Source organism: Staurois parvus, unplaced genomic scaffold (genome assembly GCF_062004578.1).
Source record: "Staurois parvus isolate SC_StPar_1 unplaced genomic scaffold, SC_StPar_1.0 ptg001038l, whole genome shotgun sequence".
NCBI lineage: Eukaryota > Metazoa > Chordata > Amphibia > Anura > Ranidae > Staurois > Staurois parvus.
The window spans coordinates 180,925-253,013 of record NW_028318834.1 but is presented as its reverse complement, the minus strand read 5'-3'; the positions used below and the strand labels follow the sequence as shown (position 1 = coordinate 253,013).

The 72,089-nt window shown below is 43.1% G+C and overlaps 1 protein-coding gene across 1 annotated transcript; it reads left to right on the top strand.

The window, feature by feature from the left end:
* Positions 1-16,582: 16,582 nt before the first annotated feature.
* Positions 16,583-32,716, top strand: LOC149440993 (fibrinogen-like protein 1-like protein). The gene is made up of 4 exons (XM_089657894.1): positions 16,583-16,714; positions 25,457-25,646; positions 29,392-30,006; positions 32,190-32,716. Exons 1-4 carry the CDS (start codon positions 16,583-16,585, stop codon positions 32,201-32,203), a joined length of 951 nt encoding a protein of 316 aa, XP_089514020.1. The 3' UTR covers positions 32,204-32,716.
* Positions 32,717-72,089: the final 39,373 nt, after the last annotated feature.

The following is a 72,089-nucleotide window of genomic DNA, read 5'->3' as shown; positions in this document are numbered from 1 at the left end:
TTTGTTTATAGCGCAAAAAATAAAAAGCGCACAGGTGATCAAATACCACCAAAAGAAAGCTCTATTTGTGTGAAAAAAAGTACGTCAATTTTAGGCCGTTCCTAACCTCAGAAACCACTAAGCAACTCATTCACTCCCTTATTATATCACGCCTCAACTACTTTAACTCCCTCCTTATTGGCCTACCTCATCGCAGGCTATCCCCGCCTCAGTCTATCATGAATGCTGATGCCAGACTCATCCACATAACTAACCGTTCTGTATCTGCCACCCCTGTCTGCCAATCCCTCCACTGGCTTCCAATTGCACAACAGATAAAATTCAAAACACTAACACTAATGTACAAAGCCGTTCATAATACTGCCCCAAACTACATCACCAATCTTGTCTCCAAATATCACCCTAACCGTACTCTCCGCTCCTCACAAGACCTTCTACTCTCTAGCTCCCTTGTCTCCTCTTTCCATGCTCACCTCCAGGACTTCTCCAGGGCTTCCCCCATCCTCTGGAACTCCCTAACCCAATCTATGAGACTATCGCCTACTTTTAGGCGATCTCTGAAAGCCTATCTCTTCAGGGAAGCCTACCCCGCCCTCAGCTAATACTGGAATCCTCTACTCTCCCAACCACTCCATCCGCCACAGTTATTACCTTTTGTACCGCTATCTCCTCCCTACTAGATTGTAAGCTTCAAGGAGCAGGGCCCTCAAATACCTCTTGTATTGAACTGTATTGTTACTGTACTATCTCCCACCATATTGTAAAGCGCTGAACAAACTGTTGGCGCTATATAAATCCTGTATAATAATAATAATTTTGTTTGGGTACAGCACTGCATGACCGCGCAATTATCAGTTGAATTAGTGCAGCACCGAGTAGCAAAAAGAGGCCTGGTCATTTAAGGGGGTAAATCTTCTGGAGGGCAAGTGGTTAAGCAGGTAAAAGGTCTGGAGTTGATTCTAAGTGTGGTATTTGCATTTGGAATGTATCCCTGTGAACCTACATCATGCGTTCAAAGGAGCTGTCCATGCAAGTGAAACAGGCTGTAAGGATTCAAAAATGAAACAAATCCATCAGAGAGATAGCAGCAACATTAGGAATGGCCAAATCAGCAGTTTGGGACATTCTGAGGAAAGAAGACTGCACTGGTGAGATCAGCAACATAAAAAGGCATGGACGGCCACGGAAGACAACAGTGGTGGATGATCGCAGGATCCTCTCTATGGTAAAGGAAATACTGTGTCCAAATATATATGGACCTAACTATATATAGAATGGGCAAAAGTTTCAATCTCTAGATGTTCAAAGCTGGTAGAAACATCCCCAAAGAGACTTGCAGCTATAATTGCAGCAAAAGGTGGTTCTACGAGTTATTGACTTAGGGGGGCTGAATACAAATGCACGCCACACTTTTCACACATTTATTTGTAAAAAAATTTTAAAGCCATTTATAATTTTCCTTCCACTTCACAATTATGTGCTACTTTGTGTTGGTCTATCACATAAAATCCCAATAAATACATTAACATTTTTGGTTGTAACATGACAAACTGTGGAAAATGTCCAGGGGTATGAATACTTTTAGAGATGAGCGAAGTATTCAAAAATTCGATTCGACTGATTCGGCGAATTCGTGGAAAAATTTTGATTCGAGTCGAATATATTCGCTGTGAATTTAACTTAAAAAAGGGTGTTTCTAGGCTTCAGAGAGACTTAATATTAGTGCAGAACACTGTACCTTTAATTTAAATGCCCTTGGAGTCTGCTGAGGAAGAGAAATAATACTGTCAGTCAGTATGACATGCAGATGAGTGCCGTCGATCTTAGAATCACCGCACACTTAACTCATTTGGGCAGTCACGGGGCCAAAACCAGAGTGTGGAGCCACAGTGTGGCGGTGGAGGCAGCAGCAATGGGAGGCCATACAGCACCCTATGACAAAAATGGAAACCACCAGCAGTGTGAGGAGACCTGAAAGTGGCACATGGCAGAGTGTGGCGATAGAGACAGCAGCAATGGGAGGCCGTACAGGGACCCATGACACACTCTGGACCTGGCAGCAGCATGAGGAGGCGGTACAGGGGCCCATGACAGATTACGGGCCTGGTAGCAGCATGAGGAGTCGGTACGGGGGCCCATGGCAGATTACGGGCCTGGCAGCAGCAATGGGAGGCCGTACAGGGACCCATGACACACTCTGGACCTGGCAGCAGCATGGGGAGGCGGTACAGGGGCCCATGACAGATTACGGGCCTGGCAGCAGCATGAGGAGTCGGTACGGGGGCCCATGACACACTCTGGACCTGGCAGCAGCATGAGGAGGCGGTACAGGGGCGCATGACAGATTACGAGCCTGGCAGCAGCAACTTGGACAGGAGGACGTTCAGCTTCTGCACCGTCGGGTGCGTGCTCGCAAACTGTTGTCTCTTGGAAACGGATTCCAAGAAAGACTGCTGACGGAATCCGTGAAGAAGAGTAGCAGGAGAAGGAGCATCTGAACGAGCGGAATATGCCAACAAGCGACAACAGGGGCCCATGACAGATTACGGGCCTGGCAGCAGCATGAGGAGTCGGTACGGGGGCCCATGGCAGATTAGGGGCCTGGCAGCAGCTATGGGAGGCCCGTAATCTGCCAGCACCCTATGACAAAAAATAGAACCCACCAGCAGTGTGAGGAGACCTGAAAGTGGCACATGGCAGAGTGTGGCGATGGAGACAGCAGCAATGGGAGGCCGTACAGGGACCCATGAGAGACTCTGGACCTGGCAGGAGCATGAGGAGGCGGTATAGGGGCCCATGGCAGATTAGGGGCCTGGTAGTAGCTATGGGAGGCCCGTAATCTGCCAGCACCCTATGTCAAAAAATGGAACACACCAGCAGTGTGAGGAGACCTGAAAGTGGCACATGGCAGAGTGTGGCGATGGAGACAGCAGCAATGGGAGGCCGTACAAGGACCCATGAGAGACTCTGGACTTGGCAGCAGCATGAGGAGGCGGTAAAGGGGCCCATGGCAGATTAGGGGCCTGGCAGCAGCTATGGGAGGCCCGTAATCTGCCAGCACCCTATGACAAAAAATGGAACACACCAGCAGTGTGAGGAGACCTGAAAGTGGCACATGTTTGGGGCATGATTCATGGCGGATTTAGTCAGTTGTGTCAGGAACTGGTGGTTTGAAATCCAGACTAATCCACGCCTGATTCATTTTCACAAACGTGAGTCTCTCCACACTTTGGGTGGACAGTCGTGTCCTCCGCGGAGTTACAATACCTCCTGCCGCACTAAACACGCGCTCCGATGCCACGCTACTGGCCGGGCATGACAGCCTTTCAAGGGCAAATTCAGCTAGTTGGGGGCCAAAGGTCAAGTTTCGTTGCCCAGTAGTCAAGGGGATTGTCTACCTCGGTTGGCAGGGTGCTGTCCAAGTAGGCCTAAGCCTGTTGTTTGAGGTCCTGCTCCAGGTCCACCTGATGCTGCTGCTGCGGCTGGTTAGTAGTTTCCTCACTGCGCTGGTGAAGAAAGCTACTCATCATCGACTGCAGACTGAGGCAGCTGCTGCTGGTGGAGCTGCCACTGCTCCTACCACCCCACCCCTCCCCTGCTGGCATGGCAGCGGAACGCGAGCGCACAGGGCCCACAGTGTCTGAGGATGGACGTTGGCGCAGACAGGCAGAGACCAGCTGACTACATAGGTGGTTTTTATAGTACGTTATTTTGGCCTCCCTCTCAGCAGTTGTGAAAAAGGCCACCATTTTTGAACAGTAGCGAGGGTCCAACAAGGTGGACAGCCAAAAGTCATCCCTCTGTCTGATGGTTATTATTCGGCTGTCGGTACGCAAGCAAGCGAGCATGCTATGGGCCATTTGTGCCAAGGAATGCAAGGGACTCCCTGCCTCCATCTCCACAGCATACTGCCACGGTGCGTCTGGGTCCTCTGTCTCCTCTTCCTCCTCCTCTACCAGATGCTCCTGCTCCTCCACTCCTGTCCGCTGAGTGGAAAAACCACCCATTTCACTCAATAATTCCTGAGCACCAATGTCCTCCTCTACCTCCTCCTCTTCTTCCTGTCCTGCCCCCACAGGGGTCATGTGGCGTTGAGATCTGTGCGCCACGTCTACCGCACCCTGACCAGCCATTGTTAACAGCATTTGTTCCAGGACGTGCAACAGAGGAATGACGTCGTTCATCCCATAGTCCTGCCGACTCACGAATAGCGTGGCCTCCTCAAAGGGCCTGAGCAAGCACAGGTGTCACGCATGAGCTGCCAATGGCTGACATCTAAGTTACACAGGGAGTACCTTTATCCGCTTTTAACATCAGGAAATCTGTGATGGCCTTTTGCTGTTCGTAAAGGCGGTCTAACATATGTAGGGTTGAATTCCACCTTGTTGCAACGTCACAGCATGAGGAGTCGGTACGGGGGCCCATGGCAGATTACGGGCCTGGCAGCAGCAATGGGAGGCACGTAATCTGCCAGCACCCTATGTCAAAAAATTCAACACACCAGCAGTGTGAGGAGACCTGAAAGTGGCACATGGCAGAGTGTGGCGATGGAGACAGCAGCAATGGGAGGCCGTACAGGGACCCATGACAGACTCTGGACTTGGCAGCAGCATGAGGAGGCGGTATATAGGGGCCTATGGCAGATTAGGGGCCTGGCAGCAGCTATAGGAGGCCCGTAATCTGCCAGCACCCTATGTCAAAAAATTCAACACACCAGCAGTGTGAGGAGACCTGAAAGTGGCACATGGCAGAGTGTGGCGATGGAGACAGCAGCAATGGGAGGCCGTACAGGGACCCATGACAGACTCTGGACTTGGCAGCAGCATGAGGAGGCGGTATATAGGGGCCTATGGCAGATTAGGGGCCTGGCAGCAGCTATGGGAGGCCCGTAATCTGCCAGCACCCTATGTCAAAAAATTGAACACACCAGCAGTGTGTGAGGAGACCTGAAAGTGGCACATGGCAGAGTGTGGTGATGGAGACAGCAGCAATGGGAGGCCGTACAGGGACCCATGAGAGACTCTGGACTTGGCAGCAGCATGAGGAGGCGGTATAGGGGCCCATGGCAGATTAGGGGCCTGGCAGCAGCTATGGGAGGCCCGTAATCTGCCAGCACCCTATGTCAAAAAATTCAACACACCAGCAGTGTGAGGAGACCTGAAAGTGGCACATGGCAGAGTGTGGCGATGGAGACAGCAGCAATGGGAGGCCGTACAGGGACCCATGACAGACTCTGGACTTGGCAGCAGCATGAGGAGGCGGTATATAGGGGCCTATGGCAGATTAGGGGCCTGGCAGCAGCTATGGGAGGCCCGTAATCTGCCAGCACCCTATGTCAAAAAATTGAACACACCAGCAGTGTGTGAGGAGACCTGAAAGTGGCACATGGCAGAGTGTGGCAATGGAGACAGCAGCAATGGGAGGCCGTACAGGGACCCATGAGAGACTCTGGACTTGGCAGCAGCATGAGGAGGCGGTATAGGGGCCCATGGCAGATTAGGGGCCTGGCAGCAGCTATGGGAGGCCCGTAATCTGCCAGCACCCTATGTCAAAAAATTCAACACACCAGCAGTGTGAGGAGACCTGAAAGTGGCACATGGCAGAGTGTGGCGATGGAGACAGCAGCAATGGGAGGCCGTACAGGGACCCATGACAGACTCTGGACTTGGCAGCAGCATGAGGAGGCGGTATATAGGGGCCTATGGCAGATTAGGGGCCTGGCAGCAGCTATGGGAGGCCCGTAATCTGCCAGCACCCTATGTCAAAAAATTGAACACACCAGCAGTGTGTGAGGAGACCTGAAAGTGGCACATGGCAGAGTGTGGCGATGGAGACAGCAGCAATGGGAGGCCGTACAGGGACCCATGAGAGACTCTGGACTTGGCAGCAGCATGAGGAGGCGGTATAGGGGCCCATGGCAGATTAGGGGCCTGGCAGCAGCTATGGGAGGCCCGTAATCTGCCAGCACCCTATGTCAAAAAATTCAACACACCAGCAGTGTGAGGAGACCTGAAAGTGGCACATGGCAGAGTGTGGCAATGGAGACAGCAGCAATGGGAGGCCGTACAGGGACCCATGACAGACTCTGGACTTGGCAGCAGCATGAGGAGGCGGTATATAGGGGCCTATGGCAGATTAGGGGCCTGGCAGCAGCTATGGGAGGCCCGTAATCTGCCAGCACCCTATGTCAAAAAAATCAACACACCAGCAGTGTGAGGAGACCTGAAAGTGGCACATGGCAGAGTGTGGCGATGGAGACAGCAGCAATGGGAGGCCGTACAGGGACCCATGACAGACTCTGGACTTGGCAGCAGCATGAGGAGGCGGTATATAGGGGCCTATCGCAGATTAGGGGCCTGGCAGCAGCTATAGGAGGCCCGTAATCTGCCAGCACCCTATGTCAAAAAATTCAACACACCAGCAGTGTGAGGAGACCTGAAAGTGGCACATGGCAGAGTATGGCGATGGAGACAGCAGCAATGGGAGGCCGTACAGGGACCCATGACAGACTCTGGACTTGGCAGCAGCATGAGGAGGCGGTATATAGGGGCCAATGGCAGATTAGGGGCCTGGCAGCAGCTATAGGAGGCCCCTAATCTGCCAGCACCCTATGTCAAAAAATTCAACACACCAGCAGTGTGAGGAGACCTGAAAGTGGCACATGGCAGAGTGTGGCGATGGAGACAGCAGCAATGGGAGGCCGTACAGGGACCCATGACAGACTCTGGACTTGGCAGCAGCATGAGGAGGCGGTATATAGGGGCCTATGGCAGATTAGGGGCCTGGCAGCAGCTATGGGAGGCCCGTAATCTGCCAGCACCCTATGTCAAAAAATTGAACACACCAGCAGTGTGTGAGGAGACCTGAAAGTGGCACATGGCAGAGTGTGGCGATGGAGACAGCAGCAATGGGAGGCCGTACAGGGACCCATGAGAGACTCTGGACTTGGCAGCAGCATGAGGAGGCGGTATAGGGGCCCATGGCAGATTAGGGGCCTGGCAGCAGCTATGGGAGGCCCGTAATCTGCCAGCACCCTATGTCAAAAAATTCAACACACCAGCAGTGTGAGGAGACCTGAAAGTGGCACATGGCAGAGTGTGGCGATGGAGACAGCAGCAATGGGAGGCCGTACAGGGACCCATGACAGACTCTGGACTTGGCAGCAGCATGAGGAAGCGGTATATAGGGGCCTATGGCAGATTAGGGGCCTGGCAGCAGCTATAGGAGGCCCGTAATCTGCCAGCACCCTATGTCAAAAAATTCAACACACCAGCAGTGTGAGGAGACCTGAAAGTGGCACATGGCAGAGTGTGGCGATGGAGACAGCAGCAATGGGAGGCCGTACAGGGACCCATGACAGACTCTGGACTTGGCAGCAGCATGAGGAGGCGGTATATAGGGGCCTATGGCAGATTAGGGGCCTGGCAGCAGCTATAGGAGGCCCGTAATCTGCCAGCACCCTATGTCAAAAAATTCAACACACCAGCAGTGTGAGGAGACCTGAAAGTGGCACATGGCATGAGACACTGTGGACCTGGCAGCAGCATGAGGAGGCGGTACAGGGGCCCATGGCAGATTAGGGGCCTGGCAGCAGCTATAGGAGGCCCGTAATCTGCCAGCACCCTATGACAAAAAATGGAACACACCAGCAGTGTGTGAGGAAACCTGAAAGTGGCACATGTTTGAGGCATGATTCATGGCGGATTTAGTCAGTTGTGTCAGGAACTGGTGGTTTGAAATCCAGACTAATCCACGCCTGATTCATTTTCACAAACGTGAGTCTCTTCACACTTTGGGTGGACAGTCGTGTCCTCCGCGGAGTTACAATACCTCCTGCCGCACTAAACACGCGCTCCGATGCCACGCTACTGGCCGGGCATGACAGCCTTTCAAGGGCAAATTCAGCTAGTTGGGGCCAAAGGTCAAGTTTCGTTGCCCAGTAGTCAAGGGGATTGTCTACCTCGGTTGGCAGGGTGCTGTCCAAGTAGGCCCAAGCCTGTTGTTTGAGGTCCTGCTCCAGGTCCACCTGATGCTGCTGCTGCTGCTGCTGCTGCTGCTGCTGCGGCTGGTTAGTAGTTTCCTCACTGCGCTGGTGAAGAAAGCTACTCATCATCGACTGCAGACTGAGGCAGCCGCTGCTGGTGGAGCTGCCACTGCTCCTACCACCCCACCCCTCCCCTGCTGCCATGGCAGCGGAACGCGAGCGCACAGGGCCCACAGTGTCTGAGGATGGACGTTGGCGCACAAAGGCAGAGACCAACTGACTACATAGGTGGTTTTTATAGTACGTTATTTTGGCCTCCCTCTCAGCAGGTGTGAAAAAGGCCACCATTTTTGAACGGTAGCGAGGGTCCAACAAGGTGGACAGCCAAAAGTCATCCCTCTGTCTGATGGTTATTATTCGACTGTCGCTACGCAAGCAACCGAGCATGCTATGGGCCATTTGTGCCAAGGAATGTGAGGGACTCCCTGCCTCCATCTCCACAGCATACTGCCACGGTGCGTCTGGGTCCTCTCTCTCCTCCTCCTCCTCCTCTACCAGATGCTCCTGCTCCTCCACTCCTGTCTGCTGAGTGGAAAAACCACCCATTTCCCTCAATAATTCCTGAGCACCAATGTCCTCCTCTACCTCCTCCTCTTCTTCCTGTCCTGCCCCCACAGGGGTCATGTGGCGTTGAGATCTGTGCGCCACGTCTACCGCACCCTGACCAGCCATTGTTAACAGCATTTGTTCAAGGATGTGCAACAGAGGAATGACGTCGTTCATCCCATAGTCCTGCCGACTCACGAATAGCGTGGCCTCCTCAAAGGGCCTGAGCAAGCGGCAGGTGTCACGCATGAGCTGCCAATGGCTGACATCGAAGTTACACAGGGGAGTACCTTTATCCGCTTGTAACATCAGGAAATCGGTGATGGCCTTTCGCTGCTCGTAAAGGCGGTCTAACATGTGTAGGGTTGAATTCCACCTTGTTGCAACGTCGCAGATCAGGCGATGATGTGGAATTCCGTTCTGCCGCTGCAGCTCAATGAGGGTGTGCTTTGCGGTGTAGGAATGGCTGAAATGCATGCAAAGTTTACGTGACATTTTAAGGATGTCTTGCAGTGGGATGGTGGATTTTAGGAACCGCTTGACAACCAGATTGAACACGTGAGCCATGCATGGCGCATGGCACAACCTTCCTTGACGCAGAGCAGACACCATGTTCTTTCCGTTGTCGGTCAACATGGTTCCGATTTTCAGTTTGCGCGGAGACAGCCATCTGTCGATTTCTCTGTTCATTACACTCAGAAGTTCCTCCCCTGTGTGACTACGTTCGCCAAGGCATACCAGGTGCAGAACAGCGTGACACCGTTGCGCCCTGCACATGTGATATGCCGGTCGGGTAATGGGACTTGGCACGGGGGTGGCGGCTGAGGACACGGCGGAAGAAGAGGTGGTAGAGGCGGACATCTTTTGTGGACCAAGGACGTGCAAACGTGGAGGCAAAAGCGGCGTGACCTGTCCAAGTTGCTGGTGCGGCTGTGACAGCACCACGTTCACCCAGTGGGCCGTAAATGACATGTACTGTCCCTGACCGTAGTTACAGCTCCACACGTCGGCGCTGCCGTGCACTTTGGCAGAGACCGACATGCTCAAAGACTGGCCCACCATCTCTTCTACATGTGAATGCAGGGCTGGCACTGCCTTTTTGGCAAAGAAATGACGGCTTGGCACTCTCCACCGCGGCGCGGCACAAGCCATCATTTCTCGGAAAGGTGCTGAGTCCACCACTTGGAAAGGGAGGGACTGCAGCACCAGCAACTTGGACAGGAGGACGTTCAGCTTTTGCACCGTCGGGTGCGTGCTCGCAAACTGTTGTCTCTTGGAAACGGATTCCAAGAAAGACTGCTGACGGAATCCGTGTAGAGGAGTAGCAGGAGAAGGAGCATCTGAACGAGCGGAAGATGCCAACGAGCGACAACTCCCCTCAGCAGAGGTGTTGGAGCCTTGACTGGCTGATGGAGGGCGATTGACGTCGGGTGACGGAGCAAGTAACGGAGCGGGTGATGGAGCGGGGGCTGGGGCGGGCAGAACCGCCGTATCTTTATCACGGTTTTCCCAGGCCACCAAATGGCGACGCTGCATATGCTGCCGCAACGCTGTAGTCCCAACATGGGCCCCCTGGCCACGCTTGACTTTCTGGCCACATAGTCGACATACGGCTACGTTTACTTCCTCGGGCGGCTTGACGAAAAATTGCCACACCGCCGAGTAGGAAACTTTGCCCCCGATACTCCTCACTGGCTGACTGCTACTTCCTCCGTGCACACCGGCACCACTACTGGCCGTGGTGGTAGGCTGCAGTGGAGCTGGTGCTCTACTCCGTGGCCGTTTGGCTCCACTGACACTGCTGCGACCCTGCTGCCTCCTGGGCAACCCACCGACTTTTTCGCTCGCTGCCAAGCTGCCACCCTCTTCTCCTGATGATGCGGAAGAAATTGCCTGATGACGACGAGGCTGCCAAGTGCGATCAACCTCCTCATCATCAAGTAGGGTCTCCGCCTCACTACTAGCCCCCTCGGCTGCGTCTGGGTCAGGAGACAGACCTGTCTCTAGACCGGCTACTGAGCCACTCTCCTCGCCACTACTTCTTCGCCTGGCTGCTGAAAAGGCGGATGTCTCCCCCCGTTCCTGACCGCCCTCTGTTAGCTCTTCCTCACTGTACAGTGGGGCTGAGCCCACAGCATGCGATACTTCGCTTGGTGAGGGAACACCAAAGGACAGGGGCAGGTAGAGGACACGTGATTTCAGTGGGCTTGGTCCCGGGCCATGCCAACTAACGGTTGTGTCTGACGTACCCACCGACCGTTGGCTGTAGGTGTCAGAGGTGACCTGGGAAGAGGAAGACGACCGAGCCAACCAATCGACGACGGCAGGGTTGTCGGTGGAGACACGACCGCTGGATGACACCGGGAGCACTGGCCTCTGGCTGCGAATAGTGCTGCCTCGACCCCTTCCTCTGCTGCCACGTCTGCTCGCTCCTAAAACATTGCCTCCTCTGCCACTCCTCTGCATGTTGTCTGACATACTCTTTAATTCAACGATTCTGTGTCCCTGAGTAACAATTCTGTGTCCCTGAGTAACAATTCTGTGTCTGTCCCTGAGTAACAATTCTGTGGCCCTAAGTAACGGTTCTGTGGCCCTCAGTAACAATTCTGTGTCCCTCAGTAACAATTCTGTGTCTGTCCCTGAGTAACAATTATGTGGCCCTAAGTAACGGTTCTGTGGCCCTCAGTAACAATTCTGTGTCCCTGATTAACGTTTATGTGGCCCTAAGTAACGGTTCTGTGGCCCTCAGTAACAATTCTGTGTCCCTGAGTAACAATTCTGTGTCTGTCTGAGTAACAATTCTGTGGCCCTAAGTAACAGTTCTGTGGCCCTCAGTAACAATTCTGTGTCCCTAAGTAACAGTTCTGTGGCCCTCAGTAACAATTCTGTGTCCCTGAGTAACAATTCTGTGGCCCTAAGTAACGGTTCTGTGGCCCTCAGTAACAATTCTGTGTCCCTGAGTAACAATTCTGTGTCTGTCCGAGTAACAATTCTGTGGCCCTAAGTAACAGTTCTGTGGCCCTCAGTAACAATTCTGTGTCCCTGAGTAACAATTCTGTGTCCCTGAGTAACAATTCTGTGGCCCTAAGTAACGGTTCTGTGGCCCTCAGTAACAATTCTGTGTCCCTGAGTAACAATTCTGTGTCTGTCCGAGTAACAATTCTGTGGCCCTAAGTAACAGTTCTGTGGCCCTCAGTAACAATTCTGTGTCCCTGAGTAACAATTCTGTGGCCCTAAGTAACAGTTCTGTGGCCCTAAGTAACAGTTCTGTGGCCCTCAGTAACAATTCTGTGTCCCTCAGTAACAATTCTGTGTCCCTCAGTAACAATTCTGTGTCTGTCCCTGATTAACGTTTACGTGGCCCTAAGTAACGGTTATGTGGCCCTCAGTAACAATTCTGTGTCCCTGATTAACGTTTCTGTGGCCCTAAGTAACGGTTCTGTGGCCCTCAGTAACAATTCTGTGTCCCTCAAGTAACAATTCTGTGGCCCTAAGTAACGGTTCTGTGGCCCTCAGTAACAATTCTGTGTCCCTGATTAACGTTTATGTGGCCCTAAGTAACGGTTCTGTGGCCCTCAGTAACAATTCTGTGTCCCTGATTAATGTTTCTGTGGCCCTAAGTAACGGTTCTGTGGCCCTCAGTAACAATTCTGTGTCCCTCAGTAACAATTCTGTGTCTGTCCCTGAGTAACAATTCTGTGGCCCTAAGTAACGGTTCTGTGGCCCTCAGTAACAATTCTGTGTCCCTGAGTAACAATTCTGTGTCTGTCTGAGTAACAATTCTGTGGCCCTAAGTAACAGTTCTGTGGCCCTCAGTAACAATTCTGTGTCCCTAAGTAACAGTTCTGTGGCCCTCAGTAACAATTCTGTGTCCCTGAGTAACAATTCTGTGGCCCTAAGTAACGGTTCTGTGGCCCTCAGTAACAATTCTGTGTCCCTGAGTAACAATTCTGTGTCTGTCCGAGTAACAATTCTGTGGCCCTAAGTAACAGTTCTGTGGCCCTCAGTAACAATTCTGTGTCCCTGAGTAACAATTCTGTGTCCCTGAGTAACAATTCTGTGGCCCTAAGTAACGGTTCTGTGGCCCTCAGTAACAATTCTGTGTCCCTGAGTAACAATTCTGTGTCTGTCCGAGTAACAATTCTGTGGCCCTAAGTAACAGTTCTGTGGCCCTCAGTAACAATTCTGTGTCCCTGAGTAACAATTCTGCGGCCCTAAGTAACGGTTCTGTGGCCCTAAGTAACAGTTCTGTGGCCCTCAGTAACAATTCTGTGTCCCTCAGTAACAATTCTGTGTCCCTCAGTAACAATTCTGTGTCTGTCCCTGATTAACGTTTACGTGGCCCTAAGTAACGGTTATGTGGCCCTCAGTAACAATTCTGTGTCCCTGATTAACGTTTCTGTGGCCCTAAGTAACGGTTCTGTGGCCCTCAGTAACAATTCTGTGTCCCTCAAGTAACAATTCTGTGGCCCTAAGTAACGGTTCTGTGGCCCTCAGTAACAATTCTGTGTCCCTGATTAACGTTTATGTGGCCCTAAGTAACGGTTCTGTGGCCCTCAGTAACAATTCTGTGTCCCTGATTAACGTTTCTGTGGCCCTAAGTAACGGTTCTGTGGCCCTCAGTAACAATTCTGTGTCCCTCAGTAACAATTCTGTGTCTGTCCCTGAGTAACAATTCTGTGGCCCTAAGTAACGGTTCTGTGGCCCTCAGTAACAATTCTGTGTCCCTGATTAACTTTTATGTGGCCCTAAGTAACGGTTCTGTGGCCCTCAGTAACAATTCTGTGTCCCTGATTAACGTTTCTGTGGCCCTCAGTAACAATTCTGTGTCCCTCAGTAACAATTCTGTGTCTGTGCCTGAGTAACAATTCTGTGGCCCTAAGTAACGGTTCTGTGGCCCTAAGTAATGGTTCTGTGGCCCTCAGTAACAATTCTGTGTCCCTGAGTAACAATTCTGTGGCCCTAAGTAACGGTTGTGGCCCTCAGTAACAATTCTGTGTCCCTCAGTAACAATTCTGTGTCTGTCCCTGAGTAACAATTCTGTGGCCCTAAGTAACGGTTATGTGGCCCTCAGTAACAATTCTGTGTCCCTCAGTAACAATTCTGTGTCTGTCCCTGAGTAACAATTATGTGGCCCTAAGTAACGGTTATGTGGCCCTCAGTAACAATTCTGTGTCCCTGAGTAACGTTTCTGTGGCCCTAAGTAACGGTTCTGTGGCCCTCAGTAACAATTCTGTGTCCCTGAGTAACAATTCTGTGTCTGTCCCTGAGTAACAATTCTGTGGCCCTAAGTAACGGTTCTGTGGCCCTCAGTAACAATTCTGTGTCCCTGAGTAACGTTTCTGTGGCCCTAAGTAACAATTCTGTGGCCCTCAGTAACAATTCTGTGTCTGTCCCTGAGTAACAATTCTGTGGCCCTAACTAACGTTTCTGTGGCCCTAAGTAACAGTTCTGTGGCCCTAAGTAACAGTTCTGTGGCCCTAAGTAACAATTCTGTGTCCCTGAGTAACGTTTCTGTGGCCCTAAGTAACAATTCTGTGGCCCTCAGTAACAATTCTGTCTGTCCCTGAGTAACAATTCTGTGGCCCTAATAACGTTTCTGTGGCCCTAAGTAACAGTTCTGTGGCCCTCAGTAACAATTCTGTGTCTGTCCCTGAGTAACAATTCTGTGGCCCTAACTAGCGGTCTGCCTCTCTTGAATGACTGGAGGCAAATGAAGAATTCTAAAATGGCCGCTATTTATAGCTCGACCATTACACAGTGCTGGCTGCCTGGCTGCTGATTGGGTAATGCGATCACATGTCATTAAGGAATGCATTATGGGTCAGCGCGCCTTGTCTGCGCGCCTTCCCAGACATCCCCGTTCCGTCGCCGCACATGTCTGCCGCCATTTTAGGAAAAATTTCGATTCGCGCGTCCGAAGTAGCCTATTTTTCGGATTCGGCGAAATTTTCCAATATTCGACTCGAATTCCACTTCGCCTACTTCGATTCGCTCATCTCTAAATACTTTATATATTTGGGTTCTCTGTCTATTCTGAGCCTGTTTTGGAAACACAGCCCCTGCTGACACAACTGTTAAACTTTGACCAGGAGAACCCCCTGGCTTTGAACCACAACGTAATCACACAGTTTAAGGTGCACAAACATTCTGATTGTATTGAGGTCAGGGTATAAGGAGTACAAGCACAAAAGGAATGACAATAAATGTGCATAAAAAAATAAAAGGTTCAACAGACTGGTCAGATTAGCACAGATTAGCCCCAATCCTTATTTTCTCTGATGCCCTTCAGATGCTCCTGGCTCCACCCCCCCCCCCAACTCCCCTACCACTACATTTGAATTCAAACTACTAACCTCTGTAAACACATGTTAATCATCAAAGCAGTTAATGAGCTAAATATGTGAATAGATGGCTTGCTGAAAACTAAAATACACAAAAATAGAATGCTAATGAGGCGGCAATGGCAGAGTTCCCCTTTAATATGGACCAATGTGGTAGCACCCAGCTAGTGCAGAGTTCTCCTTAAATATGTAAGGTTTTAGCTTGCAGAGTTGAGCTAAGCTCCTACCCCCACATTTCCTGGTTTTTCTAAATTAGCAGGTGACACTCTGAACAGAAACCGCAAATATCCTGTGTATTGCTTTTCACAGTTACAAGAAACGTCAAGAGGCAAATATATGCTTTGTGACGTAATCGCTAGTATATACGCTTGTAAGAAGGGTATACAATTCACTTAGCAGATTAGAGCAGCATGGGCCACCTGCTGGGTCAAAACAGCGCTGTTTTTAATAAACCAGTTGTTTTTCCTCAAGAAGTCCGTGTCCGGAGTTTTACCTGAATTTCAAAAAATTGCTACAACACTGTCTTTGTCTGTCAAGATGTTTAGACATTCACATGATTGCCCCACAATTATAAGTATATGCTTCTGTAGTGCTATCCTTAGAGGAGCCACTGAATTGTTTTGTGATTTCTCTGCACACCTGTTAGATGACACACATAACTCACCCAGCACTTACTGACACACTAGTGTTGGCCATTCATTATACAAATTTCTTGAGATTTACCAAAAACCATATAATATGAGGTTAAACATAAACACTTTCAGTTGTATCCAAATAGGCAGGCTCTTGCACTACATAGGTGAAGGTAAATCTAAAGGAAATTAGGAAGAAATTGGACAGAAAATTGTAAGAAAATTGCATAGTGTATGGCCAGCTTAGGAGTTATTTCAAAGAGTTTATTAGGCCTATCATAGCCTAAAAGAAGAGATAATTAGCAGGTGTACTTGTATAGATGGTCAATAAGACAATAATGTTAGTCTGAAAGATGTGGTTATAGACCTGCAGTATTCTGACTAACAGTAATTAACAGAACTGAACTTCATTTATTTAACTGAACTTCATTTACTCATCCACAGATATCGCCCAAATCGCCCACTCCGCTCCTCCCAAGATATCTTCCTCTCTAGCTCGCTCATCACCTCCTTCCACGCTCACCTCCAGGACTTCTCCAGAGCCTCTCCCATCCTCTGGAACTCCCTACTACAGTATGTCCGGTCAGCCTCCACCCTGTCTGCCTTTAGGCGATCTTTGAAAACTCACTTAGTTTCCTGTGTTAAAAGTTGTAGGTGAAAAAGTTCCCAGTCTTTAAGGCAAGGTCCCATGTGATGAGCCATCTCTTTGCTTTTCTGAGCTCTCACCCGTTTGTGGTCAGCTACGGCAGGGTTCTAAAATATATAAAACAAAGTGAGCGCTCCTGTTAAAAAAGTAAAAGTAAGCAGCTAATAGCACTAAAGGAGATCACAACCACCTCAAGTAAATAAATAAATAAAGTGCAGCGCTAAAAATCAACAAGCAGAAAGTTCAATCTTTAAAATTCGTTATCAAATGTTCGTAAATTATTTCAATCGATACAGTAATATAGTAGACACAGCTATGAGGAATCCGGAAGAAATGGCAGAAATGCACACTCACCGACCGCGCATAGGAAATGCGCATGGGTGTATTAAATTCCACAGATGTCGTTCTCCCTCGGGAAGGGGTGTCATCAAACGATGATCTGCTGGACTCACAGGGCCTCCTGAGGATCGGGATGGATCAACTGGGTGAAGACTCCCTCCAGGTGAAGGCTTCCCTCCTCTGGATGTAGTATGTATTGGAAGCTGTGTCTGCTAACTCCTCAATGAGAGGCAAAAAGTGGTAGAGTACCCATAGTGTAGTATGTCAAAATTTTATTAACCACTTGAGCTCCTGAGGATTTACCCCACTTAATGACCAGGCCTCTTTTTGCTACTTGGCGCTGCACTAATTCAACTGATAATTGCACGGTCATGCAATGTTGCACCCAAATGAAATTTACGTCCTTTTTTTCACACAAATAGAGCTTTCTTTCGGTGTAATTTGATCACCTGTGTGCTTTTTATTTTTCACGCTATAAACAAAAAAAACGCCAAAAAGTTTGAAGAAAAACAATATTTTTTATTTTCAGCTATAAAAAATATATAGTAAACTCAAAGTTGGTTATAAATTTAGGCCAAAATGTATTCTGCTACATGTTTTTGGTAAAAAAAATCCCAATAAGTGTATATTGATTGCTTTGTGTGGAAGTTATAGTGTCTACAAACTATGGTATAAATACTGCAATTTACGCCATTTTTCTGCTATACAGCACTGCGCTAGTTTAACGGACAATTGCGCGGTCATGCAATATGGTAGATAAATGAAATTTACATCCTTTTTTTCCCCACAAATTGAGCTTTCTTTCGGTGGTATTTTATTGCCTGTGCGGTTTTTATTTTTTGCGCTATAAAAAAAAAGTCGGACAATTTTGAGGAAAAAAAAACAATATTTTGGACTTTTTGCTATAAAACATGTCCAGTAAAAAAAAAAATGCAAAAATCAAATTTAGTCATAAATTTCTGCCAAAATGCATTCTGCGACATGTCTTCGCTAAAAAAAACCCCAATACGTGTAAATTAATTGGTTTACGTGAAAGTTATAGTGTTTAAAAAAGGGTGGGAAAGATACTGGGATTTTTAGGGTTTTTTTTATACTAATAATGGCGGCGATCAGCGAATTATGGCGGCGATCAGGGACTTATGGCAGCGACCAGCGACTTATGGCGGGACTGCGGGACTGCGGCGGACATTCTGACATTGGGGGGTACTGACTTGGGGTCACTGACATCCCCAAAAACACTAATACAGTGATCAGTGCAAAAAAAAAAAATTCCTCATAGCTGTGTCTACTATATTGCTGCATCGATTGAAATAATTTACGAACATTTGATAACGAATTTTAAAGATCGAACTTTTTAGATCAAACTTTCTGCTTGTTGATTTTTAGCGCTGCACTTTATTCATTTATGGCAGGGTTCTGTTCAGCTAGCAGCGCAGTTTCTTTATTTTCACCCCTCCTAGCTTTATAACTGTCCCGTCTTTTCCCTCTCAGCAGCCTGCAGACACACACTCCCCATCAGCCAATCACCCTCCTCCAAGATTTATCCAGACCCACCCAAGATGGCTGCCCCCTGCACTGAATACACTCCACAGACAAGCATTGCAAAGTAGTCTTCTTAAAGATGAATAAAGAAAAAGTGCTCCTGCGCTTATTGATATTTTCCACTCAACAACACAAACTAGATCTGATTGCAGCAGTCTTCTAATTGTGTAAAATTGTCACAAAAAAATCAAATTAAAAAACAGATGAACCACGCATGTCATAAGCATGTGCACATTTTAGACATATCATAAACCAGTCCCATAATTAGTGTAAAAGAAAGTGCTCATGCTTGTGTTCAACAGATGTTCAACAAAAGTTCCCCACATGGACTGATACTCACCCTCATTCCATGACCATCTATCTCTAGAGTGGTCATTAACACTTTTTGGGACAATCCCAGTAAGCCAATGGTCCCCGGATCCTTTAGCCTGTGATCATCTATCCTTAAGGTAGTCCGTGACATATAAGGAACAATTTCCAAAAAATGTTTGCTGTCTCCACAGCTTCGCAAGCAGTAAAGAAATGTGTGACCATATATGAAGAAAAAGAAGAGGACATCCCAGAGTGTAAAATTGCTTGGCACCTTTATTGGGGGTAATTATATGAATATACACTCAGAAGAAAAGTGCCTATAGCCCGGCACCTGGTGTACTCAACCTTTTTGTGAGTTAAAGATAGAAGCCGCTGACCTGATCGCTCCTCAGAGCAGCGTGCGTTCCACAGGGCAGATGTGACGTCAGCGGAAGTTGCGTCATCAAACCTCGACATTGGTCATGGAATGAGGGTGAGTGTCAGTCTATGTGGGGCACTTTTGTTGAGCACAATGGAGCACCAATCAGAATATTGAATACAAGTTGAACACAAGCACGAACACTTTCTTTTACACTAATTATGGGACTGGTTTATGATATGTCTAAAATATGCACATGTTTATGACCATGCACGGTTCATCTGCTTCTTAAAGATGGCTGCTGCACCTCTGCATTAATGAATATTTAGTTTAACCTTGTCCACGCTGCAGAAGGATAATACAGCAGCAACAAGGAAAGACGTTCCACAGCAGTTATTAGCTTCAGTTCAGGGTACCCTTTTGTTTGTGGAGTTTACTTTGGTACATGAAGGGAAAGTTAAAGTATCTCTAAACCTAAATTGTAATTTTGGTCATTATATGTAAAACTATGGTATCTACCTGTCTGTATAAGCTAACCAATATGCTGTGATTGTTGGTAAATACCTGGTTGATCCTGCTGCTTTACTCAGCTTCCTATTCAGAGTGGCAATGGAATAGCAGCTGATTCTGTGTATCTTCCATTGCCATTCTCCGCCAAATTCCCCTTCACAAGCTGTGCATTGGCAGTTTCAGCTCTGGAAGCTGCCCCACATGACTAGTTTTATCATCTTTCCAGACAACTCTAGCAGGTTCCCCAACATCTCCTCCGTCTTCCTTTTTCTCTGCCCTTTTTGAAATTGTATCCCATTGCAGGGCAACCCCAGGAATGATTGAGAGAGTCTGGTAGCTGCCCCTTATGTGACCTCTTCAGGCTACACAAGAGGTTTCTGCCATTCTCCTTCCACCCCTCTTGCAAAATGGTCCAGACCAGGGGCGGACTGACAACCCATGGGGCCCCCAGGCAATAGGGGATCACGGGACCCCTGTGTCCTTGCCCAAACACAGAAAAGCCTATGAAAAAGGTACCAGGGGCATCTCATGGGGCCCCCTAGTGACCCTGGGCCCTTGGGCAGTGCTCGAGTTTCTAAATGGGCAGTTCGCCCCTGGTCCAGACAAGATACCGAAGGTCACATGACTGCGGCAATGTGTACATAATATAAGGTTTTTAGAAATAGTATTTTGCTGTTGTTTGTATATGCTAAATCTGCTGCATTGGGTTCACTGACACTTTAAAGCAGTATTAAGCCCAAATCCAAAAATGTAATATTTTAAATGGTTTGTTCCAACCATATAAATTGATACATCTGGAAGAGAGCTTTTCTGTTGAAAACCACAGACTTACTGGTAGGATCACCAGATGCAAACAAAAGAAAAAAAGCCTAAAAAGAATAAATGCAGCCATTACATCTCAAAATTAGTAAACTGCAATAAAACGAATGTGTGTTTTTCGGTTTAATACTGCTTTAAGCAATACAGGAACTTTGATTTTAATCTTGTATATTACTTCTGATAAAATGTGAGATTATTTTAATTATACCTTGCTTAGGCAGAATTTTACTGTATCCTTTTTTCACAATAATTCTGACTCACTGAAGATTGGCTTATCTAAGAAATAACGTATAGTTATATTTTGTAAGATATATTATCATAGTTATTGCCAACAGATTTTCAAGGTGAAAAGACCAAAGTTTAAGCTGGAAATTGCAGAAGATTTGCAAGAACATTTGTGAACTTGCATACAGTTTGCATAGCGGATGAGTAGTTATAGTAAAGCCAAGCATGGGCAATTGATTTTCCCAAAGGGTCACATGAGAAACTGGGACTGTTATGGAGGGCCAACCTTAGTCCTACTCAATATTAATCTCTTCCCGACCACTCTATAGCAGAAATATTGCTACAGGGCGGTACGAGTGTGCAAAATCACGTATATATACATGATTTTGCATTTCCAGGTAGGGTATGTGTGTGAGGCACGTGAGTTCCCTACCCGTGACGCCATTTTTGGCTGTGGCTGTCAATCACTGGGTCCCGGACGGAGATTACTCACTGGTGCCCGGTGATTACTGAGCATATCCGACGGGGAGGAGAACTGTTTGTAAACAAAACAGTTCTCCTCCCTGTCAGCTCATGCACACTGCTTTGCATGGCTGTGCACAGCACAGCCATGCAACGCAGTGTGCTTACAGTGAAGCACACAGACAGCCCCATGGTGATACAGCACACAGTTAACCCTTTGATCTCCCCAGATGTTAACCCCTTCCTTTTCAGTACCATTTCAGTGTCAGTGCTTTTTTTTTTAGTACTGATCACTGTATTGGTGTCACTGGGGATGTCAGTGACACCAAGTCAGATCCCCCTAGTGTCAGAATTCCCGCCGCAGTCCCGCGTCCCGCTATAAGTTGCTGATTGCCGCCATTACTAGTAAAAATTAAAAATAAAAAAAAATCCCAGTATATATACCGCCATTTGTAAACACTATAACGTTCACGTAAACCAATTAATTTAAATGTATTGGGATTTTTTTTTAGCAAAGATATGTAGCAGAATACATTTTCGCCTAAATGTATGACGGATTTTGATTTTTTCTTTTTTTACTGGACATGTTTAATAGCAAAAAGTCAAAAATATTGTTTTTTTCTCAAAATTGTCGGTCTTTTTTTTTATAGCGCAAAAAAATGTAAAAACTCACAGGCGATCAAATACCACCAAAAGAAAGAAATGCAGCCATTGAGAAATACTGTGCCAGCATGTGACCTTTGTGATCATTCACAGATTTCACACGTAGTAAGCAATGATGTCAGAAGTGACATCTTGCTTACTACTCTTCATGTGATCACTGATTGGCCAATCAGTGATCATATGATCGGGACCTAACACAGGTTCTGTACAACAATCAGTGTTCCGCTGTGTCCTCTGGACACAGCGGGCACCAGATCACAGTGCACAGGGACCGCGCACAAGCAGGGAAGCAGGAGGACATTTATAAGTGGCCACCCGCTGCTGCATTGCTCCCATCCAACCGTTTATATACATGGGCCGGACAGGAAGTATTTAAATCGTGCCACACAGCTTATAATAAATGAGTAAAACATCATACAATATTACAAGTGCCCAAAGCAAAGTAGTGTAGTGAACAGCCCATAATAATACCTAAATAGCCCTGTGCCACAGTCTTATAAAAGATTAACCTCTACTATCATCAAATCCGGGTGCTCTGCCACCACAGACAAACTGCACCCGGCTTACCAGAAAAAAAGACCCCAAGAGGTCAACGGCACTTGTAGGATAAATTCCAAAAATAAGTCTGGTCACATTGCAGCAGGAAAGGCCCCCTTTGCTACCCCTTTACTTCAAGTGTTACTAAACCCACAACAGTAAAATGAGTCCGTGTATGTAGTAAATCATGCTTGTTATACTCACTGTGGAACCTAAGGGGTTAATCCTCGGCATTGTGTAAAAAGGCCATTTGATCCTGACTTCTCTGCTCCTCCTCTTGTTCAAATGTCCACAACGATAAGACAGACTGAACCCATAGCCCTTCTGTACATGCTCAGTTTAGTGTGTAGTGTATTGCTAGAGAGGTTTTTTTTGTACTTGGGAGAGTGCATGTTATCAGCACAGGACCAATCAGCACTGCCCAGACAGAGGTCAGGGGTTTTGCATCCTCCTAGAGTGGAAAGAAAACTCCTCCTACAAGCTTTGACCAGTGCCCTGCTGAACACTGATAGAAGACACAAGATTGCTGTAACTGCTGATGAAAAAAGGTATTTATAGTGTTTGTTTTGTATGCTTTGTATCATACGATTTGTCATTGTTTGTATGTTTCTTTCAACATGCTTAATAAAAACTTTGGTAAAAGAAAAAAGGTATTTAGCAGTTTATATTTACTAAAATAATTGCACTTTCATGTTCTGTGCACTGTGGGAGACCAGATATAGTGAATGCAAGGTCCTGGGTTTAGTAACACTTTCAGATATATGCCTGAGATAAGGTAAATACATTCCAAGCAATGGCTCCAGAATATTATGTAATTCACCATAGGAAAGAGAGTGGAGGAACCATAGTGCATTATCCTTTATAATGCATTTTATTAAATTCAAATGTAGTCCCAAGGATTATAATAGACACAACACATATAAATGGCACTCCATTCAGCTGAGCTTCAATGATATCAGCACCAAAGTGCCACCCTACGCATTTCATCCACGCAGACGTCCTCAGGGGGACTTTTTTCCCACCTTCCTTCAGCAAAGAATATAAATGCTGCTGAAATGTAATAAATTGGTCTTATTTCTGGTTTAAAGGGAAACTAAAGTGTTTTTTGGTCAATTGTATTTATTTTCTTCATACATATACATTTATAAACTGATATTTTTTTCATTATGTTTAATATTTGTATAAAGTTCTTATATTACAAACCTGTAAGCATTCACTCTAAACTTCTGGAGGACAGAGAACCAGATTTGCCCTTACCACCAGCTGGCTACAAACGAATTAACCCAAAATATGTACAGTATTTGCAATATTTCATATTTACCTGACTTCAAATAAACAATATGTTTTTTTACTTCTAATATTCAATATGTTACACTTAATCCCTAATGAGCTTCTCTCATTTGTTTCCTTTCAGTCTGTTTTATATACTATTTAAAGCATTTTGGTATATCTGTTTGATAAGTGTAAAAAAAAACCCCATTGCTCTAATCAGAAATGCAGAGCTGTTATGTGTCTTCTGTACACTTCCTGTGTTAAGAGCCCTCCTAGTTCTTATCTTGGACTACAGAAGGATTAGCTTTTATATTGTAGAGATATGAGTGTGGGAGTGGCTCAGTGGTTCAGCAAAGCACATTTGGCAATGCTGAGAACACTGTGCCCATACAAATGTTGTGTGTTGTCAGCACACAACAGGGTTTAGGAGGTGAGTGCACTGAGTGGTGGGGAATCAGCAGAGTGGGAGATCAGAGCAGGAGACCAGCAGAATGGAGGATCAGAAGGAGATTAACAGATCATAGTTTCAGCAGAACAAAAGGATCAGCAGTGGGGAGTGAAGGTAATAAAGACAGGAGGAATTACTACTGGTCAAGGGGGGCCTAGGGGATGGGGGGTGTATTTACCGAGGAGGGTACTACTGAGCAGGGGGGCTGGTGGGGAATATACTACTGAATGGGTGGGGTACTACTGTGTAGAGGGTTTGGGGGTATGGGGAACGTGAGCAGACAGCAGGAGGGGTGGGAGTGTACTACTGAGTAGGAAGCTGGGGGTGGTAATATGCTACTGAGTGGGAGGTACTACTGAGCAGAGGGGGGGACGATGGGGAGTGTACTGCTGAATGGGTGGGATACTACTGAGCAGTGGGGTACTACTGAACAGGGAGGGTGTATTGCTGATTGGTGGGGAGCAAAGCGATAATGTTTCACTGAGTGGAGGGGAAGTACAACTGAGGGGGGAATTAACTATTGAGCAGGGGGTGCAATTGAGCCAGGAAAACATTGATTTGTGGATCTGCTGAGCCAGGAAAATGCATAAGGAAGGATATACTAAAGCTGGGGAACCTCTAATCAGGAGATCTATTGGGCCAGGAAACTAATGAGCTGGAGATCTGCTGAATGGGGGTACTAATTAGCCTGGAAACTGATGAGTGGGGGTACTACTAAGCCATCAAAAACACACACACACAAAATTAGGTTTTATGAGGTTACAATCTCTTTCAACTCCTGGGAGAAGCTGCCTTATCTCGGTTACGAGGTGAGAAATTACATATGCTCTCTGGCCGAGGGACTCTGTCGATCTTGCGGGGCTTTGTAGCTCTGGGCCCCCTGCTGCTCTACCTGCCAGTGACTTTTAACACACACACATCTGTCACTGTGCCTCTCAGGAAAGGAGGGGGAAGGAGAATAAAGGATAAAGGAATACTTTTAATAGAAAGGGGGACTCTGCGTCCATCTCCGATGAGCAAGTTTGCTACACACGTTGGTTCCCACAGCTGCTCTCCACCATCAGCCGCTGGCATTTGCTCTGCATTACTTGGACCCTTCCTGCCTAACTCTGCATAGGACATAGAGCCGCTCCAGTTGGGATTCTTATAAGGGATGATAAGTGTGATGCTTTCTTTACCTGATGGGAGTGCGTACATGTCTTTTATTCATTTGTTTTATTAAACTGCTACACTCAGATGGTGGCACCCTTTGCATTTCTGCTTACATTTTACAGTTTGCCCATGCAGTTGTTTTAGGAAAACAAATCCAGCCTTCCTCAATCCTGTAAAAATGTACTGTATGTAAAAATCACTCTTCAAATTGGTAAGTGACATTTAAATATTTATAAAAAATATCCTCTGCCATGGTACAAAGTATAAAATAAGTGTTAGAGGCAGGTGAGAAAGGCAGATAGTACATTTAAAAAGCAAAAATGCAAGAGACTAAATATCAGGTAACAGTAACCTTGAGCAAAGTAATAAACATTCTAAGCAACTAATGGACTTTGTAAGTCTGTAATTGCAGTGGCTTGTACCTTCTTGCTTTGATACACAGAGTCTGGGAGGAGACTATTATCTCTGTATAAATAGTGACTCCCTGTGTCTGTATAAAATATTAAGAGAAGGCAATGGGTGAGAATATAACGGCATGTATATTACACCTGAGCAGTTCCCGGTTTACTGCAATAACATAGCCCAGATGAAGAAGTAGATTTTAGTTTCTTACTTTTGTTTTTAAAATTCCTTCAACAATCATTGTCATAGTAATTTGCCTGTCTCATTATGTCTCCTGCTTTACTGGGTTAGGTTGGCGATTTGAAGCAATATATTGGCCCCTGGCAGCCTGTATCCTGTGCCTGTTCTCAGTATTTGCCGCTGATGAACCTCAAAAAGTAAGACTTCAAGAAGGTGAGATTTTATCTCATTTTGCATCACTAATGAGTAACAATATATATAAATGTTGAGATTATTATGAGACTGGTTTACTACTATTAATTGTGTGGTTTTAAATCAGAAAATCACTTTAAAAGATGTCTCTTTAGTATGTTAATAATCCGGATAGTTAATTATTATATCCATTCAGTGAGGCAAAATGTATTAGGAACACAGTTCACAGTATAAATGACTGCAATATCTGACCTAAAATTGGTACAAAAAGTAGTCACATAACACTACAATATCAATGATCAATGTTCTTCTACTTGGAGTTCATCATTAAATACTGAACATTGGGTGGGTGGCAGTTGGAATTACACTTAGTGTTGCATGTGGCAAAAGGGGGGGTGGGCAAAATAACATCTGCCAGTGAAATTTGGAAATGAAATAGAAAGTTAAACTGCATTTGGGGCTTCATTAAGGAGAAATCTGGTATTATACCATTGTTTTTATCAGATGCATTATGCTAGAAATTACTTTTAGGCCCCTTTCACACGAAGGGTCTGACGAGATCCACCTGTCAATTTTTCAGGAGGACCTGACCAGACCCTCCATTCACCCCTTTGGCCTGGTGAGTATAAACAGACTTGTGTCTGTTTAGGCTCACCTACTTCCAATATGATCCAGACCACTACAAAAAACCTGAAAGGGATCTGATAAGATTCCTTGGGATTTCAGTCCAGCAGAGATGATTGTGATCACTACAGAAATTACAAGTTTCATGGATTTCTGGTAGAAGCAACAAGAAATGTTTTGCACATAAGGAACAGATAAAACAAAGCACTGAGAATGGTAAATTTACAAAGCAAAGGAAAGCAATCGGGGAAGCTCATTGTTAGTATTTGCTTTAAAGAATAACTAAGGGTAACTTTTTAAAACATTTTTTGAGTAGAATGGAGAGGGATTAGAACCCCATGTCACTTTTTATTGCAGTTTGTGCCCCCATTAGGGAGTTTCACCATCTCTGTTTGTTCTGTGTACAGCTTTCATTGAAAATGAAAGTGGAAGAAAATTCCAAATTTTGGGTTGTCCCCAGAAAAGTAATAGAGGGGAAATCTTCCAATGGAGAAGTTCTTGTGGCCCAAGAAACTGCCACAATTTGCAGGAATTTACTCTCACTTCCTGTTTAGCTAAGAGACAGGAAGTGAAAGGAAATCTCCGCATTGGGACACAGATGGCGAAAAAAAATTCTGAGAGGGGTAATAACCCTCCCTTACTCTATCCAAATTAAAAAAAAGGCTTATAATTCTACTTTAACTTAAATATGGTTCCTTTGGATTTTTTTAATTTGTTAATCATTCCTGTTCTTTGCTCCACCTTGTTAGATAAGCCAGATAAACTACATTTTTTTTTATTAAAAAAAATGATTTAATTCCAACACAAAATCAGAATTCTATTATATGCAAAATATGTAGCAATTTAGGCTTGAGGTTTTTTTTTTTGGGGGGGGGGGGGGATCCTGTGTGTTCTGGAAGTGAATCTATGAATATCACCAATGGGTGTGCAGACAGAAATAAAAAAAAACGTTTTTTATCTTGCGCATAGGCAGGGAAAGGTTTAGGACACCTGTCAGCTTGCTTTCCCTGTTTGTGTCCCAGCAAGGGTGATTCCCTTCCATTCCTAGCAACCGTGAAAGTGTGCTTCTGGGCTCTAACAACAAAAGGGAATATTAACCTGTGAACATTTAGCATTTGAGATTAAGAAGCTTAACACTTGCTATCAGCAAGATGCCGAGTCCATGAAAGGGTCAGATGGTCATTCCATCTTATACTAACACATTTGTCAAAATAAGATAAAATTGTGCGCTTCAAGGTTGTGACATTTATCTGTATGAGGCACCTCTCTGACCCCTGGAAGCAGTTGGGGGACCCCCAGTGGCAGGTTGGGCTGGCATTTTACCCTAGGTTGGAGGTCTGTGGTTGAATGTGGGGGACTGAGAAAACGTAGGGCGCCAGTAGTTTTAATATCTTTTATTTTATATATTTTATTACTGTAGTGTCATCCTTCTTTGGCTACTAGGTAAATTTAAACCTTTTGGCTCCATTTTGGGAAGTGGAGTGGCTGTTGATTGTTTTATTCTGATCAGGGTTCCTGAGCTAAGAGCTTGATTGCTTCCCTCTATCTTGGAAGAAGCTTCCAGAGCATAGTGAGGGAGATTCACATGATTGGTTTAATATTTATCATGCCCTAGCCAATCCCTGGAAGGGGGCATCCAGAAACTGGTTAGGAAAGGGATAAATAGACAGGAGGACTGAGCTGATTGTTCTTTCCTCGTCAGAGAATGTTCCTGGATTCCTAGGACTACTAGAAGAAGGATCAATGAGACAAGAGACTTTTATTTGGGCCTCAGTGATTGCTGGACTGAGGGCCTGAGGAGAATTGCTGAAGAGGTACACTTGCTAAAGGACACTGTTTCAGAGTCCTGGTCTGGAGAAGTACTTTATTATTCCCACTCACTATGGATCTATTTGTAGTGGCTGGGTGGCAGGCAGCTCCTGGGACTTTGCTGGGGACTGATAGATGTGCAAATCAGAAGGCAATCAGTAGCTAAAGATTGTTCTATGGTTTACAGGTGCAGGGCCCTAGACCTACCCACTATTTCCTGCTACGTCCAGAGAAGATACTATTGAGGAACTAGTGAGAAGTTTCTCCTCCTGTTTTGGGTGTTGATCATTTTAGTGTATCCTGTGACTCTAAACCCCTTCCTCCTGTTAAGCTCTTCTGCAATAAACCCTAAAAAGACTTGCCTTAGACTGAGCTTTAATTGTCAGTGTGTTTGGGACTGAGTATGTGAGACTGTCGGCCTCTGTACTATCTAAAGAAGATCTGTCTACTTTCAAAGGTCCCTCTGGGGGTAAGTGGTACATTTACAAGTGGTACATTACTTATCACACAAGGAGAGAGGGATAGGGCTGCAAATACCCCAAGCAACACTTAAAGACTTCCAGTTCTGCATCCAGCTGCTACAATGTAAGAGCCTTAAGCCGACACTGGCAACACTGTAGATAGCACCCCTGGCTGGTTCATAGAATTCTCTGTGTACTGGTTCCCATGCCTCTGTGTGTCCTTAAAAAACCTCCATACATCCTCCCAAGAGAGTCACCAGGCTCCCGCGAGAAAACCAGCTTCTTCCAGGCTCCTTCCTCCAGTAAGGTCCTCTTCCTGGGTCTTAAACTCAGTTCAGCTTCCCCCTTAATCAGACAGGACAGTATAAGTATTCGTAACCCAGCATCACTGTGGCATCTCATACTTTTGCCAGAGGTATCAGTATACATTCAGGCAGCAGAAAGAAACAACAGCAATATTGAGCTAGGGGAAAACCAAGTGAACAGATAATCTTCAAAACAGCTTGGGCTGACAAACACCCAGCAGGGCTAAATTTAAATGGTCACCCCTGTTAATACAAGGTGGCTACATGTGCATATGTATATTTGTGCACTTATACTTTTTGCTCTGAGTGACTTATAATTTATATATTTTTGTCTGCTCACCAATATGTACATAAATTGTCCATCTAGTAGAAGACTAAGCCATGCTTTTTAATTGCTATAAGAACACATCTGTATACAGATAATAAAGAACTCTTAACCTTCACTCTCAGTGTCAAAGTATTATCCCATCCTGTAACCTTTACTTTTCCATCATGTGGTACTACTGCAGTGCTGTGTGAGTGTGCACCTCAAGGTATATTGACTAACCCATTGTTTTCACTTTTTAGGGTTCCCCAGAGATTGTGATAAGCTGCCAAAGGAAAGCCCAAGTGGTGTTTATGTAATCAAGCCCCACACATCACCTCCACTGGTAGTCTACTGCCACGTGGATGAGGATGGTAAAGGTTGGACTGTAATTCAAAAGAACTCGCATAAAACTGAACTTACATGGCATGAATCCTGGACCACCTACAAGTATGGCTTTGGAAATGTGATGGAGGATTACTGGCTGGGCAATGAGTACATTCATCTTCTCACCTCTCAGAAGGTCTACATGGTTCGATTCTTACTAAAAGACAAAGCAGAGAAAGAGTGGCATGCCGATTATGATATTTTTAGTCTTGATAAGGAAGTTAACGGATATACACTCCGTTTAGGCAGGCACTCAGGCACTGCAGGGGACTTTCTTGCCACATTTGACTCAAACATTATCCATGACAACATGAAGTTCTCTACAAAGGATAAAGATCAGGACCGTTCCTCCAGTAACTGTGCAGCATCCTATAGTGGCTGGTGGTATGATAACTGCCATCTTGTCATGCTGAATGGCAAAAGCTACATCTATTGGAAGAATGTGTGTACTGGAGACTGCGCCCAATCAATGATTATGATCCGACCTACAGGTATTTGCTGAAGACAATACAAAAGAGAAATGGACTATGTGTTATAGCAGGAAACTGTGGAAGTTTTCAATTATGGCGAATAAGCACTACTCTGAATATGTTTTTTCTGCTCCATGAAAAGATTAGTAAAAAGCTAAAGGCACTATAGTTTGCAGCAATCATTTATACCAGAGATGCCTATATTTCATTATTTTTTTCTCACAATTTACATTGCTATGCTTAGCAGTAAATCAAAAGCCAATTGGGTAGCATTTACAACAATATGAACACTGCCTTAAGTTGTATATGTGGTCATTACCTGACTTCACTACTAGTAAAAGCAAGATCACTGTAATTAGTATTAATATGAAATGGCTTTATCTGAAATATTTGGCCATGTGTATTTGAGGACAAATCTAGCAAAAAGTCAGACTATACAACCAACCACTTCTTATATTTCCACTGCACTCCTTACTGTAAAAGGGCCTTAAGTTGAAAGGTGCTGAAGCAACTGCTCTTTGCTTAACCATTGAGAAAATTTGTCACCCGCACACTATGGATCTTTGCTATAAAGTCCAGTTTGTTATTGACAAAACCACATCACAGTGAAGATAGTGCAAGGTTTCTGGTGTCATGCAAAACCCTTTGTTGGGCATGGCCTGACAAAGGGGCCCTATATGGCCCTGGAATGCTGTACCATTATGTGATCTTCTCAATAAAAATTCAGACTATATAATAAAGATCCAAGGTGTGTTGGCAACATACTTCCTTTATGCAACCAACCAAATTGGGTTTACTGAGATAGTCTTAATGTCTTGCTGCAGGACCCAAAATCATATAATTATGTTTTTAATTTCCAACAGTGCATTTAAAGCAAAAATCAGGCATATGTAAATAGATATTCCCTTAACACACATATTGCTGCTCATCTGGTGTTCTTCAGTAAAATGCTACTTCAAGAACCTTGGGAATTGTCAACTTCAGGTCCCTTTGTCTGACTGATACATCCACGGAAGCTTAGAGCATAGTTCTCTAGTTCTCTTGTAAAAATATTTCAATAATCCAATTAAGGACACACGTGCATAACTATAAACTACTAGAGAGAAATAGGGTTTTGCTCCAGTGGGTTATTGTGGGTGCAAATAGGATCATAAAAAAGACAAGTCAAATGATTTTCAGTGAGGGTAGGAGCAGCTTTAATGTAAACATGTGAGCAGAAATATTACATAGAAACATAGGGGTTTATTTACTAAAGCTGGAGAGTCCAAAATCAGACTCCCTTCTGCATAGAAACCAATCAGCTTCTAACCTCAGCTTGTTCAATGAAGCTTTGGCAATGAAACCTGGAAGCTGATTGGTTTCTATGCAGAAGGGAGTCTGATTTTGGACTCTCCAGCTTTAGTAAATAAACCCCATAATGTCTGCCAATGAAGACTTTTTCTAAAAGGTCTGTTGTGCTGACCTTCGCCTAGACCATCGCCTTCACTAGACCATCGCCTAGTGAATCTCTGTCCTGGAATAGGTATGCAAGATGGGAATTCAGATTTTTTTTTCAGACTTCACTGGCTGCATGTTTGTTCCCGGACACTGACTTGCTAAGGATGACTTTTCCAGGACCCATGCCATTAGAAAAAAGTCAGCCATCTTCACAAGTTCACTTTAAACCAGAAAGAATATTGTCACAAAAACATTTTGTTCATATATTCTGCAATAGGTTCAGGTTGCATTAACACCTGCGAATGTGCCCTAGCTGTGATTAGATGCAAGAACCCCAGCGGGGGATTCCTGTGATTGGCTGCAAGTAGGCAGCCCCATTGGAAGCAATTGAAGGCTGCCATCCTTGCAGCTAATTGTGCCCATTTTGCATGTAATCTCCCAAGCAGTGATAATATGTGAGTGATTGGCCCTGGATATAGGCATTCTGGAACACTCGCATGCGATCGCTGCATGAGGGATTACATGCGAGTGGGCGCAATTGGCTGCAAGAGCCAACAGCCTCCCATTGCTTTCAATAGGGATGCCTTCTTGCAGCTAATTGCCAGAACCCCCTACTGGGGTTCTTGCATCTAATCGCAGCTATGGTGCTATTATAGTATAGTAACAACGTTGAAAAAGTGATAGGAAAATTGTAGAGGTGGCTGCTTGGCTGATTTGTGTTCCAGAATCTAACCACAACTTTTTTTTTCTTGCTTCACTTTCAACAGTAAACCTGTTGTGAGGAAAGTCCCTTTTACCTCTGGGCTCCAAGTCTATATTAAAAGAAAGGAAAATGGCAATAACATTTAATAGGGAACATAATGGAACTCTGCATCTTTTTTTGGAAAAGCGCTACATCCCATCAATCTCTACTTTAAGCAGAACTAAAAGTTTTATTTTTAACTATTTTATTCTGTTAATAAGTAAAATTCACTACAACGTATACATATTATGTGTAAGCATGTAGATTGTGTTGTCTTTGCATGTGTATATGTATATACCTTTATCTGCATGCAATTGCAAAATGCTAAAAAGGTCTATTTATTAAGCAGAGAATGTGACTTTTACAAACATTCCCTGGTGACTCTCATTGAAAACACTTTGGTCTGGGCAGTACTTCAGCACAGTTTGTGAAAGTCATAGTCACATGCTTTTTTAATATACCCTGAATGTGTTCTATTTGTTTCATAGTGTAAAGTGTGTAATATGTGATATTCACTTCAACTACTTCTAAATAAACTTTACGATCCAATGAGTACTGCATTTTTGAGTGTATGTAAAGACAGAACTTTTTTCCAGTTTAGGGAATGGTTAAAGTGACATTAAACCCTCAGACTTGGATTTAAACTGCATCTGAGCGCCACAAACAAAAATTGCTACTTGATTAATTTTTAATATTCAAAGTAAACTCAACCATCCATCCATGTCGCCATGCTTTATTTTGTTGAGAAAGCAGTTTGAAAAACACCCCCTAGCATTCATGCCCACACCATCTTGAGTGAGGGCAGATGATTCATGTACAGTAGTATTTACTTCCTGGAATCCATCCGTCCTTAGCTCAGGCATACAGGCAAGAGGGTGTGCTTAGCTGAGAAAACCCCTTCTCCAGGTGAAAGACAAAAAAGTTCCCATGAAAACTAGGCGAGAAACCAGGATGCAACTGCAAAAATTTTTACAAAAAAGTTTAACCGCTTTCCCGCTGCCCTATAGCAGAAATACTGCTACAGGACTGCGCAAAATCACATATATATACATGATTTGCATTCCCAGGTAGGGGGTGCACGCGCACCACCATTGGCGACCTTATCTGTCGATCAACGGGTCCCGGCCAGTGATTCCCCGCCAGCACCCGGTGATCGCCAAGTATCACTGACGGGGGAGAGACCTGTACAGATCTCTCCCCTCTCAGCTCCTGCACATTGCTTTGTATGGCTCTGCATAGCATAGTATGGCTCTGCAAAGTGCTGTCGCACTTTGAATGACAATTGTGCGGTCATGCAACATTGTACCCATATGAAATTTTTAGCATTTTTTTCACACAAATAGAGCTTTCTTTTGGTGGCATTTAATCACCAATAGGGTGTTTTATTTTTTGCACTACAAATGAAAAAAAAAAGATTTTCTTTGTTTCTATTATAACAGTTTGCAAACAGGTCATTTTTCTCCTTCACTGATGTGAATTTATGAGGCTGCACTGATAGGCAGCACTGATGGGCACTGATAAGCAGCACTGGTGGGCACTTGTAGGCAGCACTGATAGGCTGCACTGAAGAGCACTGATAGGAGGCAATGATGGGCACTAATAGGGGACGCTGAGATTCTCCTCCAGCACCTGGCGATTGCCAAAGAACACTTACAGAGGAGAGGTCTGTATGTAAACAATACCCCCTGTGAACTCCAGCATGCTTTGTTTTTCTCTGCATAGCAGAGCTTGGATATAACATGTCTTTGGGGGGAGTCCGTAAAGCAAAGTTTCTCATATGAGGTAAGTGGCCTTGAATAATCTTTTAAATGTGGGGAGCTTTGTATAAAGTGATGAAGTTGTCTAAACATCCATGGCGTTAGGCTCAGGGATGGCCATATCTTCATAACGCCCCAGATGTTAACTCTTTCCTGCCCAGTGTAATTAGTACAGTGTCAGTGCTTTTTGTAGGTCTGATCACAGTATTAGTGTCACTGGGGATGTCAGAGGCAGTTAATCAGTGTCAGTTAGTGTATAACTTTCATGTAGACCAATTAATTTACAGGTATTGGGATTTTTTTTAGCAAAGACATGTAGCAGAATACATGTTGGCCTAAGTTTATGACGAAATTTGATTTTTAATATTTTTTTACTGGATATCTTTTATGTTTTTTTCAAAATTGTAATTTTTTTTGTTTATAGCGCAAAAAAATAAAATACACAGAGGCGCTCAAATACCACCAAAAGAAAGATTTATTTGTGGAAAAAAAGGACATACATTTCATTTGGGTGCAGCATCGCATGACCTCACAATTGTTAGTTAAAGTAACGCAGCGCTGTATCACAAAAAAAGGCCTGATCAGGAAGGGGGGTAAATCCTCTGGAGGACAAGTGGTTGCTCTATAGCAGAAATACTGCTACAGGGTGGCACGGTTGCGCAAAATCACATATATATACATGAGTCGTGCTCTCGCGCTTTTCACGGGCGGGCCTACGCTTACCCCCCCCTTCTACCCCAGCAAATGCAGTGTCAGTAGGTGACCCTGAATTTGACCAGCTCCACAAAATTTTGCCTCTTGTAAATCACCTTAACCAAAAATTTGCAGATGTCTATACTTCCCACCAAAAAAAATCTGCATTGATGAGTTCCTCATAAATTTTTCTGGCTGCCTTGCATTCAAACAATTTCTCCCCAGCAAGTGTGCGAGATATGGGGTCAAGGTGTATAAGACCTGTGAGAGGGCAACAGGCTATACATATAAGTTTTGTATTTATGAGAGAAAAGATAGTCACGTGGAGCCTCCCAGATGCCCAGACTACATGGGGAGCAGTGGCAAGATAGTTTGGGACTTGGTGTCATCCTTCTTCAATATGGGGTACCACTTATACATGGACAATTTCTATTCAAGCGTGCCACTATTTAGACATTTGTACAATCTTGGAATTGGCGCATGTGGCACAGTGCAACCTAATTGCCGGGGCTTCCCCCAACAGCTTGTAAATACCCGTCTTAGAAAGGGGGAAGAAGCCTGCTTGAGAAATGAGGAATTGTTCGCAGTGAAGTGGAAGGACAAACGGGATGTCTACCATTCACGCAGGCAAGACCATCCAAATTTCCATGGCAGCTGGTGTTGTTGAGAAGCCCCTCTGTGTTTACGACTATAACTTTAGCATGGGAGGGGTGGACTTCAACGACCAGATGTTGAACCCGTACTTAGTTTCCTGAAAAGATGGTGGTACAAAACAGTGCCTGTTTATTTATTTCAATTGGCTCTATATAATGCTTTTGTGCTTTACAAAGCAACTAGACGAAGTGGATCCTTCCTAAAATTGCAGGAAGAGATCATCATGGCCCTTTTGTATCCAGGAGGTGCTGTTACCCAAACCCCCAACCCAGATGCAGTTAGCCGGCTGCATGAGAGGCATTTTCCCGCTGCCATTCCTGGTACCATAACCCAAAGGACACCTCAAAAAAGATGTTGTGTCTGTAGCAGATATGGAATTAGGGGTGACACCAGCTTTTTTTCGTCCATCATGTCCTGGCCAAGCTGGTTTCTGCCTCAAAGACTGCTTCCATCACTACCACACACTAGTGGAGTATTAGTATAGGGTACAGCATGACACAGTTCAGGGCACATATTTTTCACAGGGTCTCAAAAGATGTTAGGTTGGTGATTGGTCCTGACGAAGCTGAGTGAGATACGCCCATCGGCGAAACGCGTTGACGTCATACGTCAGATACGTCACTTCCGGTCATGCGCACTAGGTGGAACGCACGCTGACCCATAAGGAGGAAGCCATCTTCACATGCCATGAGGCAAGCTTAAGCAGCACAAGCGCCGAGAAGGGGCTGGAACCCGCGGTATATCGGCGGATGTCAGCGGTGGTTCCTTGGCCGCCTTGGCCCTGTATGGCAGTACCTATGAAGGACTTCTCTTTCATTCCTGTTATCCATAGCACAGGTGGTGAGTGGATTGTTACAGGACATTAGATATATGGTCCTCTGTGATCTACATGACCTATATATCTTCTATAGAGTGTTAGCTCTGTCAGTGACTTCCCACACATTGTTTGTTTCACTACAGGATGGGGACATCATGGTGCGCTGTATAGGATACAAGATATACCATCATATATATTTCAACAGGCAGAAGAGTCTTTGGGATGTGTCTTGTTTTTTCCTACAAAAGTGGTGTATAGTCCACATATAGTGGTGAAGAAACCACTTCAAGCAGAGTGCTGCTTTGTGCATCTTTTCCTCCATCCTGGAAATAAATGGGGCATATTCCCATCCAAGAGCTCTAGGAAACAGCTATCTATATTACAGATGAATGGGCCCCAACCACTTGTGCCGGCACAGGAATGTATTGTATAATATATTTGACATTTATGTCTTCCTTCATACAGGCCTGAGGCCTGCTATTCTCCTTTTTGACGCATATTGTGCTTGCTTTATTGTATACATGTGACATACATATATCTAGTATAATTTTTGGATTCCTTGATTGGGATTTGCCTATATGGTTACTGCTTAAATCCCTTATATCCTTCATTATGGTATGCCCATGGCATAATTTTTGGGTACACCTCCCTAGGGAAGTGTTCACTTGTGTGTTTGTGCTACAGGGACACTAAACTCTTGTAGCCATTTTCCCTGCTGCACATACATGTAGACCGGTTCTGGTGTCATTTTAAATGGTTTTAGGTCTGTGTGTATTGTCTCAACTGAGGTGATGGTAAACCAGGGCGAAAGCCCATATGTCATATTTTTATATGTGTAATAAAGCATAATTTTTGGAAATTTCTTCCTGTGTGTCACGTTCTGTTCACTATGTAGCCGCTTTTCTGTGAATCTCTTTTCACAAACCCCCCCTTTTTTGTATGCCTCTTTTGGCTACTGAATGGAGACCATACATTGGGTGACACGCTAATTTATTCAATAACCTCTTAAATAACTATCTTAATATATGGTACAAAACAGTGCCTGTTTATTTATTTCAATTGGCTCTATATAATGCTTTTGTGCTTTACAAAGCAACTAGACGAAGTGGATCCTTCCTAAAATTGCAGGAAGAGATCATCATGGCCCTTTTGTATCCAGGAGGTGCTGTTACCCAAACCCCCAACCCAGATGCAGTTAGCCGGCTGCATGAGAGGCATTTTCCCGCTGCCATTCCTGGTACCATAACCCAAAGGACACCTCAAAAAAGATGTTGTGTCTGTAGCAGATATGGAATTAGGGGTGACACCAGCTTTTTTTCGTCCATCATGTCCTGGCCAAGCTGGTTTCTGCCTCAAAGACTGCTTCCATCACTACCACACACTAGTGGAGTATTAGTATAGGGTACAGCATGACACAGTTCAGGGCACATATTTTTCACAGGGTCTCAAAAGATGTTAGGTAGTCAGGAAACTGGATATCACATTTGGAGAGACTGTTTTAATCTGTTTTAAAAAGTTAAAGTTTAAAAAAAAAGGTAAAAAACCCATTAAAAATAAAAAGTACACATCCCCAAAAAATTTTAAATTTTAAAAAACAAAAATAGTTATAGTTTTATTTGTTGTTGTCGTTGTTACTGTTCTACTGTTACAATTTTACTGTTTTATTGTTACTGTTTTATTGTTAACCATTGTTGTTTTCTTTGCAGGAATGTAATTTAGCAGCAGCACTGACTTGTTTTTTCTGACAGCAACAGGGTCTTGCTCTCAGAATATACATAAGTAGGTGTATGCATTGCTGTTGGATAAGATTTTTCATCCGCAGTTAAAAAAAGAGCATATATGCTGAAGCATGGAGGCCTGGGGTGTCCAGTGGGTGGATGGCCCCTATGCTTCGGCATATATATATTATAATATTTTTTGGCACGCTTCATGCGTGCCCACCATTAGAAGTGGGTGGATGCAGGGAGGTATTCTAATGGCGGGTATAACACGCACTTTTTCTGGCAGAGATTTCTTCTTTTTTCATTCAGCCCACATGCTGCATAAAAAAAGAACATAGCATATGTTTGTAAATTGGGAAAGAATCTAATCACACGATCTTGGTGAGATTAGATAATGAAAGGGCAGAGGAGATATCTAGAGTCTGATATATGACAATGCTCATTGAAGTTATAGGGGATATTTGCATTCCCTGTGATAGCATTAAAATTGATAAAAAAAAATTAACTGGACAGTTTAAAAATAATTTAAAAAATCAAAACAACTTTTAAAAAACACCCTCGCCCCCTGCGTGCACGAGTGTTGACCCCGTGCCAATATGTAAACGTAAAAAACTTTGCACCATGCATGTGAGGTATCGCCACGAATGTCAGATCAAAGGCAGTAATTCTAGCACTAGACTTCCTCTGTAAATCTAAAATGGTAGCTTGTAAAGGCTTTTAAAACGTTGCCTATGAATATTAAAAATGTATGCAGTTTGTCGCCAGTACATGGGGCATGCGCAGTTTTAAATCATGTCATTTTTGGTATCTATTTACTCGGCATACCATCATCTTTTATATTTTACCAAATAGTTGGCCAATATATTTTGTTTTTTTGCATTAAAAGTAAAAAAAGTGTATTTTTAAAAAAAAATTGCATTTGAAAAATCGCTGTACAGGTACTATGTGACATAAAGAATTGCAGCACCTTGTGAGAAAAAATTAGATCTGCAAAATACTCACCATCATGGGCGGACTGACCATTCGAGCACTCGGGCACGGGTCAGTAAGGGGCCCCATGAAATGCCCCTAGTACCTTTTTTATAGGCTTTTTGGTGTGATTTGAGTGTGGGCAAGGACACATGAATTGTCAGTCTGCCCCTGCTCACCATGCCTCTTTTTAAATTCCTTGGGGTGTCTACTTTTCAAAAAGTGGTCATTTTGGGGGTTTTGTGCTCTCCTGGCATTTCAGGGCCTCTGAAACTGTGATAGGTAGTGAGGAAGTGAAATGAGGAAGTTAGGCACCTTCCGGCTTTCAAAGTGGTCATTGGATTGTAGGCTCCTGTATGTGGCTAGGCTCCCAAAAAGTCTCACACATGTGGTATCCCCATACTCAGTACAAGTAGCAGAATGTATTTTGGGGTGTAATTCCACATATACCTATGGCTTGTGTGAGCAATATATAATTTAACTGACAACTTTGTGTAAAAAAAAAAAATGTTTTTGTAATTTTCCAAAAAACGTGTGGAAAAAAATAAATCTTCCATGGACTCAATCTGCCCCTCCGCAGATAGCTTAGGGTGTCTACTTTCCATTGCTAAGGGGTCAGTTGGGAGTGTTTGTACTATCCTGGTATTTTAGCACCTCAGGAAATGTGATAGGCAGGCATAAAGTAAAAGCTGTGTAAATTCCATTATCTATACCATAGTTTGTAGATGCTTTTCATTTCATATAAAGCAATCAATATACACTTATTGGGATTTTTTTTACCAAAAACATGTAGCAGAATACATTTTTGCCTAAATTTATGACGCAATTTGAGTTTTTTGGATATTTTTTATGACAGAAATGAGAAAATATAATTTTTTTTCAAAATTTTCAGTCTTTTTTTGTTTATAGGGTGAAAAATAAAAAGCGCACAGGTGATCAAATATCACTGAAAGAAAGCTCTATTTGTGTGAAAAGAAGGACATAAATTTTGTTTTGCGTACAGCATTGCATGACCACAGTTATCAGTTGAAATAGTGCAGCGCCAAGTAGCAAAAAAAGGCCTGGTCAGGATCCTCAGGTCAGAATCCTCAGGAGGGCAAGTGGTTAATCTTTGCCAATAAAACCTGGAAGCTCATTAGTTTCAACTGTCTCCCTAATTGATATTTTCTACAGTCTTAGGGGTCAAATCACTAAGAGATAAATACAGCATGAATTTTTGTGTTAAAATATCTCATGCAGTATTTATCTAAAAAATTGTCAATTCACTAAAAAACATGCGTTATTTCCCAAATGTGTTAAATATTTATGTTTTGCAATATTTAGCTCCTAAATTTTGCATGATTTTTTTTCACAATTTTTTTTCGAAGGCTAACACTGCACCAGAAGGCACATAGCAATATTCTGAAACTATGAAAACACTGTAGTGTGCTTTCATTCACAAAACAATCTCCCTCTGATGAAATGTTACAATTTATTTACATTCCTCAGCTGAGCCCTGGTTCACACTGGATCCAAGTTTGAAATTGTTCAACTTCACTTGAAGTTGCACGAATTCAAAGCCAGATGTCAGTGTGATATCAAATGCGACTTGGATGACATCTGTGCGACTACATGCACAGATGTCTATGCAAGTCGCACTTGAAATCACAAAAGAAGTGCAGAAACCTATTTTTCAAATCGGTATGGCAACGCAAAGTTGCAGTTGCACTGATTTGAACGGCTCCATTGCCAACAATAGGGCGTGACTTGTCATGTGATTTGAAACTGTCAAATCACATGACAAGTAGCACCGATGTGATCCAGGGCTCAGAAGAGAACTTTTCACACCAATACATTGTATATTTTTCTCTTCCTGGCCAGTACAGAGTTCCCCTAATTGTAATTTTGTACATTTCTAAAATACCGCCAGCAAACACCAGGTAATAAATAATGAATATTTTTTTGTGAATTGATTTTAATGATTTATCTCATATTTTTTGCAGTATTTATTTCACTATTTTAACAAATGTGTGGTATTTACTTCACATTCAATATTTTACTTGGATGAATTGACTCTTATTATCTCATACGATATTTTAAAAAAATGAGCCACGTGACCTTCACATCGCATGACCTTCAGCCTTTAGTGAATTGACCCCAATGTCACTCCTTTCAGTCGTGCTTGTACAACTTTCCGCAAATGCCCCAACCTATCCTGAGAGCGCTATCCCTTTAACTTGACAGTTTGACTGTTCATTTATATCACCCGTGAAGGGGGGATGTCTCACCCTTCCTCTCTCCCTTCCCTTTGTCCTCCACCCCCTCTCCTTCTTTCTCTGTATCCTCTCCTCTCTTCTCCTGCAGAACTAATACTCTACTGTTTATTATTTTGTGGTCTATCGAGTCATACTACTAGAACTCTTTCTGAGACTTGTTCTTGGTTGTTTCTTTTCTTTTCTCTCTTCTCTTATTTATATTGTACAAAATTTGCATTCAATTTTTTTGTCCTTTGTTTTCTATGCATGATATGAACAAATTTATTTTGGAGCTTTAATGGCCTCATGTGTTTTCTCTTTTCCACTGTTTTTGTACTAAAACCTTTTAAAAATTAATTGAAATCAGTTGTGCGTGTAAGTTTGAAATCCAGAGATTTGGCTCTGTAAATACTGTGCTGTTTCTTTTCTTCAGCAAAGCAGATAAGGATCATCTTTGAACATGTGAAAAGCAGCATAATGCTCCATCTACTGGCTAGAAGAAAGAATACATAATACTCATATAAAATATGTAATGTTTAGCTATCTCAAATAAAGAGGAATACAAATCTATCATGCCCCTTAGTGTTACTTCACAAGCCACTTTATACATTAGTTTCTCCACCTGTGTTATGCCCACTCCTAAATCTTTTCCTAAACACTCATCTGTTTTATGTCTGACAACATCTGGGCACCTTGCTTCCAGGACTAGGCAACAGGCTAGGTGCCCAGTGGCCAGGATCTAATGCTACTTTAGGAACCCTGCTGCCAAGAATTATCGTAATATCGAATGGCCTGCTGCCTTGAGTCTATCACAATGTGGGTTATCACATGACTGATGAGACTTGTACTAGGATCTTTTACAAATGTGAATATCCTGCCACCAGGGTTCCTATTACAGGAAAGCTCACTGCTGGGTTTCATCAAAACTAAGGAGTCTATTCACCAAGGTCTATCATACCAACAGACAGAGCTACAGTAAGTCCATTAGGTACTGGTTAGCTCACAGAAGTCTTCAAGTGCACGAGGGCTCACAGTGCACTCCCTGAATATAATATAATATATAATCTCACCTAGGACTCTTCCATCTTTTGAACAGTCACTAAAACCAGGGATATTGTCACAAACGGAACCAGCAACCTCTGGGCTAACATTTTGCCTATGGTCTATATAATATTCTCATCTGGAGGCACCATGAGGCCAAAGTCTGCAGGTAATTAAAATACAAGAGGCCCTGATGGAAAAAATAGGCAGTAGAACTGGCAGCTAAGAAAGGAGATCCAACCACTCTCAGATGTGGGAAACAATAGATACGTTCTCAGGCTAGTGTGGAGCAAAGATTGCTGGAAGATCACTGGTGAGTTGAAGGTTAATGGTCTAGGGGACCTTTACAAAGACATTGTCACTTTGCCTTCAATGGGCAAGGTGTAGATGTCTCTTAAATGCCGTGATATTGGGTTGAATTATGTTCCTTGCAATCTGAATTTTAGCAGAAAAGGTGAACCTGTGTCCAGTTTGAATCACTGGTGTATTTAGGTTTTATGCTGCCCAAGGCAACACAAAAATCATCTGCTAACACCCCCCCTTCCCCCCCGCCACGGAGACAGCCTGACATTGCTGACATTGACCAGCAACACCCCAGTCCCCCATCCTGAAGAGCCTTCCACTACCCCTTCCCTGGTGATAGAGAAAAAGACACTCATCTTCACATCTCCGGACATGACTGGAAATGAGAGTCAGGCTCTACATATACCATCAAGCAGCTGCAGCCTCTCTTGATCCCACCTGGTTCCCATAGCCTGCATGTCCCTTCTTTGATCCCTTCTTCTGGGGGGAGGTGATTCCCCCCTGAAAACTGCCGCCCTAGGCAAGTGCCTTGTTTGCCTTGTGGTAAATAAACCCCTGATTGGAATATCTAGTCATGTGCAAGGGAAGCTGAAAACAAAATGGGGTTTTGCCAGCACATGATTCAGCATTTAAAGTAAGTGCAATAGTGAAGACAAAGTGGTTGGCCGCACAGACAGCGATGTAGTGGATAAAATCCTTTATTGGAATCCTTTACACACAATGCAATAAAAAGATGCCAGCTTCAAAACTGTGCAGAGGAGCAGTAGACGCATTTCACACAAATATGTGCTTAGTCATTACTGTGTAATTGTTACTATGTAACCTGTAATGACTAAGCACGTATCAGTGTGAAATGCGTCTACTGCTCCTCTGCACAGTTTTGGAGTTGTCATGTTCTTATTGCATTGTGTGTAAAGGATTCCAATAAAGGATTTTATCCACTACATCGCTGTCTGTGCGGCCAACCAGTTTGTCTTCACTATTGCACCTGCGATCACGGATCGGGCCAGCACCAACGTGTATGTGGAGGGGTTATCCAGCATTTAACCACTTGCCCTCCAGGGGATTTACCCCCCTTCATGACCAGGCCATTTTTTGAGTTACGGCCCTACGTTACTTTAACTGACAATTGCGCGGTCATGCAAAGCCGCACCCAGATCAAATTGACATCCTTTTTTTCCCATGAACTGAGCCCTACCCAGAAATGAAAATCATGTATATATACATGATTTTGCTCACCTGTGCCACCCTGTGGCAGTATATCTGCTATACGGCGGGGGGGAAGCGGTTACAGTAAGCACAGTTTCACTGTATTTACCAACATTAAGGGCTGGTTCACACCTGGAATCACACAGGAATGCGCTGTGAGTTCCTGTGCGATTCACATGTAGTTCTGTGTGTTGCAATTTCAGTCCATTCATGTTGACTAGGCTGAAATCGCACCACATTAACAGTAGTGCATGCACTCCTTTGGAAACACTGCAACCAGATCACATTTTACTTCTGTACCATGCAATATGGTGTAGGCAAACACACTGTGTTTGCAACTTGCATTTGGGGTGTCATTAACCTAATATTGACATTTGCTACAGATCACTACTGCGTTATGAACGAGGTGCGAGAAACGTGCATGGGACAAGAGTTTCCCACACCATGTTCTGGTGTGAACAAGACCTAAGACCTCTTGCCCACATATATAACAATTATATATAATAATTTACCGATGTTTATATTCAGGATCTTGTTGACAGACAGATCCTGAATAAAATGTTACTTGAAGACTTTAGGTATGCACGTGTATAGGTTCATAAACATGCGTATGCGTAAATATGCGTGACATTCTTCATCTTCTTCTAGATGCCAATGTTGCAATATACTCATGTACTGTATATGCATATGAACACGTGTAAACACATATATTGCTGTACTGAAATGTAAAGTTTTCTTTTTTTATTTTAGGGCTCTGTACTCATTGCTTTATTACTGATCATTATGCAGCTGTGTGCAATGTTCCATAGACAACAAGGCACCTGTGTTCAGATTAGTAAATAAACATGGCTTACGCTCCTTGAGGACAGGGACTGATGTGAATGTACAATATACAGTATACTATATGATGAAGTGATAGCACTTTAACTAGTTACGTCATTTACTTTCCGTGTGCAGTTTGCAGAACCAACACTAGATGGCTTACCTACTCTGTTATCTTACCATATGCATTTGGAAGAGATACTGTATGTATGATTGCTGTATGGTGCTGCTGTTCCTTTTCCTTGAGTATTTGAATTGGCAGCATGAAATGCAGTAAAATGGCTTATAATGATTCACTTGGCACCTTTATTACCTAGGTACCTGACAGGTATCTGTACCTGGTAGCAGGGGTGGACTGACAACTCATGGGTCCCCTGGGCAATAGGGGATCATGGGGCCCCTGTGTCCTTGCCCAAACTCAAAAAAGCCTATAACAAAAGGTACCAGGGGCATCTCATGGGGCCGCCTACTGACTCTGGGCCCTCGAGCAGTGCCCGAGTTTCCAAATGGTCAGTCCGCCCCTGCCTGGTAGGTATGTGATTTACAGCAGATGGTATATCAGTTCATAATCTTGCTGGTCTACCAGGGGCATTGCTAGGATTGTGAATGACCTGATCAAAGAAGAGGGAGTATAGTGCCTAGTGCACTGCTCCAAATAGTGTCTGTGGGCAAATATGTGCTGCGTAATAGTTTTCTATACACATGCACACCCTCCACTGGCTCTACATTCATAGCTGTCCTTGGGAAGACTGAGTGGCTTTTAATATTTTTGTTTAAATATATGTTACTTTTTTAAACACCTATTTTTTTTTTATCTCTGAACTTTATTGCTAGCACAAGGAAGCTAACAAGCCCCCTATGTGACAGCATACAGCAGCTGACAAGTTCTCTTTGCCTCTCAGGGGATCAGGAAGGAATTTTTTCCCTGCAGGAGCAAATTGGATCATGCCTTGCTGGGCTTTTTTGCCTTCCTCTGGATCAACTGTGGGTATATGATTATAATTTTTTTTTTTTTTTTTAATGGTTGAACTGGATGGACTTTTGTCTTTTTTCGGCCAGACTAACTAACTAAGTTTGTGAAGACATTGAAGGTCCATTAGATCCATAATGTCCCTACTGTAGATCTGCTTCAGCAGATCAAGCACGGGTTTGTGTTTCGTCTGCTGTTACCAAACTTTGCAACCGGGATTTTGACAGCTGTGAGCTGGAAATGCTCAGAGCTGAGTGCTTCTTGGATGCTCTTTGTTCTCCTCCTGTTTTCCATTCTAACAGTAGTAATTGTGGTCTGGGCTCCCTGGAGGTGCTTGGGGAATCCAGGAGTTTTGTAATGTTCTGTGTTTAATTAATGTATGTAATATACTGAGTATTATGGTCAGATGTATGAAGTGTACAGCACGGTGTATATAGTGCTAGTGTCAGGAGTGTATAACACACAGAATGCAGGGCTCAGGAGTATGTAACACACAGAATACAGAGGTCATGCGTGTTTGTCATAGAGAATGTAGGGGTCAGAAGTATGTAACACACAGGATTCAGAGGTCAGGAGTGCTAAATGCGCAGAGCACAGGGGCCAGCATGCAAGGGTCAGGATTGTGTAAAGTACAGAGTTCGGGGGTCAGGAGTATGTACTGCTCAGAGTGCAGGGGTCAGGATTGATTATTGCACAGAATGCAGGGGTCAGGAATACATAATGCACAGAGTGCAGGGGCCAGCATGTAGGTAGGTGCAGTCTCTTTTCTCCACTGCAGGTGGCACTCAACAACAGCGGTATTGCAGGAGGAGAGGAAGTTAGGAGGAACCTGTTTCTCTAGGGTTTCCTGGGTCACTGGGGAAGTTATCCAGTTGGATGCTGCCATCCCATGTGGCTCTGGTCACCGTATTGGGTAAGGCAGAATCTATTTAAGACCCTGGCTCCCGTGCTTGGTGCACATTTTGCGAGTAGACAGTGCAGAGACAGGTTAACCATCTGTCAGGGAAAGCGTATAATGGTAGGGAAAGGTTCCAGATGAGTAGGGATGAGTGAGGACAGGATAGAGACATGCTATCCTTTCCAGGAATCCTCCTAATTGGGCACAGAGTGGCCAGGCCACATTCCACCCTCAGAGACAGAGAACCTGCTCCTCTCTGCATTACTGTTCAGAACTGTGGGTGTTCACAGTCAGGTGTTCTTCACTGAGCTGTTTGTATCTTTGGGTCATGGCTTCAGTACAAGTTCTGTTGTTTGCAACTGGACTCTATGGGGTTTATTTACTAAAGCTGGAGAGTCCAAAATCAGACTCCCTTCTGCATAGAAACCAATCAGCTTCCAGGTTTCATTGCCAAAGCTTCATTGAACAAGCTGAGGTTAGAAGCTGATTGGTTTCTATGCAGAAGGGAGTCTGATTTTGGACTCCCCAGCTTTAGTAAATAAACCCCTATGTGTTTACTGCACCACACCATGCTGCACCCACTCACACTAAGCAGCAGTCTTCAGGATATGTCCCTTCTTGCATCGGGTGCAGAAGGAGGAGCAGGGTCCATCATGGCACCATTAGGATCAACCCTAGACACAGTGACCAAGTTTAATAGCTTAAACATTCCTCTGGCTGAATGGGAGGAAGACTAGAAAGTGTTGCATGCCTATACCAGATTCCTGGTATAGGTACCTGGATTGTGGAGCTGGCTAATAACTCTTTAGAGGATGACGCCCACCAAGCTGTGATGGCGCTGCCAGAAGAGGAACGGGCCACACTGGGACAGATTGTAGCATACTTGGAGGGCCTGTTTGAACATAATGTTTTGGTCCTAGAGCTGAAGCAGAGATTATGTGTCCAGAGGCAGCAGGAAGAAGAAAGTTTCACTCACTTTGTGATAGAGCTCTAGAATCTCTGGAAATGCCTGGAAAAGAGGGATGTACGCATCTGTACTGATATTACCATGCCAGATCATCTTCTGAGGGACCAGATCATATTGGGAATGAAAGCTGACCCAGTCAGGAGGGCCCTACAAGAATGAATTATAACGCAACTCACCATCTCTTTCTATGACATTGTGGTGGATGCGGTTGCACAGGAACAGGAAGATGCAGAGGCAACTGTGGCAACAACAAAGAAGTATGATCCAATGCACTTGAAAGGGGAGGCCCTAGCTCCATCACCCCTGTCAGTTACACAGACGGTGCTGAGGAAACTTGCACAAGACATGGCCTCCTTGAAACAGGAAATGTCCTCCTTCAAGCAGGACTCTTCCCATCCCTCTAAGGGCAAGAATCCATTGTGGAAGGACCCCAAAGAGGACTGGAAGTGTTGGCAATGTGTGGCCACTATGGACATGTATCTAGAAACTGTGGTCTGTCTGAATTCAAAAGCTCACACGGGCCACTTTTAAACTAGTGGCTCCAGCAGCAAAAAGACAGACCACGGGACAGACAACACAAGGTCCCAACAAACCGGAGTCCATGGACCAAGCCCAGTAATGACTGTGCTCATCAATTACCTGGAGGTCCCATGCTTAATCGACACCAACTCTGAAATCACTGTCATGAAGTATGACTTCTACACCCAATGATTGGGAACACAAGAACAACTAGATCCCTCATGGCTGTCTCTCAAAACAGCCAATACCTTACCCTACCTGGTAGGGGGTATAACCCAGGTAAGGATCAAAATCAAATACCAGGTAGTTGAATGAGTGGGGGTAGTGGGTGACCCATGGCCCAGCAACCTCTGCAGTACCTGTTGTTCTGGGCATGAATGTACTTAAAGTACTTGCTAGCCAGATACAAACACTTCAGCCAGCAAGCACAGGGCTGTGGCATGCAGGTGGTGTGGCTCAACAAGATTAGGGCCTATGAGGCTCAACAGAGGGCAGCTAGGAAAAAGCCTGAACATGTTAGGGTTGTTTGCACTCCTAAACAAAAGTTACCCCTGGCACCTCTTCAAAAAGTAGTCCGGTCACTACCCATCAGTGCCCATAGGAAACTCCAAGGGGCTAAAGCCATGTTACACCCTGTAAGGACTGCCAAGTGATGCCAGGGGAGTGGCTAGTTGCCTGTACCTTATGCAAGATCAACAAGGGAAAAGTTCTGGTGCAGCGCATCAACCTGGGGAAATCTCCGATCTCACTCCCCAGACATGCCACCATAGCAGACCTCTACATGGTGCATCATCACTGTTTCTCAGAGGCCCAATCAGGGATGGAAGTAGAATGTGCCCCTCTACAGACATTCATGGCCCTATTAGACGAATCACAAAATAAACCTTTGCTAAAGCAGACTGGCACCACTGGCCTGGAAGACCATGAATATACAAGAGAGTCGCAGTTCCTGGGATGCCCCAGTAGTCCTGGTGTGAAGAAAAGACATAAGCCTGTGATTCATTGTGGACTATCACAAGTTAAAGGATGCCTATCTATTGCCCCAGGAAAAGAAATTGCTTATAGCACTCAGGCAAGCCAAGTTCTTCTCCACTCTTGACCTGGCTAGCGGTTACTGGCAAGTCCCAATAAGAAATCAAGACCGTGAAAAGACTGCCTTTATCACATCCTTGGAACTATTTGAGTTCAACCGCAGGCTCTTTGGGCTGAGTAACATCCCCAGCTCATTCCAACACCTAATGGAGAGATGCCTGGGAGATTTCAACTTTGAGACCATGTTAGTCTATCTGGATGATATCATCATCTTCTCTGTTATCCTTTACAGGAATCCTCCCAATTGGACAAAGACCAGCCAGGTTGCATTCCACCCTCACCCTCCACACTGTTGGCTCAACAGGACCTGCTCCGCTCTCCAATACAGTTCCGAACTATGAGTATTCCTTGTCGGGTGTCCTCCTGCTGGGTTGTCTGTATCTTTGGGCAATGACTTCAATACAAGTTCTATCATTTGCAACTGGGGTTTATTTACTAAATATGGAAAGCGCAAAATTAGCTTCTGTGTTTTATTGCCAAAGCTTAATTGAACAAGCTGAAGTTAGAAGATGATTGGCTACCATACACAGCTGCACCAGATTTTGAGTGCTCCAGTTTTAGTAAATCTACCCCTGTGTGTTTACTGCCAACGCAGCATGCTGCACCCACCCACAAGAATGCATTACATAGAGTGCAGGGGCCAATTCTCCCCCTCAACTCAATACACATTTCCCCACCAGTACATATTTCTTCCCCTCAGTACACATCTTTGACCCAGGACACATCACCCCCTACCTTCCAAAGTACACATCTTCCCCCCATGGTACACATCAACCCCACCCCTATAGTACACATGTGTATCACTCCTCTCCCTTAAGTTCCTCAAGCTCTCACTTCCCAGAGGTTGGAAGACATCAACAAATCTGTGCACATCATGCACATCTTCTTATACAGGCATTTGTTTCAGGACAATAAAGTCCTTCTTCTTAAATGACCTTCTATGAAATCTAAAGTAGGATTCAGAAACCACCTGGAAGAAATTACTGGAAGAATGATTAGGAAATAAGTGGAGGGACAGGAATGACCTAATTCATATTCAAGAGATTAGCAAGCTTGAAAAGCTGCATCTTTGCTTGTTCACAAATCTAAAAATATATATTGTGCAATTCATATGAAACAGAGGGATTACAGCAAAGTCTGCCATTTAGACTTCCTATAAATGCTAAATAATTTTTGAGGGCCAATTCACACCACACGGTTGCGATCCAGATGCATTTCTGCATGCACTGTTCTGATGCATTTTTAATGCGTTCCAGTGCATTTTCCCTTTTTTTCCCCTGGGTTTAAGTTGTTATTAGCCAGCCCCCGCCAGCTTCCTAACAACTAGTGGCCCATCCCTGCTGTCAGCAGCAGGGATGAGTCATTAGTTGTTAAGGAGTCGACACCTGCCAAAGTCCTAAAAACCATCAGTCATCCCTGCTTTCAGTGGACAAAAAAAATCTGCTGCCAAGGAGACATAAATGAGTTAAACTTATAAGGGAAGAATCTTATCTTATCTCCCTGATTCTCTCTCCTTTCTCCCTCATGGGCAGCTTGCGAAGTTCATTACTGTAAACCTTCTGTCAGCCTTCCTCTCTAATTGAGCCAAGACACACAATCAAGGCTGGAAATGTACATATTTTAATTGAAGAGAGTGACATATAGTTTTTGAGACCAAGGAGAGGAGGAGAGTTTCCAGTAAGAAAGTGACTACACTGGAGCAATGGAGGCAATTTACAGCACACACTATATTCGGTAGCATAATTATGTGTGTTATTTTGTTAAAGAACATTAATTGTTATCAAAGACTCACTTTAGAGCTTAGATTAAGATTTTTTTAGAGGAGGGTTACATGTTAGGGTCTGCCATACTGACTTTACCCATAAGTCAGCAGTTTCTGTATTCATCTAATTGCCCAACAGCATTTTGGAAAGTCTGTCTACTTATACACATTGTAAAGAATGATATGTCTGTTATTTTAATCCCTCTCGTCACCTTCACAGAGGAAATCAGATCAGTAACGTTTTACAATTATTTTCCTTGTTTAGTATAAACAACAGTCACAATTTCAACTGCAGCATCCAATTTGTAAATCCCAAAAGGATGGAAGTTGATGAATCCTTTTGTAATCTTGAACATTTTGGAAGTACCCATTTATGATTTTCTTCAATGTGTCTGTGTAAGAACAGAAGAAGTCAGAATGTGCACAGAATATTGATGGAGACAAATTATTCTCTGCAGGCCTCGGCTCCAGAAAGTGCAACTGGTTGTATTAACATATAAAATCTGTTTCTCATAGCTTTGCAGGCACAGACTTCTATACAGCATTTTATAATATCATTTCTTGGTATTCAGAACACTTCTAATCTGTAGGCCATACTCATTTATATTCTGAATATCACCTGTTCTAGATTACCAATATCACACAGATTGGAATATCACAGAGAGTGCTCTCCTCATAATTTTACTTCCATCAAGAACAGGAGTTCTCTGCAAGCCTCTGATAGATATGCACAGCTGGTTTGTGCTTTTCTGAATTCTGTGTTTGCTATAAGAGGGTTTTTTTCATGGCAAACCAGCATAATACTGTAGCAATAAAACCTTTTTGCAAAAATACTGCATTCACTCAAAACTTCTGCATTATATGGTTAATAATTTGTGGACACCTGTCCATCACACCTACACAAAATGATCAAACGTAGTAGTGACACTAAAGCCATAACTGCCCATAAGCCTGCTACAGAGCCTGGCAGTATGAGGGGGCTAGTGTTGAGTCTGTTGAGTCAAGATGATCAGTTGTCTACCAGTGCCATTTATAAACCGTGGCTGGTAGCAAGGGCTTTTGAACAAACTCCCGGCTGCTATAGCAGCTGGGACTATGTTTAACCGCTTGCTGTCCACCCTATAGCAGTTTTATATATACATGATTCTGCATTTCTGGGTAGGGTGCACGTGTGCCAGCCTATCCACGTTGTCATTGGCTCCTGTACATGTCAATCACTTGGTCCTGGCCAGAGATTTATGGCCAGGACCTGGCTATCAGATGAGCAACTGACAGGAGAGAGAACTGCGAATGTAACCAACACAAATATCTCTTCTGTCAGCGGGAATGTGTCGAGCAGGGAAATAAAAATCAGCACATCCCTTACAGCACACAGTGAAAGCACTCCCTGGCACACAGTTAACCCTTTGATCGCCCCAGATGTTAACCCCTTCAGTTTCATTAGTACAGTGACAAGGCTTAGTACTGATCACTGTATTAGTGTCACTGGAGATGTCAGTTACTCAGTTCCCACCCAGTGTCAGTTAGTGTAAGAATGTCTACTGTACTATCACAGTCCCGCTATTAATTGTTGATCACCGCCATTACTAGTATAAAAAATAAATAAATAAATACATACATGAAGATTCCAGGATATATGCCATTGTTTACAGACACTATAATTTTCACACAAACCAATATCATACACTTATTGAGATTTTTTTTTTTTTTACCAAAGAATTATAGCAGAATACATATTGGCCTTAATTTATGAAGAAATTGTATTTATTTTTTTATTAGATATGTTTCGTAGCAAAAAGTAGAAAATATTCTTTTTTTTTTAATTTTTGTTTTTTCATTTATAGTGCAAAAAAATAAAAAACCCAGTAGGGATCAAATACCGCCAAAAAAGAGCTCTATTTGTGTGAAAAAAAATTATATAAATGTAATTTGCGTACACTGTTGCATGAATGCAAAATTGTCAGGTAAAGTAGCGTAGCGCTGTATAGCAAAAAATGGGCTGGTCATGGGGGGGGGGAGATAAATCTTCCAGAGGGCAGTCTTCCAGAGGAGAAGGTAAATCTTCCAGAGGGCAAGTGTTTAAACTTGTCAAGCTGGCTGTTGGCTTGATACCCCCCCCAAAATGTCAGAGAAGGGGGAGGACACTAAGCAATTGATAAAGTGTATGAGTCTGGAAGAAACATTCATGATAGGGGTAAAGCCTGTGTAAAGGTAGACTACTAAGAAGGTAGTTGCAAAACTCAAAGTGAGAGATAACAAGCAAGTGATTTAGTAGCTTGTTGGTGCCATTGGTGTAAGGATCACTTTTTAAGAAAAAATAATGAATGCACATTTTTTTACCTGCACCTGCGTTGGAACGTCAAGTTCCTGCTGACTCTCAGTCAGCTGTCTGACTGTACCTCCCATACAGGCAGACAGTTACTGGAGAGCAGAAAGTATCAATGAACTATGAGAGTTCTCACCAGCTCTCTCGCAGTTCATTGAGTACTATAAGCCATCTGCCACAGTGACAGAGAGTACTTGAAGTTCATTCATTAACAAAGCAAAACAATTTTAAAACAGCGTGCACATGAGCCACGCTGTTTTAAATTTGTGACAGTGGGTGCAGGGAGTGGATTCACTGTCACAATGCGGAATTGGGGGGGGAGTGTACGGGCAGATACTTTAGTAACATGTTACATGTCACATCCTGAAGATGAATGTAACATGCAAAATGTTGCTAAACGTGAAATTATGCTTTAATAAGGGACATAATTTAAAAATGTTACAAGATTTGGACAATGATTGGATATGGGGATGAAAATAGAGGTCAGAGTCCAAGATTACACTTAGCACCTAGAAAATAGAAAGGGTCTAAGGGTAGAGCCTTTGGAAGACCCCCTACAAAAAAAGGAAAAGGAGAGGAGGAGATGGAATTGTAGGTGACACTAAAGGAATGCTTAAGTAGAAGAAGAACAAGGGAAAATCAGAATCTTGTATGCCAAGGAAGTGATGTTTTTTCATTTGGTGGTCAACTGTATCAAAGGCAACAGAAAAGTCTAATAGTATAAGCACAGAGTAGTTGTTAACAAGTCTTAGAAGAGCATTTTGAAAGCCAGACTGTAAAAAGCTGAGAAGGTTGTTGTGCAGTATTAATTTAAACAGTTGTAGAGAAGTCCAAAATGTTTGAAGGTAAATGGGAGCATGGGTAATTCAGTTGTTCAGACTGGTGGTCTAGTGAGGGATTCTTAAGTTAGGGAGTTACCAGTGTATGTTAAAGCGGTGATGGAAGTTGCCAGTAAAGAGGGAGAGATTGAAGAAGTGATTTTAAAGATAGAATAGAGAAAGAGGGTGACCAAAGTATCTGTGAGGGGACAGAGTTCAAGTGAAGGTGGTTTTGCAACCTCCTCTCTAGTAACAGGGCTCAAAGTATTGAATATGGTGGTAGACATGGTATATTAAATGGGGGAAATATCTGGTCAGTGGAGATCTCATCATGAATTACATCTATCTTGTTTTTTAAATGATTAGAAATGTACTGGGCAGTGAGTAGAGAAAGAAATCCAGACAGAAAAGATGTCAAAGAAGCAGGATACCACTCTAGAAAGCTGGTAAGTCACAATAATCTTCAGATAAACTTGGAAAAAATACAGTGAGCTTCAAAAGAGCAGAGGGATAGAGTGGAAAGTGCAGAAATAACTTGAAAAGTGTTCTGTGGGAATAATATTCCAAGTTCACCTCCCTTCGGCCACGAGATTTGGAAGCGACGGCCACCGTGGGAGATAGCAGATGGAATCAGGTTTGGAAGGAAAGAGCTGGATGGCAAAATATAAGTTCACTTGCAGTCTATACAGAGGGAAGCAATTGCTGTTTGTAGATACAGTACTTTCTTGTTTCGGCCTTAGCCTAACTACAGTGATAGATTGCCATAACATTTATGTAGAAGTTAACACTCAGGTCGAAATTATCATGGCAGTGTGTCTTCCTTCAAAAGTTGTTCTTAAAGTAATATTAAACCCTCAAGTTTTTTGGCATAATTATGTTCCTTAATAATAGCAGTACATGAGGAGTCTAACCTTTTGTGTCATTTTCGCTTTCAAGTTCTTTTTCATTTTGGCTCAGTTTTCACGATTTTCTGGCTGTCTTCTTTTGCTGTGTATTGCCTATCTCATGGGGGCACCCATGCATGTGCGTTCACACCTATAGGACAACAGCCATGCATAGGAACGCTGGCTGCACCCCCACTCACGATGTTCCGGGGCACGGAGGACACTGTTACTCCGCCTCCCAGTAGGGAAGAAGATGGGCATGCTGTGGAGGCTGGAATAGGCGTGCCTGTTGAGAGGAGCATCTGCTGAGTACTCACTGGTATGCACATCCTCTAGCAAGTGGTCACAAAATTCAAAGAAAGCACGTGTTCAATAGAGCAAATCATGTCGGGACCTGTAGTCCCGAATGTTATGTGATGTAGCAGCCAGGAGCACGCAGAGGGAAATGGAAGCCGTGCTGAAGTAAATCAGGCAGAGGCTGATATTGGTATATTAAAAAACATACATGGAAACGTTTTTGGGCAAAAACAATTGCAGATATAAGTTGTTTGTACCGCTGGCATTTTAACCTTTGAAAAAAATCTGAGGCTTTAGAACCACTTTAATGTATAGGGTCAGGAAGTGTTTGACAATAAATCAATTATGAAATAAAATGAAAAGAGACACATGAATAAAAGAAGACACTTTCGCCCCAAGACAGACCAAAGCCATAAAGGTAACTTCGGCTCTGATCAAATAAGATAACAAACTGGAGAATCTTTCTTAATAATATAGACATGAGTTTAACAGCTGTTAGTTAAAAAGCAGTGTACCACAAGGAAGATAATTGGAAGTTGTCAGTTTTCAAAAAGCTGCAGTGGGAAAAGGGTAAAAAACAGAGTACCATAATGCAGATATTTGCAAGACGTCAGTTTTCAGAAAGACACAGAGGGGCAATGGTTTAAATGGTTAAAATTAGTGTGCCATAATACAGATGGGTGGAAGATGTCAGTTTTCAGAAATACACATCAGGGCAATAGTTAAAATGGTTCAACACAGTGTACCATAATGCAGATAATTGCACAACGTCCATTTTCAAAAAGATATAGCAGGGCAATGGTTGAAATGGTAAAAAACTAACATAATGTAGAAAACTACAAGTAGTGAGTTTTCAGGAAGACACAGCAGGGTAATAGTTAATGATTAAAAGCAGCGTGAAGGAGCATTTCCTATTATGTAACATGATTGTTATTACTTGTATTATTGCTTTTTTTACTGAATATTGGACCACCTTTTTCAGCACTTGCTGTGGTGGGAGAGCTGACAATTTACATTAAGGCTGTGAGCACTGATGTCCCTGTTATTGGTGAGCTAATGAGGACAGAGTAGATAGCTGGAAAATTAAGCTTAAAACTTAAATTCCTTCCTTTCTGCTCTTCCTTAAAAAATGTATCTCCACAGCACTGATCACTAGTGGTATACTCAGTATGCTGAAAACTGCTTGTCCTTGATTTAGGCTTTAATGACAGTGTCCTCGCCGTCGACATTGTTAGGTGCTACAGAAAGGTCACCTGGAAAACCCCCATCAAAATTTTGCTAAGGGACCCTATCTGTAGTTATGCCCCTGCCCATAAGTAATTGGAAACCCCTCTAAATTATTAAGTTTAGGTGTTTTCATTAGATGGTACTGTTAATTCTATAGCATACAAAGGCATTTTAGAAAATTGTGAGCTTCCAACAGTTTTGGAAAGGCCCTTTTCTGTTTCAGCATGACTGAGCCCCTATGCACAAATCCATTTGCATAAAGATATGGTTTGTCAAGTTTGATGTGGAGAAGCTTGAGTGGCCTGCATAGAGCCCTGACCTCAAATCTATTGGAAACTGTTGGGATAAACTGGATTGCCAGTTGTGAGCCAGGTCTTCTCATCCAACATCAGTTGCCTTGACAAATACATTTTTGGAAGAATGGGCACAAAATCACACAAACACATTCTAAAATCTTTAAAAAGTATCCCCAGGAGAGTAGAAGCTGTTATAGTTGCAAATTGGGAGGGGTAAACCCATATTAATGATAATGGTTTCAAATGGGATGTCCAACTAGCTCATACTGGATAGGTGTGATGGTCAAGTGTCAACAATTCATTGGCCTTTTATTGTCTTTCAATGATTGTTAGGCTCCAAGGAACCAAATCACCTATTGTCTACTTCCATCTCCAACATCAAGATCACTAAGTCCTCACTTCCTCAGGAAGACTACTGTATTATTCAAAATGAAAACAAATGTAAAAAAAACTTTCTTGTAATGATTTCAGTGGGTGGGCAGAGTTTAAAACTCCTGTGACCTGAGGGAAAGAAGAAGCTAGTGGGTAATACAGTATGTCTTTAAGTTTTCCAAACCTCAATTCATGGACAGACCTAATAATAACATACCTCAGACACAGTTTGTATGCCTCAACAGGGCACTTGCATTATGCTTTCTCTATGACCACTTCATAAAACTTGGATAAAATAAACTTTATTTCCCTGTTATAAAAATATTAACCACCTGCTGTTTCCTTGAAGGGTTTGTCTGGTGAGATTAGTCATAAAACTCAGCAGGCTGAAGGAAAAAAAAACTGACAGCTCAGGAGGAGCCATGGACTATCCAATGTTAGTACAGCAATCTCTCCGCTGTGCTGTTGTGTTCTGACAGGGGGGGGCAGTCCCCCCTCAGGAACACTCCAGTCAACGTTCTCAGCCATTGGCTGAGAGTGCCGATCGGGAGTCGATTGTCAGACTTTTTTTGTTCATGTCCCTTCAACAGAAGGTGGATGAGCGGCCAGCTTCTGTTGGACCAGCTGCCCTACACATGGGCCAAATGTCATCCGTTTTCTGTTGAACCGGCCGATGCCGCCCGACATTGGGACCGTGTGTACTAGGCTTAAGTCAGAAAAGGGCAAGGTCAGCTGAAGGGAGATGACAGACAAAACGGACTGTGACTAGTCCTTTGCCCTCTGCCTGCCTTTTTTGGGGCACAGCTTCAAGAGCATAGTTCCACATTAATATACTTTTAACTAGCATACCTTCAAGATATTTTAACTTTAAACATGCTTTAGATTCCTAATTTATGTAATGCAACATGTTGTTTAGCAACTCAACTCTTTAAAAAGACAGATATGTTACTGCGTAATTCAACCACAACAGTGAATAGGCTGTGTACCCTTGACATAATGGTTGCAATGTACTTGCTTTGAGATTGACATATTAAAGCAATCCATGCTATGACTCACATCTCTGCAGAACAAAGTATCTGCATACCTACGTTACAGGCTGCTGGAACATTTAGAGGACACAAAGATTCAGTTACATTTTCAATGACACCACATTATGTTGGAGGAGACAAAACAAAACTGTCTACAATGGATATCCTTCAAGAAAAAAACTGTGTTCCTTTTGGCTTTTGAATTTACCTTTGAACCATATTCTAGCAAATAAAGTCATCTATAGCACTGTTCATATTGTTAAAAAGGAAATTAGTAAACCATATCAGCTTATTATAAAAAGTAAGCATATCTTATCAGTAATAAAATGGTAAAACCTCACTCCAGATTAAACTTATTTAGAGTTTTTGGTTAGAGTGGGGAAGGGTTTTAACCTCAGTTTATTATTTTTATCTCTGTAGGCTTAGGTAGGTGTACTTCAATTTCTGCCCTGGTGACCACACAGTAAGTGAAGATATCCCCTCCATGACAATGTTGCCAGGTTACCACCCCTCCCCATTCTGCTTTATAAAACAATAGTCTGTCAGTGTTTTCTTCTGCAAATGGGAAATTAATGTATTCACTTTGGTCTCTGTACAATTCTATTTGTAAATGTGTATAGGATACATTATATGGTAAATGGGTACAGATCTCTTTGTTCTGCACCAATTTATAGTACTAAAGGTGCAGGAAGAAAAGTGTTTCTGGGCCATAGCCACAAGTAGGCTACATCTTGTCCATTTCTGAGCTGCACTTTAAAAATTGTTGGAATACAGTGTTCATGTATTTTGTGCAACAACTACATCAGTATTCAGAAGAGATATATTTCTCAACCAGTAGACTGCAGTGTTTATAAGTTTGTAGCTGCATCTATGGTAACTGCTATGCCTTTTCAGTGAATACAGTTTCCTGCTTCTTTGTTGCAGTGAAGCAGAAATGCACATGTGGACAGTGCACTCTCTGATCTGTAGGGCTATATACAGAATGTCTAACAGGTTATGATCCCAGTCTTAGCCTGTTACAACAAATATGTGCAAGATACAGCAACAGAGAGAGGTCTGCACCAAAATATAAGAAAATTGCCAGTAATACAGCTGCAACCAGGGGCAGACTGACTATTTGGGAACTCTGGCACTGCCTGAGGTCCCGGGGTCAGTAGGGGGCTCCATGAGATGCCCCTGGTACCTTTCATATGCTTTTTTGGGTGTGGTTTAAGTGTGGGTGAGGACACAGGGGCCCCATGATCCCCTATTGCCCGGGGGCCCCATGAGTTGTCAGTCTGCCCCTGGCTGCAACAAAGCTTTCATTTGCACATTTGACAAACCAGAACTATCAGTTTGGGAAATTCAAGCTGCTAATAAGAGAAGGTAAAGGTGGAAATGTATAAATGAAGTCAAGCCAGAACACCCTTCAGATGAGTGGATAGAGAAAGATGAAAAAGCTCAGAGCACAATCTCTCTTAGCATAGAAGATGGCCAAATCACACATATGTGTAAGGATGAAACTGATAAAGAAATGTGAAGGATTACAAAAGGTGCACCTTGGAAATGGTTGCATGCCTGAGAGGTATAGGAGAAGAAATAAAAGATTTTCATGTTGCAGTACTATGTCAGTGATAAACTGTATTTGATTATAAAGCTATTCCAAACTAAGCTGATGAAAGGCCAGGATATGCAGGATTACATAAGGCACACCTTATGGTTGAATGCCTGAGAGGTATAGAAGAAGAAATAAAAGATTTTCTTGTCACAGTGCTATTACTTAGTGGTTTACCAGAAAGTTATGAAAGGCTTGTCACAGCACTTCATGCCCATCCAGATAATGAAGTCACATTGGAATATGTTAAGGGCAAGCTTATGGATGAATAAAAGCGTAAAACAAGACATTAATAGGCCAAAGTGCAAAAGAAAAAAACTGATTTTTCTTCAGATAATGAATGATTTTTTCAATTATAAATTTGCACCTCTTCTTTGCAGGCATGGTGTGTTGATTTAAGAGCTAAGAGTCACATGAAAAATGACAGATATTTCTTTATTCACATTGACCAGAGTAAAAAAAATCACCACAGCTAATGGGCAAATAACAGAATCAGAAGGAATAGGAGATGGTTTTCTTTATTGTTCTATTTCCCAGAGTGTCACCAGAAAGATACCTTTGAAAAATGTCCTGTATGTCTCTGCTCTCGAAGCTAATTTTTTGTCAATGAGGCTGATCACAAAACAAGGCAATGTAGTGACTTTCCAAGGTGACAGTTGCACCATCACAAAAGAGGATATCTTACTTGCAAAGGCTAAAATTACAGATGAACTGTATCAGCTGAACTGCAATGAGGTGGTTAATATTACCAAGGAGGAAAAACATTCAAACTGCATTCACACATGGGACAGACTACTTAGGCACAGAAGTCCTGACATAATAATGAAATTAACTGAGAATGAATATGCAAGTGGAATAACAATTAGTCCATGTGATCAAACAATGAAATGCACTAGCTGTTAAAAAGGAAAAATGACAAGAAAAACCTTTCCAAAGCAGGGTAACAGCAGTGCTAAAAAAAACCCCCTCTGGACTTGATTCATTCAGATCTTTGCGTTCCAGTGGAAAAATTGACTCCAGCAAGGAAGACGTATTTTCTTAATTTTATAGATGATTACTCCAGGTATACTGCACTATATCTGGTACACAACAAAAGTGAAGTACCAGAGAAACTTGAACAGTGTTTGGCTCAAGTAAGCAACAAATCGGTCAAAATGCTGAATATATTGCGCACAGACAAGGAACTGAATATACAGATGATAACACACAGGCGACTCTCAGAAAGCATGGCATAATATTTCAAACTACTGTACCATACAACCGAGAACACAACGGGTTGTAGAAAGGATGAACTGTAACCTATGTGAGAGTGGAAGAACCATAATGTTTGATGCAGATATACCAACCACATACTGGAGGAAAGAAATTATGCATGCATGCTATCTCCAAAATCGATTACCAGGAAAATCAGGAGAAAACTTCACATGAACTGTGGAATGGAAATGCCCCAAATGTGAACCATCTAAAACGTTTTGGAAGCAAAGCTATCATTCCAAAAGAAAAACATACAAAATGGGGTGCTTACACATAGGAAGGTGTACTTGTGTGGTACAGTGAATCTCAAAAGGGATACAGAATTCTACACCAAGACACAAACAAAGTAACCATCAGTAAAAGTGTAATTGCTGGTGAAACTTTAGTGTGTTAAAAATGTTTTTGAACTAATACAAATGCTTCAAACTGAGGGAAATTCCACATCAGTGTTACATGAAGATAAGCAACAAAGTGACACAGAAATATAAATTAGAGCAGGCAATCCAAACACTGTAAACGGAGAAACAAGACCACAAGAAACTTCAATCGGGAAATCCACCAGAAGCAATAAAACCATCCCAACCAAATGTCTGTCCTATGTTGCTCATATAGCATTAAAACCAGCATAATACTTCCAAACCATGAGAATCAGATTTATTGAACTGAGATCCAAAATGGGAATAGTATAAGGAGTAGTTGGGTATAGGTGTTGGAATACAGTGTTAATGAATTTTGTGCAACAACTACATCAGTATTCAGTTGAGATATATTCCTCAACCAGGATGTCTTCAACTTACAAGCTGACCTCAATGCACTGTTTAATTGGGCAACTATGTGACAAATGAGGTTTGGTAAATGTAAGGTTATGCACTTGGGGGCTATGAATATGCATGCATCACACATACTAGGGGAGTACAACTGAGGGAATCAATGGTGGAGAAGGATCTGGGAGTTATGGTAGATCACAAGCTTAATAATGGAATGCAATGCCAAGCTGCAGTATCTAAAGCAAACAAAATCCTCTCTTTTATTAAAAGAGGTATAGACTCCAGAGAGAGAGAAATCATATTACCCCTGTACAAATCATTAGTAAGACCTCACCTGGAATATGCAGTTCAGTTTTGGGCACCAATTCACAAAAAGACCATTGGAGAACTAGAGAAAGTACAGAGAAGGGCAACCAAACTGATAAGAGGCATGGAGGAGCTCAGCTATGAGGAAAGATTTGAGGAACTGAATTTATTCTCTCTTGAGAAGAGGAGATTAAGGGGGGATATGATCAACATGTATAAATACATCAGTGGTTCATATAGTGAACTTGATGTAGAGTTATTCACCCTGAGGTCATCACAGAGGACAAGGGGGCACTCTTTACATCTGGAGGAAAAGAAATATAATCTCCAAACACGGAAAGGTTTCTTAAGTGAGAGCTGTGAGAATGTGGAATAGACTCCCTCAAGAGTTGGTTCTGGCCAGCTCAGTGGATTGCTTTAAAAAAGGCCTGGATTATTTCTTAGATACACAGAATATAACTGGATACTAACATTTATAGGTAAAGTTGATCCAGGGAATATCCGATTGCCTCTCGGGGGATCAGGAAGGAATTTCTTTCCCTGCAGGAGCAAATTGGATCATTTTTGCCTTCCTCTGGATCAACTGTGGGTATAGGATTATAACTTTTTTTTTTTTTGCTTGGATTGGATGGACTTTTGTCTTTTATCAGCCAAACTATGTAATTATATGTAACCCGTGTTTATATGTTTGTAGATGCATCTGTGGTAAAACACACAGTCTGCTGAGCCCTGAGCAAGAATTGCTTGGTACAGATCTGTCATTGGAGAGGGGATCAGATAGATCCCAGTATATGTCCCCTGGGTGAGATCACCTTCCCATCCACCTTCATCCACCATCAAAGGTGATTTCATTCTTTAGCAGCATTTATAGAGGCTCGCCAGGACCCACAGCAGTTATTGAAGTTGAGTGTATTTCATCTTGTGTTTTCTCAACTATTTCAAGGAACTGTATCATCAACACCTATCTGTCCCTGCGATTGACCTTGGGCTCTTATTACTGAAAGACCTGTGAAAGAGGAGTGTCCCACTTTTAAGATTAGTGACCTACAATCAACAAGCAGGCTGATAACATTATCCCCATCCAGGCAAAGTCATTGACTGGAGCACAGCAATTCATCACTCATCTTTCCAGTGGATGGAACTACACCCATGCATTTTTGACCAGTTATAATTTTACATTCCACCATATCTAGTAAGAGGTGTCTCTCAACTGGTGTCAGTTGGTGGTGGATTCCATTTTCCAATGAATATGGTGTGTCTATATAGTGATCCATACACACTGTGAAGTGGTTTCACATTGGATGCACGCTCATAATTGGATGGACATTCTGTATGTATGTTACTTTTAGGGATCTATGTCTGTTTGAACCTTATATATTCACTTTGTATTCCTCACATTTTGCACTACTATGTTTGGTTAATGATTTATGTATATTGATTTATTGTTACAATTGTGTCTTTTTAGCACTGTTTTTTAAATTTTTATTTATGTTATTGACTGGTATCACAGTTGCACAAGTGGCTGCTTAATGTCTAATTAGTGATGACTCAGCACAGATTATTTCAACATTTGCACTGTTAGGTGTTGGAATACAGTGTTCATGGATTCTGTGCAACAATTTCATCATTATTCTGCAGAGATATATTCCTCACCCAGTAGATGGCAGTCCTTGCTGCAGTAAAGCAGAAATAAACATGAGGACTGTGCACTACAGTATTTGTTCTGTAGGGCCATATGCAGAATTTGTAACAAAAATTTTGGCTGAAACCAAAAATTAAAAACCAAGAAATTGGTTGATACGGCTAGTATATACATATTTTAACCCCTTTGCTGCCAGAGCTGTTTTTGAGTTTTTGCACACGTTTAAAAAATATTTTAGGCCTGAAGACTGCATAAAACTCCAAAACATTATATATTTTCTGAAAGCAGACACAAAAAGTGATGAATTTTTGATGACAGGTTCTCTTTAATGAGACATCTGGGGTCTGAAAGACCCTTGATGTTTGCCTTGAGGTCACTGAATGTAAAACAGTGCATTACAGAGGAAACTGAAAGGGGAACACGGACGTGACCTCAAACATGTCGCTTCTGGATCAGCAACAAAAAGCAGAAGTGTGTCTGCTCAGGTCCCCCCTATCTGGTGGCCCCCGCTATGCCAGTACATGGCGGGGGAGCGTGAATGGGTGGCGCATTACTGTGGGACGTGAAAACAATCCAGTGCCAGACTGCTTTCATCTGACAGGTGGCAGTCTGTTTGTCAGTGTGTGTAAAACTCTCCACTGTCAAGTCCATAGGTCATGCAGACCTGGCAGCGAAACAGTTACTACATGAGATCCCCTGGGATTACTGGCACAATGGTGGACATGTAAACACAAATATACCATTAGTACAGGTGAAACTCGAAAAATTTGAATATCGTGCAAAAGTTCATTTATTTCAGTAATGCAACTTAAAAGGTGAAACTAATATATGAGGTAGACTCATTACATGCAAAGCAAGATAGTTCAAGCCGTGATTTGTCATAATTGTGATGATTATGGCTTACAGCTCATGAAAACTCCAAATCCACAATCTCAGAAAATTAGAATATTGTGAAAAGGTGCAATATTCTCGGCTCAAAGTGTCCCACTCTAATCAGCTAATTAAGCCATAACACCAGCAAAGGGTTCCTGAGCCTTTAAATGGTCTCTCAGTCTGGTTCAGTAGGAATCACAATCATGGGAAAGACTGCTGACCTGACAGTTGTGCAGAAAACCATCATTGACACCCTCCATAAGGAGGGAAAGCCTCAAAAGGTAATTGCAAAAGAAATTGGATGTTCCCAAAGTGCTGTATCAAAGCACATTAATAGAAAGTTATGTGGAAGGGAAAAGTGTGGAAGAAAATGGTGCACAATCAGCAGGGATGACCGCAGCCTGGAGAGGATTGTCAGGAAAAGGCCATTCAAAAGTGTTGGGGACTTTCACAAGGAGTGGACTGAGGCTGGATTCAGTGCATCAAGAGCCACCACACACAGATGGATCCTGGACATGGACTTCAAATGTCGTATTCCTCTTGTCAAGCCACTCCTGAACAACAGACAACGTCAGAAGCGTCTTACCTGGGCTAAAGAAAAACAGACCTGTTCTGTTGCTCAGTGGTCCAAAGTCCTCTTTTCTGATGAGAGCAACTTTTGCATCTCATTTGGAAACTAAGGACCCAGAGTATGGAGGAAGAATGGAGTGGCACACACTGCAAGATGCTTGAAGTCCAGTGTGAAGTTTCCACAGTCTGTGTTGATTTGGGGAGCCATGTCATCTGCTGGTGTTGGTCCACTGTGCTTCATTAAGTCCAGGGTCAACGAAGCCGTCTACCAGGAGATTTTGGAGCACTTCATGCTTCCTTCCACAGACAAGCTTTATGGGGATGCTGACTTCATTTTCCAGCAGTACTTGGCACCTGCCCACACTGCCAAAAGCACCGAAACCTGGTTCAATGACCATGGGATTACTGTGCTTGATTGGCCAGAAAACTCGCCTGACCTGAACCCCATAGAGAATCTATGGGGCATTGCCAAGAGAAAGATGAGAGACACGAGACAATGCAGAGGAGCTGAAGGCCGCTATTGAAGCATCCTGGTCTTCCATAACCCCTCAGCAGTGCCACAGGCTGATAGCTTCCATGCCACGCCGCGTTGAGGCAGTAATTGCTGCAAAATGGTCCCAAACCAAGTACTGAGTACATATGCATGCTTACAGTCAGGTCCATAAATATTGGGACATCAACACAATTCTAACATTTTTGGCTCTATACACCACCACAATGGATTTGAAATGAAACAAACAAGATGTGCTTTAACTGCAGACTGTCAGCTTTAATTTGAGGGTATTTACATCCAAATCAGGTGAACGGTGTAGGAATTACAACAGTTTGCATATGTGCCTCCCACTTGTTAAGGGGCCAAAAGTAATGGGACAGGATAATAATCATAAATCAAACTTTCACTTTTTAATACTTGGTTGCAAATCCTTTGCAGTCAATTACAGCCTGAAGTCTGGAATGCATAGACATCACCAGATGCTGGGTTTCATCCCTGGTGATGCTCTGCCAGACCTCTACTGCAACTGTCTTCAGTTCCTGCTTGTTCTTGGTGCATTTTCCCTTCAGTTTTGTCTTCAGCAAGTGAAATGCATGCTCAATCGGATTCAGGTCAGGTGATTGACTTGGCCATTGCATAACATTCCACTTCTTTCCCTTAAAAAACTCTTTGATTGCTTTTGCAGTATGCTTTGGGTCATTGTCCATCTGCACTGTGAAGCGGCGTCCAATGAGTTCTGAAGCATTTGGCTGAATATGAGCAGATAATTTTGCCCGAAACACTTCAGAATTCATCTTGTTGCTTTTGTCAGCAGTCACATCATCAATAAATACAAGAGAACCAGTTCCATTGGCAGCCATACATGCCCACGCCATGACACTACCACCACCATGCTTCACTGATGAGGTGGTATGCTTAGGATCATGAGCAGTTCCTTTCCTTCTCCATACTCTTCTCTTCCCATCACTCTGGTACAACTTGATCTTGGTCTCTTCTGTCCATAGGATGTTGTTCCAGAACTGTGAAGGCTTTTTTAGATGTCGTTTGGCAAACTCTAATCTGGCCTTCCTGTTTTTGAGGCTCACCAATGGTTTACATCTTGTGGTGAACCCTCTGTATTCACTCTGGTGAAGTTTTCTCTTGATTGTTGACTTTGACACACATTCACCTACCTCCTGGAGAGTGTTCTTGATCTGGCCAACTGTTGTGAAGGGTGTTTTCTTCACCAGGCAAAGAATTCTTTGGTCATCCACCACAGTTGTTTTCCGTGGTCTTCCGGGTCTGTTGGTGTTGCTGAGCTCACCGGTGCGTTCCTTCTTTTAAGAATGTTCCAAACAGTTGTTTTGGCCACGCCTAATGTTTTTGCTATCTCTCTGATGGGTTTGTTTTTTCAGCCTAATGATGGCTTGCTTCACTGATAACGACAGCTCTTTGGATCTCATCTTGAGAGTTGACAGCAACAGATTCCAAATGCAAATAGCACACTTGAAATGAACTCTGGACCTTTTATCTGCTCATTGTAATTGGGATAATGAGGGAATAACACACACCTGGCCATGGAACAGCTGAGAAGCCAATTGTCCCATTATTTTTGGTCCCTTAACAAGTGGAAGGCACATATGCAAACTGTTGTAATTCCTACACCGTTCACCTGATTTGGATGTAAATACCCTCAAATTAAAGCTGACAGTCTGCAGTTAAAGCACGTCTTGTTTGTTTCATTTCAAATCCATTGTGGTGGTGTATAGAGCCAAAAATGTTAGAATTGTGTTGATGTCCCAATATTTATGGACCTGACTGTATACTTTTCAGAGGTCTGATATTGTTCTATGTACAATCCTTGTTTTATTGAATGCATGTAATATTCTAATTTTCTGAGATTGTGGATTTGGGGTTTTCATGAGCTGTAAGCCATAATCATCACACTTATGACAAATCACAGCTTGAACTATCTTGCTTTGCATGTAATGAGTCTATCTCATATATTAGTTTCACTTTTTAAGTTGCATTACTGAAATAAATGAACTTTTGCACAATATTCTAATTTTTTGAGTTTCACCCGTGTATAATGCACTGTCAGGGGGATTCAAACAGCCTTAACAGCACTCTTCTGGTGGTAGTTCTACCTGCATCTAATTCGGGCAAGTATTTGCTCCAGTGGTGGTAACATTACGCACAGATTTGGCAAATTCAGGTAGTTCTTACTATCTCCACTTTAAGAATATGTCACTATGGCAGCGACAAATTCTTAAACAATCATTACAAGTTTTCAGATTAGGAAACTGGTGGTAGTTAAGGCCAAATCTGAGCTGGTGTTCAGAACCTGGTACGGCGCCAGTACTCAGAGTGGGCAATGCCTGTGCTGGAAAGATATCATGTATGTGATAGCTCCCCATATGCCTGTATTGCCCCATTTAGATATCAACTGGGAGATACCCTGGCTGAAAATTAAATGTAAGCAGGGATACAGGTGATGTCATTACCCAAATATGGGCAATGCCCGTATTTCTGAAATGACTTGTCACTACGTAAGCAGATCCTAATGGGGAACTGAGAGACGAGTTCCCCATTAGGTTGGCTTTACTTTTGATTGACAGCCTACAGCAGTGGTGGATTCAAAAGCAAAAGTTCTAACGGCCCAATGGGGGTTATTTACTAAAGCTGGAGAGTAAAAAATCAGGTGCACTTCTGCACAAAAACCAATCAGCTTCCAGGTTTTACTGCCAAAGCTTAATTGAAGAAGCTGAGGTTTGAAGCTGATTGGCTACCATGCACGGCTTACCCAGATTCTGAGTGCACCAGTTTTAGTAAATCTCCCCCATGTATCCTTTAATAACAGCTAATAAAAAGGCTAAAAACAGTTAAAATGTATCCAGCTAACAACTGTTTCTCTTAGTAGCGTGAGTTCTCCATTGACGAAAGACAAAAGTGTGCTACTTCCATAAGAATGTCATTGGTTGGATACATTTTAAAGTGGTTGGGCTGAAGGTTTTTTACGTTAATACCTTCTCTGCTCTGTAACAAGGTGGTTCTCCAATCTGTAACAAAAAATTAAAAGTCAGCAGCTACAAATCTTGTAGATGCTGACTTTTAATAATAGGACACTTACCTGTCCTTTGAACCACTGCCTTCTTTACCCAGACTAGTTTTTTTCTAGCCTTCGGGTTCCTGGTGCCGGCATTTTAAGTGAAAGCACCCGCTGACAAAACTAGGTACCTGCTCCACGCCAAAACATTTACATGCCAAATTAGGTAGTGGAGGGGGGGAGAAGGACTTAAGGCAACATTTCCCAGTTTGGGTGAAGCTCCGCTTTAAGGTAAAAAACCTTCAATACTCAACTCCCCTACCCCGTCCTGCTTATAATTACCTAAGCCTGATCTCGGTCCACAAGAGTAGCGGCTCTGTCGACTCCCTCCTCATTGGCTCAGAGACATCAGCAAGTGCTGCAGTCATATCCAAAAATATTCTAAAAACACTGTGTAACAACTATGCCAAAAACTGATTTTTTACATTGTATTAAATATTTTCAAATTTAAACATTGAAAGCTAAACTCAAATTAAAGATAGCTCCTCCACCACCATTTTTTTTTGGGGGGGTAGGACCTTCCTACCTCCTCTACACCCTCTCTTGAGTCTGCTGATCTTCCCCAATTTGCCCATTGTAGTCGCCTATCTGTAAATAGGCGCAAAAGTAATTAGAGTAGGTTTTTAATGTAAACCTTCACTGAGCAAGAAAGGTGACTGTCATTGCTGACCACCAGTTCTTAAAATACTAGTTCTCTGGTTTCCAGGCTGGTCCAATGGCTTCAGTACTTTATGAGTCACTGATCTAAAACTATGCTGATTAGAGGTCTGTCATCAGTCTGGTTTTCCTGATCTGTATGCTTTTTCTGGGTCAGTGACATGGAAAGTATTTATCCAGAGTCAGTCAGGCAAACAGAATTATCAGAAGGTCAACAATAGCAGTCCCCATATTTCTCTTAATTCAGGTTTCCTTTAAGGCATGTCTAAAGTCCAAAAATATGTTTTAATTCTGGATGGAGTTAGCTAGCTAAACTAGCTAAAACCCCTGTCAGATTTATTTTTGAATAAAATGAACACATTTTAAAATACATTTCAAATGTGTGTGTATTTGTTTTGCATTGTATTTCTCTTCAATAACATATTGAGATGTCAGTACACTGTGATATCACTTGAACAATGGACTATCAAATAGTTGGTTTGCATAGCATTAAAAATCTGACAGTCATTCTAATCTTTTTCTACTTTATCCAAAGTGAAAAAAATTCCATTGACTAAATCTACTTTTGAGGGAGTTTGAATGGACCCGCCTGCATTTCACTACTGACCTGTGGGACTGGACAATGGATAAGACATCTCCTTTACTTTAGAAAAGGTACATTTGAAAGTTGCATGCTGTAGTTTTTCCTTAGCAGTCTGTGTTTCACTGAACAAACAAAACAAATCTTTCATTTTAATGCAAAATACATATGAATTTTCTCCTGTCAAGCTGATGACAGAATGTGCTAAAGGAAAGTGTTGACAAAATAGGTTTGAAGCAAATGTGTGTTCTTAAATATAGCAGACTGAATATTTTTCTATTGCTGTTTTTGAAATTGGAATGTAGAAATGTCATAGTCACTTATTCATTTGTTTATAATAATGTTACAGTGAACTTAAAGTGGAGATGAACTCAAAATGTGAAGCTGTGCTATGTTAAAGGAGACATCTAGAAGTACTAATTGTGCCTAACAGTACGTTTTGTGAATTCTTCCTTAAAAATAGGTATATGAGTGTGCCTACAGCCTTCTAGCTGTATATCTGCAGTGTGAGATCTAAGGCATTCCTGCATCTGACCAATCCAAGGAGATCTGGAGAGAGATTTGGTGATGTCATTAACATGCTGCGCACCATTTTCCTTCTTAGATGCTCTTGACATGAGGAAGTCAGTGCTGGAGAGATCCAGATACTGGTATGAAAGATGACCTTTGATTGTGATATTGTACAAGGTAAGCAAATTATGTATTTAATATTCACAAGCCGGTATGTTTGTCTTGCGTCAACTAACAGCCTACAGAAATGCCAGAAAATCCTCCTGTGCCCAAAAAAATTAGACCAAAATGCCATTTGAATATACACATTATAGAACTACCTTTGGTATTTTTTAAATGTTTTTTTTTAGTTGCTAGCTAAGTAAATAGCCAGTTGATCAAAAACTGAGTGATAACGGAGTGTCCACCAGTGTCAACTGGATCATAAATAATATTTGGCCGAATCTATGCTGTAAAATGTCATTAAAAGAAGCTGTCTCAATTCTATATACATGTACAGTACAGTAGCAACATTGCTCCCCATCAAGGCATAACATGCCATCTTAAAGGTTTGATAGCTTTTTTGCCTAGTTTGCATTAGTCATTCTACGTACTTGTTGGTTTCAGCTCCAGGAGATCAGTGTTTTCAGATATTTTCAGGGCAGATCTCCCAGCACAAAGAGCAATGCTTTTCCCTTAGGTCCCTTTCATACTGAACATTCATGTAACCCTTATTCCAACACTATCATCCCTACAACCCTAACACCATCCATCTCTACATCCCTAATCCTTAAACTCCACTAACAATTCTTGTAATCCATACACTAATCCTCCCTGTACCTCCAGCATTAACCCTTCCAGTAACCCTAACACTAACCCTCACGCTAACAATCCCTGCAACCCTCATATTAACCCTCCCAGTAACCCTCCCTGTAATTCTAGCACTACTAACCCTCATACCAACCCTCCCTACAATTTCAACATATACCCTACACGAACCCTCACTGTAACACTAATACAAGTTCTAGCAGCTAACAATCTCTGAATCTCTGCGTAGCACTACCCCCATAGGAGCAGCTTGAAAAGTGCCAAGGGTTCTTTTCTAAGTAGTTGCCCTACAGCCAAGCACATGGTCACAGTCACTCTTTGGTCCAATAAACAGTCTAGGGGTGTTCTTTTTTGGTGGGGTTTTTTTGGGTAACCTGGATAGGGATGGGGAATTGAGTGGGATATTCCAGAACTATCTGCAAATAGAAGGACACTTTCTCTCATAGTTCTGTAGAGCTATGAGCCAAGTTCTTACACTGGTAAAAGAGTAGACTAAGTGTTGTGGCAGTAGCTTGAGGAGATTAATCTTTCTCTGTGGAAGGTCCAAGCAAATTCCTTCACTAAGAATTAAATAGACTGAGCTCTTCAGGACACTGACCACATTGTCACCTTTACACACAGCTAACTTTCTAGCACCAAAGGGGTGGCAATAGCACACAGTCTCTAGAATCTCTCACAACTGTCTGTACTCACAATGTCTTCAAATGATTGGCTGCCTCCTTCCAATGCCTTCCAGACAGTTTCTCCCTGTGATACCATACTAGGTCCACAGACAAAAGTCTCTCACTCATCTTCAGTAACTTCCAGCAAAACTAGCCCCCCCCCTCCCCAGCTCACACAGCTGGGACTGCAATCATCATCAAACCCATGCCCAGATGGCCTTGGGGGAAATCAGCCCCCCAAGGCTGTGATCCTCTCCTCAGGGACAAGACCAGATCTGATGGTTATGATTAAAGCTGTGTAGGCTGAAACGCATCAACTAACTGTATTTTGCATACTGTACACTGTGGTTTCCTGAATTATTCCAAGATTTTAGAAGCAGCATCGGTTGTGCGGATCATCAATATGGATTAGTACATTAGGTTGAGTGACTGAGGACCAAGCACCTGTG

Coding starts and splice junctions, on each gene's coding strand:
- LOC149440993 (XM_089657894.1), top strand. CDS start 16,583: ATGCGCATGGGTGTATTAAATTCCACAGATGTCGTTCTCCCTCGGGAA. Junction 16,715..25,456: donor TGGGTGAAGACTCCCTCCAG/GTGAAGGCTTCC, acceptor AGTAGATTTTAG/TTTCTTACTTTTGTTTTTAA. Junction 25,647..29,391: donor AAAAGTAAGACTTCAAGAAG/GTGAGATTTTAT, acceptor TTCACTTTTTAG/GGTTCCCCAGAGATTGTGAT.